The sequence below is a fragment of the Camelus ferus genome, chromosome 35 (genome assembly GCF_009834535.1).
Source record: "Camelus ferus isolate YT-003-E chromosome 35, BCGSAC_Cfer_1.0, whole genome shotgun sequence".
NCBI lineage: Eukaryota > Metazoa > Chordata > Mammalia > Artiodactyla > Camelidae > Camelus > Camelus ferus.
This window is the reverse complement of record NC_045730.1, coordinates 26,053,687-26,125,775: the sequence shown is the minus strand read 5'-3', so window position 1 is coordinate 26,125,775 and position 72,089 is coordinate 26,053,687. Positions and strand designations below refer to the sequence as shown.

Here is a 72,089-nt window from a genome sequence, read left to right as displayed (position 1 = left end):
GGATAAAATGGGTCTGAAAGTCTAGAAATGACACAGGAATTTCAAAAATGATGGCTATAATCACTGAAAATTTGAATTGCAATAGGTCGTTTAAAGAACAAAAGTCAGTGAAGGTTGAGTAAGTCAAAAGATTTAAGTGAAGAAACCAAAAGCCAGATAATGCGGAAACTAAGGAAGAAGAAAAATCTTCAAAGAAAAAATAACGATGACATTTTCCAAACAAACAAAAATGCTAATGTTTCTAAAACACAGATTCACAAAGGAAATTCTAAGGGATATTCTCCAGGAAGAGAGAGAAGCTAATATGTGTGGAAACCCAGTCAGACAATGGCTGTGGAGACAGCAAGCACCATGGTAAACGGCACGTTTTACAGAATCTAATAAAACAAGGCAGCGTTTAGAACGCTGCATGAAAGCGTGGGAGGGACATGATCCCACCGACGTGTCCGGCGCTGACGTCCCTAGAACACCCGTCAAATAAACGTGGCTAGCTGACAGACACCTCCTAACGAACAAACCGGAGTTCTCGGAGCCTAAGTGTCTCCTTGTCGCCCCTATGAGGCATTATTTTGTGCATTATGTATATAACGTATAAAGGTTTCTTTACCTCGCAATCAAAACATGTTTTTTTAAGTGAGTTCAACATTTTCACTAATTTTTTTAATTGATGCTTAACTTTCCCCCAGATTTGGCCAGACTTTTTCAACCTTCAAAATACAAGGCTATTCGCTTCAAATAGCCAGCGTCGGCGGCTCAAAGTGCCTGTGGAGAAGCTGACTCCTACGGAAGCTCATGGGTTTTGTCCAACTTGTTTAGGCACCTATAGATCGTAAAATCGGCTCAGGATTGATTTTGATTTGCCTAAGAAGCAGCTTGTGAACCTGGGGGGTCCTAAATCAGTGTCATTCTGTTGGAACAAAGGCAGTGAAGGTGGGAGCGGGGAGGGAGGGGCAGACCTTCTCAAACCTTTGATCAAGGTTTGCAAAGCTGATGATGAGGAATGGACCGGGACCAGCTCACTGCAGCGCGAGTCTGCAGGGCTGCCTGACGTGGGCCCCAGTCTGCTGTATTTGCGTCGGGAAGCTCTTGTTTTTCTTCCACAGGAAAACTGCTGCCAAGATGCCAGTGTCCCCACTGACTTATTTGGCAGCAAGTAGGTCTGTGGCTTCAGACGTGAATCCACGAGAGGGGCTCCCCGAGTTGGCAGGGCCCGCGTGTGCCTTCTGGGTCAGCTCCCTGACAGGCGCCACGGGTGTCTTCCCGGGGGAGTGCTGTCACACAGGACAGCACGACAGAACTTGGGGCTGGGGTGCCGTGGGACCCGAGCGCTGAGGCTAAATTCTACGTTGCTAAACGCGTAGGAGAGGCCACAGGATGGTTTCAGGAGCGGTTACGGCAACACCGCTTCTGTTTTCATCTGTGATACCGAAGCATTTATTGTCCGGCAAGCACAAAAGCTCAGGCCGGTACCGAGTACTGGGTTTCAAAGAACGGCCAGAACCATGGAGCAGACTGAAGAGCTTAGTACCAGTCGTTTAAAAACTACAAATCTGAAGCTTCCAGTGCAGATCAGGCTTTGTTTAGAGGGAGACTGGGAGGAGGGGTTCCGTGAAAGCAGAAAAGGACACTGGGCACCTTTCTTTTCCCCGCTGCCACCTCCGCCTTCTCCCCGGACCAGGGCCGGCAGCTGCCTGGAGCCCTGGGCGCAGGCCAGCTCTGCTCTCCCTGGAGAGCCCCCTCCAGGACCCCGGGGACAGGAGTGCAGGCTAAACGCGGCTCAGGTTTGTGCCTCTGAGCCAAATAATTGGTGAGTTTGGCCAAGATTCAAGTTCATTCTGAAGCATTAAATCAGTGTTGCAGGCTTGGTTCCAACATTAGAACAGCCCGAGCAGTGAACTGCGAAGCTGTCACCTTCCTCCTCCTGTCATCAATCTAACCTAGGTGACAGAAGCAGAGCAGTGCCAGGGCCTGGCCAGACGGCAGAAATCAGCCAGAGAATCAGAACAGTAAATTTCATTGTTCGCAACTCCTCTGAGCAAAGAGGAGGTGCTGAGGAAGGAACGGAATTCGCCCAACAAAGGAGACACTCGGAGGAGAAAGGAGTAGCCGTTTCAGTGCAAAATGAGAGAGCTGGGGCGAGAACAGAAACAGGAGGAATCTTAGCACACCCCAAATTAGTCTGGGCTGTCAGAGATGTTTCACAGAAGGGTCTGAATCTGAAAAAAAAAAAAAATTAACGAGGAAGAGGAAAAGGAAGAGAGACAGGAAACAATTGGGGCGAAGCGCGCTGCGGCCGGACGCCTGAAGAGACGCCCGCAGGAGGAGGAAGGGCCCCGGGGGAGGCGGGCGGCGCTGGAGGGGATGCGGGACGCGGGCTGCGCGCGGTGGCCCGAGGAGGAGCTCCGAGCCGGAGACACCGACACTTCAGGTTTTAAACACAAAAGCAATGACATTATTACTTGGAGAAAATGTCATTTGTTAAACAGGGAAATGGCTCTCACTTCACCAGAGATGACACTGGAGTGTTTCGAGGGGGGCTGACTGCGAATTACACCCTCCAGGTCCAGACGGTTGTGGGACACAGAATCTCGACCTCCAGCACGTCGCTCACAGGCCTAGGAGGACACGCAGCTGACTGAGAATGTGCATGGCTACAGGGCGCACGCGAGGAGGTGCGAGTGCTCAGGTGTTGCACCCCCTTTCTGCGAATCATAAGCCGGACTGCCTCGATCGTGGTGCCACCGGCCTCCACTTAGGCCCGCGTGTGAGAAGGTTTACTCCTGCTGACACTTGCTGCTGAATGGAAGTTGGCCTGAGGGACGGGGCGGGGGGGACGGCTGGAGACGCCTGGGGGGGCGGGAAGGAGGGGCACGAAGGCCCAGCACCCTTCCCTTCAAGCTGCCAGAAGCAAGATGAGCCGTGACACTGAAGTGAAGGCCAGCAACATGAAGCATGCGGCGTCCTCCGTGCCGTCGCTCTGTCTAACACGACACGGTTACACATTTTATCTTTATGGGATAATAAACATTAAATCAGGCCCTTCCCCTTTTCTCCATCTAAAAGTTCATATGATTTTATTATTTTTAATCGAATTATAGTCAGTTACAATGGGTCCATTTCTGGGGTCCAGCCTCATGTTTGAGTCACACATACACGTACACACACTCGTTTTCGTGTTCTTCTTCGTGACAGGTTTCTGCAAGGTACTGACCAGAGTTCCCTGCACTCGACAGAAGAAACTTGCTGTTCATCTCTTTCATAGATACTAGTTAACAAGGCTGGAACGTTTCATCCTTTTCATCTGACAGATTCTTCCAGCCTCCTTCTAGAAAAGAACCTGCCTCAGGACACTCCACAGCCTCCTCCCCAGACTCCAAGCAATCCTGACTCCGCAGAGTGTCTTCCAGCCGCCTGAGGGGCACCAAGCTCCTCCTAGAATATGGGGGTGGGGGCTTCTGACGCAGACTGAAGGCAGTTTTTCCCCAGCTCTCATGTGATTTTTAAGAGCCAGCCAGTCTGGAAAATGTTGGATTTGTTTGTAGGAAAGGTAAACACTGCCAAAATCAACAAGTTCCCTCCTTAGGGGGCTGTAGAGAAAATTGGTCTCCAGATTAAGACGGTTCAGACTTGTGCTGGGGGAGAAGGGAGCCCCCACCCCACCCCCCGTTAGCCCGGCACTGCGTCAGCGAGCTGAAAAATCTCTGGTGGAGGAGTGGCAAACTGTGTACTCAAGGGGTAAAGGAAATTAAAATTGATCTCTTCTATAAATAGCTGAGACAAAGCAGTTCTCCTAAATGAGCAAGCAGGCCACGAGGCTCAGTGAATCGGGTTAAACGGTGCAGCCACACTGGCTAGATTGCTGTACTCCGTCTCCACTGTGATCAGAGTGATATAAAACGGTTTCATAGGTGATTGGTTACAAGTCAGCAAAAACGCTTTGATTAAAATAGAGCAACTAAACATTTTCTGCGTGTCCTGTAATTAGGGCTGCCAAACAAAAAGCAGGACACCAGCTTCATTTGAATTTCAGATAAACAACAAATAATTTTCCAGTATAAGCATGTCCTAAATATTGCTTGCGACATACTTATGCTAAAAATTATTCTCTGTTTATCCAAAATTCAAATGTAGCTGTGCATTCTCTGTTTTTATTTGCTAAATCTGGCAAGTTTGCCTGTAATACAGGTAAAATAGGGTATGTGTTTTTCATGCGCCCACTCCCCAAAGCACACTGAATTCATATTTGAATGAGTATAGCCAATACCTATGTATAGAGCCGTGAAGATTAAGTGTTATTTATGAGATGAAAATCCAGGCAAGGTTTTCTAAGAAGTTAGTTAGAAGAGTTACTCCAGGGAATTGAATTTCCTGAGATTTCTTCGAGGTTGCATTTTATAACTATCTGGGGAGATTTAAAAATCCAAGCTGCAACTCAGAACAATTACACCAGAACCTCTGGGCGGGACGCTGCCACCTGCACTTTTTACTCCACAGTGAATCCTGTGCTCCAAGGTGAGAGTCACCGCTCTGGACTGATGGCAAAACCTGCCAGCCTGTGACGGCAGAAAACAAAAGACGCAAAGGGGCCAACACTTCCCGGCTGACTGTCATTCAGGCTGCCTCTGCCCCTTCCAGCTTTGGGATGCATAAGAGCGTTCACATTCAGCTACTGATGGGAGCTAAATGGAGAGCGGAGAAATAGCGAAGTTGAGAAGGATTTTTTAAAGTCTAATCTTCAAGTATGAACGGCCCGGCTGGGTTTTAGAGACGCAGCTGTTAAGGGAAGTTAAACACCCATAAATCTACGCTCTTATCAAGGGGCATACGTTTACATTCGCTGTGCAGACGGCAGTCGCAGTGTGTGTGTTTCAAGTCCCCGCTTCCCCATCGGTGTTTCTCCCCCAAACACCAACTGTCAGTGTCAGCTGCAGAATTCTGAAATCTTACCAGGAGGCCCAGTCACCTCCTCTGCTTTTAATTCAGGGTGTGGTCTCCTTTCAGTTCCAGTGTGCTCTCAACCACTGAAGTGCCAAGATCTCTAAGGCTAGCTTCTCTGTCACTGTAACTGACAGCCGAGGCGCACGCGTAGCCTGAACACCGACACAGAGGCGTTCGCCGCGCGCTCGTCCTGGCGTCAGCTGGTGGGCCGGGGCAGCGCTGCCTGTCTGCAAGCCTTCCTTGTCAGAAAGGCCAGAGGACTGTTACGTTGTTAACCTCTGGTCCCGGCACTTTCCAGGAGCGGCCAAAGCGAGCCTCCACATCTCACCGTGTACCGCTGGCTGCGCAGGGCGTTCTGACACAGTGTGTTTACTTCCGACACCGAGGATTTCCCTTTGCTCGCCTCCTGTGCCCTGAGCTAGCCTGGATCTAAGAAGCCCATGCATACTTCTCAGCAAGCTGCTTTTGTCATTTCAACCCTGAAAGGGCTGAAGAGTTAACTACATCTTTCATTAAGAATGGAGGACCGATAGTCTCCATACACCCGCTGGTAGAATTTATGTATTTATTTTCAATTTTGTAAATTTAAAAAATTTTTTAATTTTTTAAAATATTTTTAATTGAAGTACAGTCAGTTACAGTGTGTCAGTTTCTGGTGTGCAGCATCATGCATATTTATACATATATTCATTTTCATACTTTTTCATTAAAGGTTATTACAAGATATTGAATATCGTTCCCTGTGCTCTATGAAAGAAGACTATTTTTGGTCTGTTTTTATTTATAGTGGTTAACGTTCACAAATGTCAAATTCTCAAATTTATTCCTTCCCACCCCCTTTCCCCAGTAACCGTAAGACTGTTTACTATGTCTGCAAGTCTGTATTTGTTTTGTAGATAAGTTCTTTAGTGTCCTCTTTATTCTTTTCCTTTTTTTAGATTCCACATATAAATGATATCATATGTATTTTTCTTTCTCTTTCTGGCTTATCTCACTTAGACTGCTCAGTATCACTAATTATCAGAGAAATGCAAATCAAAACTACAGTGAGGTGTCACCTCACACCAGTCAGAATGGCCACCATTCAAAAATCCACAAATGACAAATGCTGGAGAGGCTGCGGAGAAAGGGGAACCCTCCTACACTGCTGGTGGGAATGTGGTTTGGTGCAGCCACTGTGGAAAACAGGATGGAGATTCCTCAAAAAACTAAAAATAGACTTACCATATGATCTAGCAATCCCACTCTTGGGCATATACCTGGAGGGAATGCTAACTAAAAAAACAACTGCACTCCGGTGTTCATAGCAGCACTATTTCAATAGCCAAGACATGGAAGCAACCTAAGTGTCCATCAACAGATGACTGGATAAAGAAGTGGTGTATTTATACAATGGAATACTACTCAGTGATAAAAAAAAAAAAGAATAAAACGATGCCACATGCAGCAACATGGATGGACCTGGAGATTGTCATTCTAGGTGAAGTAAGCCAGAAAGAGAAAGAAAAATACCCACTGACAGAATTTTTATGTGAGTACAAGCACCCGGCACAAGAGAACAAGAAAGACTAGAAATCATACAATTATTTCAAGTTTTAGTTCACCTCCAGTCCACCGTGTATACTAAACGTCTACACTTCAAAGCAAAGTGTTTTCTTTTGATGGAATTGTGCCTTATACGTTAAGGAGTGCATACTGGTTAAGTGAACAGAGAAGTCATCTGTCAGCAGGTTGATCCCATGATGTACGTGACCCTCTTCTCTTCCCTCTCTGGGTGTTCCTCCAAGTCTTTAATTGTCCCGTATGAGTGAATTACCCTCAAATATGTATTTCCATCTCTAAATGCTCTTTTAATCTAAGTTACAATGTCATTTTTCCTGTGGTCCGTGGAATATATCTCAATTCTAGACACCCAAAATCTTGGAGAAGTTTGGCACATCACGCTTCCCGTAACCAGCAAGCCGGCTCACCCGCGCTTGTTTCCCGAGAGCCACCACGTGCGTTCTTCCGTGTACACGTCCCGCTACCAGTTCCATGCCTCAGGCTCCGTCAACTCCCAACCAGACTGTTACTCTAACTTCCCAGTGGGGCTCCCTTCACCTACACCATTGTAGTCCTGATAATGACACTTCTGGGGGAAAAGGACTTTAAAATCTTAGGAAATGCTCATTTTCCACTGACTAAGAGCACCATGCTAAAGATACAGAAATTGGAGTCCGGGAACAACAGTGGAGAGGGATGCTAGCAAACGCTGCGGAATCTCAGTGGGAACTGTGGAAGTTTACACCCTCTGAGTGTGCACAGCCAGGGACAGTCCTAGCCGTACAGAAACCACAACCAGCCTTGAGTAAGTCCAGTCAGATTAACGCCACCTGAACCCTCTGTGTGGTTCTAACACCGACTAGAGTAAGCCTTCTTGGAAGACAAGGTTCCTTTCAAGCTCACCCACCCAATGACTGTCGTTTAATTAAAGTTACTAGGCATACCAGGACTCCTGGCCAGGCAGAAGCACTAGAAATAAACTCTTATTTAACCAAGGTATTGACGTCATCAAAGACGGACTTTGAAACAGCTATATTTAGTTTTTTTCAAAAAATGGATGCTAGAATAGAACGCTTTACTAAAGAATCGGAATCTATTAGTGAATAAATAAAAATTCTAGAGTTGAAAATGCAATAAACTGAAATTTAGACTTTGAAAGACGGGCTTAACAGGAGATCAGTACAGCACACGAAGGGACTGGCGAACTCGCCAGGAGGAAAATGAGAACAATTGCGTTTGCAGGATAAACTGCAGCGCAAAAGAAAGGGAACCACAGAAGCAGCTGTGTGTCTTCGCGCACCTCCGCGCCTCTCCTTCTGTGTATACGTCTACATGTTCACCTATCTGCGTCTATCTTTCTACATGACATGGATAAAAGCTACAATATATGTAAGGCTCAGAAGAGAAAGAGGGAAGAAAGGAAAAAATTTTGAATAGATAATGGATTTCCAAAAACTGACAAAAACCAAGATACAGATCTTAGAAAACCTGTGGACCTCAAGCAGGATAACCACACACACACACACACACACACACACACACACACAAATACCCACAGCTGGTCACATCAAAGAAAAATGACTGAACATTAGAGACAAAAGAAAATATTAAAAACACACAAGAAAAATAAGATCTTCAAAGGAGTAATAAAGACGCACAGCTGATGTCTCAACAGAATATGGACTCACAAAGATGGTGGAACATCTTTAAGGTGAGAGAAAGGAAACAAGGTAGAATTCTCTAGCTGCAAAACAGTCTTCCAAGCAGCTAAATAAAGGGAAATGACCCCAGGCTGTGACAGTGCAACACAACAAAAATGCAGGAAGAAATTTGAAACGACAGAACGCGTCTAAGTGACTGAAACGCAGTCTAATGGCTGAGTTCTGCGACCGAACGGGGAGGACGGCTGTCCTCTGCGCTGGGCGCTCCAGTGCCAGCCGCCTCGGCAGGAACTTCTCTCTAGTATCGCTAGTGACTATCATGGTGACTAGTGTAGTAAGAACTCAAGAAATGTTTGGCAATTGATTGACTAAATCAACAGTCTCAACAACTTTGCTCCGTATTTGAAAACCCAGGACAATAATGGCCATGACTTCCGCTACCCAGATACACTGTTAAGGAAATTATGGATTGCGAAGAAAATCTGGGCTTATTTGGGGGGAAAGAGAGAAGGGAGGAAGGGAAGAGGGAGAAATTCACCTACTATAGCGGAGCTGACACAGAGGGAGGTCAGGGTAAGGACGCAACGGTGTTGCACCCTCCAGTCTGGGCCTGCTGGAAGGAAGATTCCGCAGCCGTGACGCAGGAAAGGCAGGCAGGCATCCCTTTGGAAATGTTTAGCCGTTTACTATCTGTGGCATGTTTCTCTGAGAAAGGCCTCAGTAACAACGCTAAGCACATGACAGTAAGGCTAACAGTGCCCCCATGGCTTTATCTTCAAGAAAGGGGACGAAGCAGTGCACGTGTTAGCAGCTTTGTAACTGGGGAGACGCACGGCTCTCATCCCACAACGGCTGTTGCTGTGAGTGGATGTCGTGACTCCCTGCTACCGCCACCTCGGGCTGCCAACAGCATGGCACGGCTGCTGTCATTCCAGGGTGGTCACAGCTTTCCTATCTTCTCCGGCAAGTTCGGGGAAACACATGCCACTGTCACAACAGGGTAACAGTAGGCAGGTACCACAGGATGACACGGCAGGCGGAGAGAAAGGGGGCAGGCTCGGATCTTACAAAACTAACCACAGCCTCAGTTACAAGTTTCAGAAACAAGAGGTTGGTGCATAAGAGCTTAGACTTGTCAGATCCCTCATTTAATTGGGCCCCACATGCTTGTCCTAGTGTTTGGATAACGAGAAAGAGTGTGCAGAGGACGTGCTGCAGACCTGGGCAGAGAATGACCCCCCCCAGCAAGTGTGCCTTCCTTTAAGCCCCTGAAGTACCCGACAGTCTCGGTGCCGAGTGTCTAAACAATGCATCGGCTACGTGCCTGAAAGCAAACTCCTGCCTGCTGCTAGCGTTTACAGCTTACATTTGGGTTGTCTGAGAATTCCACACTAGTCTGGCATTAACTGAGCTCCAGGAGCGCTAGATTCTTTCTTTAAAAATCTATCATTTGCTCTTTAGTTCTGTGAACAATTTTGGGAAGAACACACGTGCCACACACATGCCATCCTGTGTGAAACCCCTCCCGGGGGGAGCTTCCTCCTGAGGAACTGGCTTCATGCTCTTCCTCAACCAGCGAGAGTGGTAGACCAGTCGTCTGAGACCCACTTCAGCCCTTGTTTACGTCACAAGGGTGTTGGAAGGATTAATTAGTTAACATGCAAAATCCTTTGAAGATGAAGAACGCTGTGAAATTGCTCAACAGAGCTAAAATTCCTCCACAGACACGTTTTTTCTTTCATATTTGTAGAATCTCACCCACCGCCTGTTAACTCTTTTTGCTAACATTATGTACTCAGACTGCTTTTTCAAAAATTGATTTATCTTTTCCTTCATGAGGCTCAAAATATTTATTTATCTCCATCCTCATTTCTCACCGTCTCAGTTTTTCCTACTAAGTATTAATTTTTTTCTTACTGAGCAATCCTGGTGTAATTTATGAAATGCTGCTTGCCAGTCATGTTCTCCTTCTTGCATTTGTGGCATTGACTGGAATTGTGGACTGGAACACCCACAGACCACCAGTGAGAGAAAGAGACGTCTCTGTTTCTAACTCTAGAGGCTCAGACCATGAGAATCGCCCACTTGGATCGAATGTCACGGTCCAGAGGGCAGGGGAGTCCACTTGTGCAATTCACTGGGCAAGAAAGAAGAAATTGCTTTTTCCCAAGATCTCAAGTTTTCATAATAAGGAGTTACTTAAATGTCGCTTATGAGGCTGAAATATATACTCAAGGAGCTCTGGTGAAGCCTCCCCACCCATCTTCCCCTGGCCGCAGCTGATGGAGTCTGCTGCCCACACGCCGGGCTCGGACTGTCCAAGCGGAGCTGCCCCGGCAGATCCATGTGTGATTAGAGGGCCCATTTCTGCTGAGCACCTGCACGCAGAGACCTTCACCTAGAGCACTGCAACTGTTCTACCTGCCTGCCTCTGTGAGACAGAAGCGGGAGCCTGGCGGTGCAGTCCCGGGGTTTGCTTCACAGCTCCGGCTGTGAAGAACCCAGCCGATCTCTCTCCACTACTTTTTTGACACTTTTCTATTTTGATTGATCTATTCGAGATGTTTAAATGTATCAAAGACATTCAGACAGATCAGCTTTTGAACAGAGGTGTTTTTCATATTATTCCTAAAGGATATTCTCCCCAAACAACAACGGTACTGACCAGTATCTTTATTATAAACAAAGATTACCAAACACAGCTGCCTGCCAATGCTTTTCACTTTGTATAATGAACTTAATTCTGCTCATATTTAAATATATGAAAATAATGTATTTTTTGTGCTCCCTGTCTTAAATAGAATGAGCAAAAACCTATTAAGTGGCCAGAAAATCAAATGGAAAACGACCTTAGCACAATATATTTACTATTATTATTACACACACACACCCTTAATTATAACGCTATTATAGGAAAGCATGTTTCAAAAGAAATTCCATTTCCTTTTATTTTTTGATAAAGAAAAATTTGTGCACAATTAATATACACAGTTTGACGAGTTTGGAGATGACACACACCACAGTCTACGCCACAGAGCCCTCCATCACCCCCAAAGTCTCCTCCCGCCCTCCTTTTCCCCTCCCCCACCTCCATTTCTTCCTCCTCCTCCTCTTCTTTCTTCTACTATCATTATCAACATCATTAGTATTAGCATTTTGTGATAAGAAGACATAACACAAGCTCTACCCACAGTAAGTTCTTGAGTGCACGACTCAGTGTTGTTAACTAGAGATGCTGCGCTGTGCAGAGCTCTGGGACTTACTCCTCTCGTATGAGTGAGATCTGGTGCTCCTTGACAAGGACGCCCCCTTTTCCCTCTCCTCGAGCCCCTGGCAAACACCATGCCAGGCTCCACTTTCGTGGATTTGATGACTTTAGGTTTGTCAGGGTGACATCAGTGTGATGCTGGCCTCGTAAAAAGAGTTTGAGAGTTTTCCCTCCTATTTTTGAGAGTTTACGAGAGATTAGTATTTAATTCGTCTGTTAATGTTTGGGAGAGTTCATCCGGGAAGGCACGTGCTTCTGGGCTCTTTTAGGTTGGAAGATTTTCATCATGTATTCAATTTCCTTATTGGTTATTGATCTGTTAAGGTTTTCTATTTCTTTTTTATTCTGTGTTCATAGATTGAATCCATACGTTGCCAGGAGGGGGAAAGTGTGGGAAAGGATACAGTGGGAGCTTGAGATTTGCAGATCCTAACTACTATACGTAGAACAGATAAACAACAAGTGTATTCTGTATACCACAGGGAACTATATGCAATATCTTATAGTAACCTGTAATGAAAAAGAATATGGACATGAATATCTGTATGTGTGTGTATGACTGAAGCTTTGTGCTGTACACCGGAAACTGACACAACATTGTAAACTGGCTATACTTCAATTTAAAGAAATAAGAAATGCCTTTAATCCTGAAAAAAAAAGCAGTTGGAGCCTTCTCATAGTGATAGTGCGGTTGTAAACTGCCTTAACTGCTCGGCAGGGCCACTAGGATTGTCTGTCACAGCTGAAGGAGGAGGTTTTAGTCGATAATGACGCATCGGTTCCATTTCTAGGTGTAAATACTGTAAGATTCCTGTCTTTGCAGTCAAGGAGGCATGTACTAGAACTCTTGTAGCAATATTTTTATAGTTAACTTTTGAGTATAAACTAAATGCCAATCAGAGAAATGAGAATAAACACATTGTGTGTGTAGATCAATACAAGATGGGATATTTATGTAATGAAATGAACTTGTTAGAGCCACACGCGTTAGAAATCTCAAAACCCACTGACGGGGGGAAAGCAAGACTTACAAAATTGCATGCAGTATGATGCAATCATACAAAGTCAGAAACAGGTAATATCCTGCTGGGGGAGGTACACATGTGGAGGAAAACTGCACATGCTTCATGGGACTAGCAAATAACCCAGAATTTCATAGTGTGTTCCTCCAGTGGGCAGGGAAGGAAACGTGATCAAAAAACAGCATATCCATGGCTTCAGCGGTGTTTATAAGGTTTTACTTCTTAAATGGTGTGAGGGATACATGGATATTTGCTCCATTATTCTCAATACCTGAAACAGTCTGAATGCCTGAAGTTTTTTATGAAAGCTATAAAAGAAACAAAACATAATCAACTGGGTTTTTTAAAAGACACTTTAATTCTAAGACGAAAATCATAGACATCAGATATCATCACAGCCCACAAGCCCGGATGCATGCCTCAGCCTGGAACAATCTCCACCCAGTCACGACTGTAAACACTGAATGTTAATTTAAGCACAGTTTTCAACATAATGTACTTCTGCTGGGAAGATGGGGAATGGACATCCTCTTGCAGTGAAGAGTTTGTGTAGATCAGCTGATCATCTTCCATAACATGTATCCAGGAATACGAGGCCCAGGCAGAATCAGATGGACATGAAGACGGTTGTCTCTGGGAAGGAAGATTCTGGGGCTGGAAGGGGTGGACAGAAGACAGCTGTTTTGAAAGACAAGCTTTGAAGGACTGTTTGAGTTTTGAACAGTTTTCACTTTTTATTTTTTTCATTTTTAAAAATTTATTTATTGTAGTAAAGTCACAAGGTATTGATTTTTAAATGTGTTTTAAAATAGAAATTTTAAAATAAATGAGTATTATTTCAGTAAAGAGAAATTTTAATTAAAGCAATGAAGACTCTCCTCCGTACAGACCTGAACCTGTAACCTCAGTGGATACCGCAGCTGACACCGACCTGCCCTTCTGGGAGGTGCGTTCGCGCCCCTTCCCGTCTCCGGCTCACCGGCGTCAGCGCATCCACAGTGGGCCAGAAGGCTGATGCCACCTCTGCCACGTGAACCCTGAGCTGCAAAATCCCAAAGCATCCAAGCAAGATTTTTTTTTGAAAAAACTATCATTCTCACCCCCTGAGAAATCCGAACCAAACAGTAAGTATGATGTATATAAAAAAGATGGCGTCCGTAACCATGACGGTCATAGTACCAGCCGTTTGTGGAAAAGCAGAAAACGGAGGTGCAACAAGTCATTAGGCAACCTTGTTTCTCACAGGCTATATCCCCAGTGGGTGTTACAGCCTGTCTTGTTCTGGATGACTCAGGAAAGGGGGTCCCTCAGCCCTGCCACCCAGGGAAATCTGTCTGGTGTCAGCACGGAGCACCTGCAGGGACACCATCACACTCGGGCCAGACGGACTGAGAAACAGAAACGCCTCTTCGGGGAGAAAAGGGAGACGGAGAAACAAGGCTCCGGAAAAGTGTCCTTTGTCACCAGCACACCACGTAACTTCCCAGGCTAAACTGACTTCGACCCTCGAGGGAAACTGTTTTTTCCAATTCTAAAATCCCACCTCCGCTGAAGGCGGTCGTGGCACCATGGGGCTTAAGGAAAAGTCAGCGAGAGCCCTGCATCCAGAATCCCTTCTTGGGCGCAGAGGAAGGCGAGACAATGGTCTGGACTGTAAGAATCGAGAAAATGCTTTCATTCCACTCATCTGCCTGTGAGTGTGCAACTGTGCGGGGCCGCAGCACAGAGCAGTCTGGTCCTAAACCATCATTTTTACCAAATCCTGCTTCTTCTGTCTCAGAATGACCCTTTTTCCAAGGTGCACATCCGTGGGTTCTTTTCATAGTGAAAGATGAATTCTTTTTTGTTGTTGTTGCTTTTTCTTCACCAGCTTGAGACTTTCACACAGTTCACGGCTCATCTGTTGGGTCCTGAGCTGGGCTCTGCCAAAACACGTAAAAACATCACCACAGAGATGACGGCAGTTACCACCACTAATAGTACCTCACATTTCTGAGTACTTACTATATTCTAAGCATGAAACTTAAATTACCTCGGTTGGCACACTGAAAGTCACCTTTCCTGGCTGACTGACCTTGGGCATAAGGCCCTGGAACCTCAGTTTCCTAACCTACCAAAGAAAATGAGGATGACAGTAGTTAGATAACAGCCCTGACTCAGGCCATTGCTGTGAAGACCTGAGTCAGCCAGTGTGCGCGAGGCCCTCGCAGCCGCGCCTGGCCCGTGGAAGGGGCCCTGACGTGTCAGCGGTTGTTGTCACAGGCTGTACAATCCAGATTCACGGCTGTGGGCACCATCTACGCGCTCATAACGTCCAGACCTGGGTCACTGGTCCTCACTTCTCAGCAGAACTTCAAATCCCTCTTTCCAGTTGCTTGATTTCATCTTCACGTGGGTTTTCTAGGCTCTCGCCAGGTTATCATAGCCCACAGCGGGACTCTTGAATTCCTCCCTCCCCAGAGGAAAAGCCCAGCCCCCTGCTAGCAAAGGAGGGTCCACAGAGGACGGTGTTTACGCGGACAGATTGCACGGCCGAGCGGACTGGGTCATCACTTAACCAGCTGTGCGACCTTGGGCAAGCCATTCACTCCCTCAGCACGCCAGCGTCTGCATCTGTGAGGTCGAGAGGTAGTAACGCACCTGCGCAGAGGTGCACTGAGGACTCAACACAGCACGGGTACAGGTGCTTTCAACAGGGTCCGGCACACTCAGGCAACACCAAATGCCCGCCATGTACAATTACCACGATCATCGCGGACGTTCATCATACTCTTCTTACTTAAATCAAACAGCTAGGAGTTGTCTTTGATTCTCTCCCTTACCTTCACACTGACTCCGTCGGCAAATCTTGCTGGCTTTGTTCCAAAACACACCCCAAACCCAGTCACACATGCACTGCGACCATGGCCGTGCTGGGACCGGACCCCATGACCCCAAACCTGACTCCACCATTGCCTCCCAAGAAGTCCTTCTGCAGCCACACTTGTCTGCCTCCTTCCCCCGACCGTCCGTTTGCAGTGTAGGGCAGATCAAATGGCCCTCCTTTGTAAAGCCTTCCAGAACAACCCCTCCACACACCTCCGATGGAGTCCACGCTCGTGCCCTGAGGGTCTGCGGACGCGGCCCCATGCGCCCCGAGCCCAGCTGTGACACTCTGAGTCAGGGTCCCTCATCTTCACACGAACGGGGATGGGGCAAGTGCCCACTGCACAGGCTGCGAGGAAGATGACAGAAGTTCCTGGGGGCAAAATGCTTCGCCTGGTGTCAAACACACACCCCAGTGAGTGTCTGCATGGCGTCTCCTCCCTCTCCTCTTCCTGCCCTGTCACTCCCACCATCACCTGCTCTCTGCACACACTTCTGCTTCTCATCTGCTCTCCCCCAAGTTCACGCTGGCCTTGGGACTCGTAGACTAGTTGTTGCTCCCACCCCGAACGCTCTTCTAGATCCAGGTGCAGACCCTCACGCTCCTGGCTTCTTCGTGTCTCAATGGGCTTGAATGTGCCCACAGACCCCCTCCCCGACCACCCAGCCTGCAGTAGACCGCGCAGCGTGCGGCCTGCACGAGGCCAGGGGTTCCCTCCTCAGTCCGTAGAGGAGACGGTGTCGCTCCCCGTCAAGCAATCCAGTTTTAATTCTCTGGGCAGCGCTTACCACAGTCTAATTTTATACAAAAGACGTGCTCATCAGGTTACTAACCTCATACAGAGGGGGAGAGGGAGGGAGAGCGAGGAAGGAGCCCAAACTCCACAGAAGCCAAGACTCTGCCTGTCCTGTCTTGTCCCCCGATGCACCTTCAAATTCTAGACTAGTGCCTGTTGTGTGCTGAGTGCTTGATAGATCTTTATGTTCTTCTGGCAGCACTTTTTATTTAAGGATACCCTTAAATACTCATGTCAGTTAAGACTCTGCCATTGAATCTGATGTCTTTGGAAAGCTAACGCAACGACAGGGGTAACGACTGTACACATGGTGAAGGTGTTTCCTCGTGTTGCCCGGCGAAGGTGAACGCACCACACAGCGTCAGTGCCGCACACGCGTCATCCTTCTGCCTAGGTGCTTTGTAGAAAGCTTTGATTTAATCCATGAGCTGTATAAAACCTCTCTCTAAACATAGTGTCAACAGACTAATGGATGAACATGTAGCATACTGCATTCGGGTGTCATTTCATACCTACTTCTCTCTCGGCGGTTCCGGGTCTGCCCCGCAGTCCCCGGGAGGCTGACAAGCCGGGGGGTTTGTGAGGCTGGATTCAGCTGCCAGTTGCTTTCTCTCCCTGCAGATGTGAACCAGCTGAGGTGTGAAGTCTCCCTCATACTTTGGCACGTTACTGAGGTGCTTGGTTGGACGATTACTAAAAAAAAAAATAAGCAGGGAATTAAACTCTGGGACAGCTTGCAGTGCAGCTGGAAACAGCGGTCTCTGATGAGCAAGCTGGACAAACACCGAAATTCAGCCAGGCTCTGAAGAGCGGCCCTGCTCCAGCGGTCCACGGCACTGCCCCTCTGATGTCCTCTCTGAGGTCAGGAGCCGGGACACACTCGAGTCACGTGAATACTGCCTGTCAAGACTGACAGGGAGCTGAGTTTAAAACCACATGCCTACTTGGAAAGGAAATTAAGAGACAGCCTGAAGTGCGTTACAGGAGATTATTATTAATTTGTAAGTGAAACTCCAGCCATTTCAGTCTCAGAATTGTCTTGAGCGATAAGCAGTGATGCTCTGAAGGTACCTGGCACACAGTAAGTGAAGTTTGTGTGTTAATACGAGACCAACAACTACATTGCAAGCATCTCAAAGGGTGCGTAGAAATCAAGACTTAATGGGCTTCTAACCAAAAACAGCTTCGTCTATGAACGCTTTATAGATTTTTACAGAGATGTTAATGCTTTGTGAATCTCAAGATGGGCCCATACCTTCTGTAAAGGAGGCATTTCCCTACTTTCTATGAGATGGACATCTTTCTCCAACAAGATCCCCTTAGAAAACTTCTCAGCTCTTGGTAACTGCATTCAGAAACAGCCAACCAAAAGGTGCAGATTGCAAGGAAACTGGGTCACACGCACTCACATCCCGGGCACCAAAAGTAGTGAACACAGAACAAACAAAATGCAACCGACATGAGATTTTTAAAAATATATCAGAAACAAGGAGGGCCCTTTTCACCTTTCAGTCACACACGTGACAAGAGTGCGCGCATTTCAGAGTTTTATCAGAGTTAGGAAAGCCTTCTTGGTAAGCCCTTTTTAATTTTTCTTAAAACACTTCCACATGTAAAAATCAGTCTGAAAGCAAGAGTTGAGGACAGTGTGGAACATTCCTTGAATCCATAATACTTTTAAGTTATGAATTTTGACAAGTTTAAATATAAGCAAACACCTAAAAATGTATTGAATAATTTTGTTCCAATTATTTTTGCAGAACATCATTTGGATGATTATGTTTGAAGCTTATTAAAGACAAACTAATGGCACTTTTACTGTCTATACAAATGCAGTCTTCTTCTGAAACCAAAATTTCATAGTAATGCTTTGTCACAGACTTCGTTTCCGAGCTGAAGAGCGAAGATGCTGCTGAAGGGCAGGGAGACAGGTGTCTCCTGTGGACGAGAAGCACCTGCAGAGGTCTCAGATGTGCTGGTCCTGGTTCTCAGAAGCCGTTTCCTCCTCTTTCGAAATTAAGAATTCCTATGACCTGGTTAAGCAAATACCCCGTGGAAGGATAGTTTATATTTCATGAGGAAACGCAGGGGAAAATAATACGCACCTTGTCTTTCTATGACTAATGCAAAAATCTAATCATCGACTCCATTCCGCAGCCCACGCTGGGCTGAAACAGCGCGAGCCTGTCTGCCGGGCAGAAAGGCTTACTGTCCCTCCTGAGAAGCGATTAACTGCGAGGCAGACCCAGGTGAAGCGCAGTTCTGTCTTCTGTTCCCAGTGCAGCCATTTTTCTCCTCTAATCGTGCCCTTCCGCTCAAGCAGGATGAAACCTGGATCTTTGCCTTGAGCACAGGCCGCTTCCCAGACTCAAAGTCTGGGACCCCGTCTGACTGCAGGGGTGAGCTCCCCCCCAGCGGCCCCGAGAGCCGTCAGCCGCGCCGTCCAAGTGCGGGAGAGGGCGGCGGGGGTTTACCCCGCTCCCCAGGCTCCGGGTTGCTCCCTGAGCCGCCTCCTTTACTAACTCAACACACCCTCCTGGACTAGTCAACACTGAAAGTTAACGCGGCCCCGACAGCCCAGAGGCACCCGACCAGCCGGACTCAGAGTGTGGCACGCGCTCCCCCGGCCGGCACGGCCCCGGCTGCCGCTCCCGGGCGCCTGGAAGGAGCAGCTGAGAGCGGAAGGCCCCAGCCAGTTGACCAGAAGGAATCCTCTTCTGCCAAGATGTCTTTCTCTTCTGAAATGGTAACTGGGTTCTAAGAAGTAGAAACGTGTGTTTACTGAGCAGGATTATAGAAGTAAACCTGTTGGTTTTCAACAGGTGGTTCTGCAATAATTGTGCAAAAAAAAAAAAAAAAATCAAAAAACAAAAAAAACCTACACATAGATCTCATGCCTTTCGCAAAAATTAACTCCAGACGGATCATAGAGGTGGAAGACAATGCAGAACAGCAAAGCTTCGGGAAGAGAACATAGGAGAAAACGCAGGTGCCCGTGAGCTTGGCAGTGAGCTCGCTGTCGCACGCTGGGAGGAAAGAGCTGTAAAGCATGCATCTGACAAAGGGCTCGTGTCCAAAATATACAAAGAATCCACACAAAACCCTGCACATGATTGTTGCAGCAGCTTTCTTCCCAGTCACCAAAACCGGGAGCAACCAGGGTGTTCTTCAGCGGGTGAATGGATCAGCTAACTCTGGCCTCCGTGTAGGGAGCACGGCTCAGCTGTAGAGATAACTGAGGTCGCAAGTCATGAAAACACAGGGAGGAGTCTTAAACTCATATGGTGAACAAAAGAGGCCAGTCTGGAAAAGGAGCATGCCATGTTATTTCAATTCAACTGCATTTCAAAAAAGGCAAAACTACAGCAACGGTCAGAAGACCAGCAGGTGCCGTGAGTTGGAGGAAGAGGTGAAGGTCTGAGAAGGTGACCCCCCGGGAACACTCCAGGCCAGTGGAAGGGTTCTGTGTGATAATGTAATTCTAGAACGTGGTGCTTATCAAAGCCCATAGATGTTTACAGCACTAAGTGTGACCTTAATGCGTCTAATTTTTAAAAATTGCTCAGAAGTTTGGCAGATACCAGGATAGAATATGAAATGCGGGGGGGAAGAATCTAACAGTTACAAATGAATGAAACGACTTCAGTGAGGGGGCTGGGGGCAGAGGCACCGACCCCAGTGACTCTGGAAGCGCGTGGGCTGGGTGAGACGGGAGGCCGAGGGAGCGGCCCCTCAGCCCTGGGCTCTCATGGGGGTTTCCCACCGGGCCCGGCTCACAGCTGACACCACCACGCGTGTGCACTAGCGCTGAACGGTGAATCAGTGAGCGGTGGCGGTGGGAGCCAGTGCCCCCACAGGGCCGGAGTCTACAGGTGAGCTGAGGGAGGAGGTTGTAACGATCCACGTGCCAACAGCCCAGAGTCAGAGACATAGGAGTGAAGTCATATTTACCTGAATATAGACACACATGGCCCTGTACACGAATATTTGTAAGTACACGGGCACCAGCAGTTAGTACACAGACATGTTTCCTTCCTCTGTCACCTCGGGGCCCTGGAGCGACAGTGCACAGTGCAGTGAGCACACCTGGTACCCAGCCTGCTTCCGAGTACCATTTTCCGATAAAAGGAACCAGCGATACTTGCAGAAGTTTCTGGTTCTAGGACCGAGGCAGGAAACATAAGATGAGTCGAGTATCCTGAACTGCCATAAAGTAAGGGGCGTCCAGAGTAAACTCAGGGCCAGGGAACATCAAAGACGCAGGAAGCCAGCCTGCAGAGCTCCAACGGCCACAGCTCCCCAACCTGAGCAGAAGCTGTTCAGACTGTTCCCGCTTTTGGATTATAACTCAAAGTGTAAAATGAATATCTGAGTCCATTTTGATAGAAATACATGATTTAATAAATAAATGAGATAGAAGAAACATACCTCCCAGGCAGAATTCCAAGCAATTTACACGGACACCCTGCTCCGGAGGAGGCAGCGCGTCACATCCTGCTACTGAAGGCGCGTCGTGACTTCCCGCCAAAGGGGGAAAGAAAAGAAGAGGAACTCTGCGGCGGACGAACACGACAGACTTGACCTCAGCCAGGTGACGGAGGTCAACGTGACCGTGATTAGTCAGATTGACAGCATGCGCCAGGATGTGAGGTGGCGAAATGGCACCTTACCCTGTGACCGTCCTCCCAAGAGCTGTAACCCTGGGCTAATCATGAGAAAACTAACAGACAAACCCCATTTGAGAAGCAGCCTCCAAAATACCTGACCTGTGCTCCTCAAAACTGTCAAGATCATCTCAACAGGGAAAGTGAGAAACTGTCACAGCCAAGGGTTGCCTAAGGAGACACGACAACCTGGCGTGACGCGGCGTCCTGGATGGGATTCTGGGACAGAAAAAGAACATTAGATGAAAACTGAGAAAATCTGAATAAGATGGTCTTTAGATAACACTAATACATCAGTGTTGATTGGTTCATTGTAATAAATGCACCAAACTTAGGTAGGACATCATTACTAGAGGAAACTGGGTTCCAGGTGCCTGGGAGCCCTCTGTGCTAGCCTCACAGTTTTCCTGCAAATCTGAAACTGCTCTAAAAACAAGTCATTAAAAAATGCCTTGTCATCTACTTACATGTTACTCTAAATTTTATCCCAAGCATTCCATTGTAGTAATAACGATTACTATCCAAAATTCTATTTTGAAATATTATTTATTTTAAGGAGTCAATCATGCCAACTAGTTAATTCATCTTTCTCCCAATTTCTTTTAGGATATCATTTTTAAAAAATCATTTCAAAAGAAAATCTGAAAATGCCACTTATCTGAGGGGTTACCTGCCTCGTATAAATGGAAGAGAATTTCTCAGACCAGCCATATACAAAAGTAAATTTATTAGTGGTTCTCGCTGACTCTGTGTTTCCCATGCTCTAATGCTATCTAGTATTGTTTCACAAATTTAAATGCCAAAATAACATAAAATAGAATAAACTAAAGTACCAGAAGCCTGAGCAAATATTTGAGTTTACTGAATCGGCGCTGCCGTCAGACAAGACCACGTCTGAAGCAGGCCAGCAGACAGCGGCCTGCCCCGCCTCGTCCCGCCTCTGGAGAAGGCACTCCGACCCCTCCGCACGCAGTCAGCCCTCACTCAAGGTCCTGCTTCAAGTCTGAACTCAATCCTTTCTGCTGCTGCTCGGTTTCACTGCTTCCTTTTACTTTTTTCACATAAAGGCACAAAACAGTTACTGGCCATTTCCTGTGTGGCAACCATGCATATGTACATATGAAGATTGTCATTAAATAACCATTCTCTTAGGATTAAATGAGTCTAGTCTCTTTAATCTTTTCAGTTCAAGGCGAATCCCTTTGTCTTCTTGTGGGTGGTTATTATCTGCACATTCTTCTCATTCGCTGTAGTCTTGTCTTCAGTCCGGCACCAAAGATTTACACTTGACAGTGAAGACATCGCATCTGAAAACCCTTGTGTGATCTTGAAGGAAAAATGGTCTGTGAAAAGAATACGGTTACCTAATTTTATCACTGAGGAGGAATTTTACAGAAAGCATTTCCAGTTAGAATTTTAACCTCCCTTTTGCGCATTTGGATACAACAGAGAATGTAAAATCTGGTCAGATGTAACTTTTCAAAGAGCATCTCCTCCATGCGACTGAAGATACAGGCTATTTACTGGGACCCTAGTTCAATGGGTTGGTCGGCCAGTTTATTTCCATATAAAGAAGTCATGGAAAGGAATGCTTGATATCTCTCTCCAGTTGCAGGCACTGAGTTTCCTCGGCGTCTGCAGCCACGCAGCTTTCTGAGCCAGATCTACTGCTTTTGCCCAATGGGAGACACATCCGCCCAACCCTGGGCTCTGCAAGGGTCCTCCCCTTAGGAAGGCTTGCTCACTAGGCCTCCGGGAGGAGAATTAACTCACTGCTTTCCTCCGTGGTCACACACTCTTAGCACAGGCCTGGCATCCCCTATGGACTCAGAATAAACGCAAGTGCTTTTTGAAAAAGGAATTTGCAGGTCACAAATTTGAGGCCTTGGTACCATGGTAGAAGGAATTATTTTTTCATTCCATTTTGTAAATGAGGATTTTTTTTCTGACAGTTACTCTGCTTGTAATTTGGAATTTATTTTAACCGCCTGCAGGCCTTGTGTCCTGGGAGGGTCACCGGAAGTGAAGCTGAGCCTCCCAGGGTCGGCTCTGCATGGGGTCACACTTCGCCAGCTTGCAAAGCCACATTTTAACCTGGTAGTCAAGGCAGTCACTGCTCTAAGCTTTGCCCATCCCTTCCCCTCCCCCACACAAGGCCCGCTGACCCCACACTCCTACCTGCGAGCCCCCCAACCCCGCCAGAGGCCCTGCCTTCCCTCCTCTGCCCCCAGCTCCTCCCCTCCCTTCCTCTCAGCCCTGGAGCAGAGCCTCGGCCTCTCTCAGCCACAGAGCCTTAGCACCTCACCTTGCAACTGAACACGCCCCCACCTGGTCCACCACCTACTGAGACACCGACTGACACACCAGAGCCAGTGCGGCCGGTGCTGTGATGTGTGTGTGGCTGTTGTGAATGATAAGTATTGCAGCCACATCAGTGCATAAAGGACGCTGCGGCCATCAAGTCATCGCCGCTACTGCCGCCCCGGACGGTGAGCGGAGGGAACTCAGGATGCAGACCAGCAGGTGCCCCAGCATCTGCTGCCACCCCCAGCCATGACCCCTGCGGGGACTCAGGATGTGGAAGATAGGACACTGGCCCTAGAGAGCTCGGTGTGCATCAATGGCGTGATCTCAGTGGGCCCAGACTTGCCCATCCATAGAAGAGGGCTAAATTCCTTAACCTGAGATGTCTGGTTTTCTTCCATTAACAGTAATCTTTTGATGTTCTGACTACCTAGTCTTTGTTGCAAAAACTTCTATATATCCTGACTCCGCCCTTGCCTGGGCGGACAGTCTCTTAGTGGGATTTGAGAGGCTGCCTCCGGGGGCTCGAGTACTCAGAAAGTCTACTGAATAAAGTCTCAACTTTTAGGTTGTGCATCTTATTTCAGTTGACACTGTGAACAACAGAGAAGCAAGCACGGGGCAGGCGGACGTAACACCAAGGGCCCAGGAGCGTGCCTGACCCAACCCGTGAATTAAGGATGTCACCAGCCTCCTCCTGGGCTTGGTTAAAATGCCCAAAGACACGACCCACGTCACAAGGGCCCTGCGGGTCCTCTGAGCATGGCGTCTCCGAGGATGATAATTACCTTCTTCAGTTCTCAAAGGCTGCAGTCGGGGAGAAGCCAAGGAATCGTGTTGGGCCTGGGGAGGAAGTGCTTCAGAACAGCAGTCCCCGGGCCTCTGCTTACCAGCATTTACCTGTAAACCAGATGAAGCTGAGGTCATGTCTTCGGATCTACAAAATGCTCTTGCTAACTCATCAGAGGTAATGGAGATAAATTTGACATTTGTCACAGGAGACATCTGGACACCTAAACTTGTCATAAAGCCTCACCACAAACTTCCTCTTTCAAGAATGTTCCTTTTCGAGAATGATTACCTTTTTTAAAAAAATCGACTCTCCCTCAAATCCTTCCGCACTCGGACCCACTCAGACCAGGATGGGCGAGCCCACACCTCGGGTGAAGCACCAAGCCTGCCGTGAGGGTGCTTGTTAAACGATGTTCGGACTTTGTTAAAGGTATATTCAGGGTTCATCTTTGGATTTTCAGTATATTTGAATCCTCCTGATGGAAGGGACAGATCACCAGTCATGGCTTATTGACAAGATTCTCCATAAGGTGGCCCATGAAGGGAGTTATTGAAAGAAGAACAAACAGCTGTGGCGCCAGCAGCCCAGACCTCTGCTTCGGGGCTGGACTGCAGCTTCAATCTCACACCTCGAGAAGCCTGGTCAGCAGAAAGGAAGCCAGTGCGGCAGCTTGGTCACATCCCCGCTCTCAGGAGCTGCGTGTGGGACTGTGGCGCGCGTGGCAGGAGCCCTGCTTTAGAAATGCAGGCCACTTCTGTGCAGAGGACCAAAGTGGTAACAGGGAGCACCGCCCGAATCAGACTTACATCTTTTGACAAAGAGACTGCACTTTTCAAACTGTGCTAAGGCGTCCTCTTAAGGGCATCTAAACCACCTGTCTTCTGCTGCTCTGCTGCCTGTCACAGAGGGTCCTCTGACTCAATTTCCATTTTATAAATAGAAAGGGCATAACAAATATATTTTGCCTAAAGAAAAATATTAATGAGATAAATAACCCGAATTTTGGTAAAGTGTCAGCCCAGATTTGTTCATCACTGTCAGTTTGAGTCAGTCACGCAGGAATCTGAAGTTAGGAACAGCTTGAGGCTGTTGCTAAATTGGGGTCATAAAGGATGTGTTCCCACTCAGGGTCTATATTTCCAAGTAAAGAAGCAGGATGAATTCCTCTATGCTGTAGAAAAGAAAGGCTGAACATTACCTGGAGGAAGCTCCCCGTTTGTGCTTTGCTTTAGCTGCACCCACCGCCCCTCCCTCCCTGGCCTCCACTGCCTCCGGAAGTAACTACCCTGCTCCACAGACAGAAAGCCCCGTGGTGACCTCACCCTGAGCCCAGTCGCTCCGTCTGGAGTCCTGGATCTCCCAGGTGACTCTGAGACAGATAGCGAGTCGCTGAACTTCCCTGTGCCTCAGCTAGTGTTGCCTGTAAAATGGAGACAGTACTAACGACCTCAGCGCCTTTGTAAGAAACAGTGAAGTGTGCAGTGCTCAAGGGAACACCCAGCACGCGGGTCAGTAAAGGTGAGCGATGCTAATAGAAACACCCCAAGCATTTTCTCTAAGCCTCATTTACAGAACACAGCGCTCACACCCTGGGTTTCAGGTCTGACCATCTCAGACATTGTGAGGGACCATGTGGAGAGTGTCTTTAAAGCCATCCAGCCTTGTGCCTAAAATTACGTTTTTCATGAAACAAACCACCTCGCGTTTGCTCCTGGCAGTGAAAAGTCTTCATGGTAAGATTTTTCACAAATCTACAGAACCTGCCACATGTTTATGAAATACATGATTTATAATATATTTATTAACCTTTGTATCTAAAATATTTTAATAATATTTTTGTTTTACTATTTGGGAACATTGTCTCTTGATCAGTATATTCAACGTAAGTATCTTTTTTTTGCTTGAACTTTTTTAATATTTAATTCTATTTTCAGTATCTTTAAAAGATTTTTTATTATTGAAGAGTAGTCATTTCACAACGTGTCAATTTCTGTTGTACAGCATAATGTTTCAGTGATACATAAACATACGTATATTCCTTTTCACAGTCTTTTTCGTTATAGGTTACTACAAGGTCCTGAATATGGTTCCCTGTGTTACACAGTAGGACTTTGCTGTTTATCTATTTTATACACAGTAATTAGTATCTGCAGATTCCAAACTCAGTACCAGAACACTCAGCATATACATCTTTTAACGGTTACTAACACAACCCGATTTCTTGCTCACATGACCCATTTAAGGAAGCAATGGGATGGATGCCTGAGCACATGTATTCCCTGGTGATAAGGGGCGGTTTGGACCTGGAAAAGATTTCTGCCATGGTGCTCTGGGGATCTTCTCCCAGAAGGCATCAGAACTGTGTAGGAGAAATCCCACACATCTCAGGAAATAGAATAATCCTTACTTGCACTATAAATAATTTTATCTTTGGGGAATAGGAGTTTACTTTTAATTTAGAGTGAATTAAGCAGCATAATACAGGCTAGCCTGCCATTGAAGGAACAAGATTCAGTGACAACTGTCAATTAGATTTGATTTTTAAAATTATCATCATCTTAGTTTACACTGTAGTTATATGAGTAATTGTGTTAATTCTCACTGATTTACTCTAAAGTTTCAGTTAGGTCACTGAATAATAATTTACCAGTATTCAGACGACTAAATATTATTTTTAACTTGGTTTAAAACTTATGGGGGGGGCAGGATTTTCTTTTTTTTTTTTTTCTTTTGGTTTTAACTCATTCTTCCCCTGAGTTCTCCCACATGTTTTCAGGCTCCGCTGATGAACAGCACTCTTCCTAGGAATGTGGCACTTTGCACACAGAGCAACCACAGTACTATCATCCATTCCTTCAGAGGAAACAGGACAAACACGAAACACAAGGGTAAACACTCAGATGTTTGGTTGGTATTCGACAGGTGTTAACAATGACTTCAAATGAGAGCCTTTTAATTAGCAAAACTCATTTTGTTGAGGGCAAGTTAGGCTTTTTATCAATTAAAAAATCCTTCTTTTTGAATAATAATGAAAATTTAGCCCAGTACTTGACTGTCCCCAAAGAGATGACAACAGGAAAAAACCCACTAATCCCAGAAAAGAAGAAACATAAGCCAATGTTTACACCCCTTCCACAATTCTCCCAAGAAGAACTCTAGTGTATTTCTTGCAGGGAGGTTGAAACTTAGAACTCTAAATAGAGTAGCAAAAATAGACAGGAAATATGGAAACTAAGATCGACCTGCGATTAAAAGGAGTTTGTGAAAAAGAAAATGCACGTACTGAGAACTTCTTTAAATTTTATTTTCAAGGTTAAACTTGCCACATGTTGTGGAATTGGTATCTGGTATTGATATATTGATATATTATTTCAGGTCATTTCCACCTTTTTCTATAATAAAACCGATCAAGAAATCAAGAAGGGAGAAATTCTCAGTTCTAAATGAGCTTTATATTTGCCAACATTAGCCACACTTAAATAATCAAAATAACTTAAGAAACAAAGAACGACTCCTGTTAGGGGTCAGCTGTCCTCGTCTGCCAGCTCGCATGGAGAAAACAGGTCAGGGCTGTGGGCAGATGCCCCAGGTGAGAGCTACTTAGTACAGGGTTTTGGTTTAGAAATAAACAAAAAGGAGAAATTACAGAGTTAAATTGCCACATACACTAAACATGTAACATTCTTCCTACGGATGATAAGATTAATTTCTAAAGCTGAGGTACTTCCTTCAGATGTACTCCTTCCTATTCCTCACAATCTGGAGGCAGGTAGGACCTCCTGGCTTTTTCGCACAGAGGGTTAGGGTGAACGGGACCCTGAGTTCTGGACTCTCACACTGATACTCACACACACTCCCGACCACACGGATATTTTGTCATATGCCTGGGATTTTGATTAGTATACTTTTAAAATACAAACCTGAAATTATATTATTTTTAGCTATCTCCAGTAAAAAGCCACCACAGAGTCAATACTAAAAGGAGAGGAGGCAGGCTCAGCTGCGTTAGCGCCCACTGGAGGCAAGAGCCCCAGGAAGGAAGGGATGGGTCCAGGCTCTTCATCTCCTGGACACGGTGAGTCTGAGCCTTGGGACCAGGCTCACCCTCCCAGGTCCTCCAGCTCTGAATCTGGACCCTTGGCCCATCGTCTGAGATCCTTCCTGCTCTCAACTGTCAGGATTATTTGAAACTAATCCTTATGGCTTCTGTAGTCAGGCCGAAAACCTAAGATTAAATGCCAAGGACAAGACCATCAAGAAACAAACTATTTAAACTCCCCTTTTGAGACTCTCGGGCTCTGACACCCCTAGGATATGCCCAGCCCATGGAGACAAGCCAGTTGCTATGGCTGAGTAGACACTTTTACAAGGTAACCATTAATTCATCCATAAAATATTTATTGAGATTCAGCCAAATATAAAACATGGTCGCAGATGCTAAGGCAGAGGAAGGTGTGAGCCGCAGTCCCTCCCAGGAGCTGCTGACGGCGCGCGCAGGGATCTGAGACAAGCACGCCTCGGAAGAGGAAGCGCAGCGTCGCACAATTAGGAGATACGACGAGCGGCGGTGGTACCGCGGCGGTCCCAGGCGTCCTGCTTCCCACCGGTTAATCATCCCACTGCACTATCTACAAATAACCATGCTGGACGTGCCCTTCAGGATGGTCACTTTTTTAAGAGACCGGGATGAAACCAATTAAACGGGCAGTGACTGAGCAATTCACAGTCCAGGGCTCCTGTAGACCAGCCTGCCCGAGCACGCACGGCAACCCGTGAGAAGGATACCGAGTGCTCCAGCTCCAGCTGAAGACGCACAGCTGTGCCTGTAGGAAGAGGAGGCACGAAACCAGGTCAGGAGTCAGAGCAGCACGTCACACACGAGCACCAGTCTTCCCTCCAGTCGCGAAGGTCCCTTTCCACGGAGCCGCCTGCTTCCAGACGGAACCTGTCCCAGTTGCAAACATGTCCTAAATGACCTGCGCAGCCCGACCTGATTAGACGAACAGGCAAGTTCTGTGGAAATGGAGGAGGAATATGTTTGCCAACGTTCTCGATTTCACTGCGTGTGGCCGCTAGCTCACGGAGTCGTCACCGAAATAGTGAAGCGTTCACCTTTATCCTCCTCTCCCCTCTGCCCTACCCCCAGCACGGACCTCGAGGGCCGGGGCAGAAGGCCAGCTCGCAGGAGACGAGGAGGCGGAGCACGGCTGGGAGGCAGAGGCAGGGCGAGCCTGGCCGCAGGGACTGCAGACGGATGTGGGACTTTGCCCCCTGGGACGCGGAGCTCCCAGGGGCCCGGGGAGAGGCTGTGGAGGCCGCCGGCGAGCGTCTGTCCAGCACCTCTCAGCCCCGGGGAGGACGCTCGCCTGGGGCAGGTCCACAGGGGACAAGGGGAGCAGCACGGTGGGGAGCCTGAACCTGGAGGGGACCCCAGGCAGGGAGCACAGAGCAGCTCAGAGCCACTTCAGAAGCAGACGGCACCGCAGGTGCGGCTTGGGGGTTCCATGCCACGCCCCCTCCCTTCGCCCAGTCCCCTCTGAGGAAAGAGGCACCGCGCCGGTGTGGGAGGTGGCGGCCCCACCTTCCCGCCACTTAATGCCCTGAGCACCCAAATTCAGCTCGAGTGCACGATCGAGTCACTCTCGTATTTAATAGAAAGATTTTTTTAAAAGTCACAACAATACAGCCCTTTGTCTTCATCCGCTTCCACCGTGTCTGTTTCTCAGGAGGATTTGAAACTGAAATGTCAAAATATCCTGAGAAATAGGACGTCCCTTATGTTTCTGACCCCATGGGATCAAAAGTAAGAAATCCGAGAGTCATCATGTTTACAGACCAATTCTCAAAAAAAGGAGATTAAGTATTTGATGTTCTGAATCCCTTTTCAAACTGAGCCACATTACTTCCATTTTTGAAATCATAAACTTGGGAGGGTTTCCTAGTTATTGTTGGCACTATTCGCGTGTAAGTTGTACAACCAGCTCTCTTCGAGGGCTTTACGCCCGTTTGTTTTCCACGGTGACCAACCGCACTTCAAATAGGTTGGATTTTGACAAATACGCAAGTGTCTGGTGTAATGGTTTTAAGAAAGCCTGCGTTATCATCATTGCTCTATGTAATTAATCTTCCCGATTAAGTTTACATCCAGAAATATTTACTTCCACAGAGAATGTAAACAGTGCTAATAACTGAGTGTCAGGAGGAAGAGTTTTTGGTGGAATAGTTCTGGAAGACAACGACATTCTGCAGGCATAAATCCCTTGAAACTAACAAGGCACAATAGATGTAAATTCTCGAAGTGTCAAAGAATTATCCTCCAATAACATCATGCTATGAGGCATAAATAGCAAAAGGGTGAGCAAATCCAATTTCCCTATAAAAATCTTAGGAGGTCATTTTCCACAGGCACTTTTTCATGATAAAGATTTGGAGTGGTTTACAAACACACACAAAGACCAAAACTACATTAAAGCTAGATTAAGAAGACAGCAAATAAGTAACATGGGGCACTCCCGGGATGGTCACAGCCGTCCTCGTCCGCTCTGGGGCCTGTGGAAGGCAGTCTCTGCAGCCCCTGGCTGAGTGCAGGCCACGGAAATGGCCCGAGCCCTTCCTGGTGGGGGCGAGGGACGTCCCACGTGGGATTCCTGGGGTCCTCTCCTCCCGGCCACAGCAGCTGCCAGCGACAAGGGGTGGAGACCACGTCCCCTGGGACATAGGACAGAACAGGGCTACACAGGGGTTTTGTCTTTTCTGCTAAAGCCACGGAAATTTCAGGGATTTTGTTACAATATAACCTAGCCTATCTGAACAAATGCCATTGGTGACTAATTTGAAAAGAAAAAAAAACACAAACCCCCCCCAAATTTTGTTCATCAAAAGGCATAGATAAGAGAGATTAACAATGACATCAAGCCTAAACTAAGTAATTATTAACAAAATGTTATGAAAATATTAGGTTGTATTTTTTGAGTGGTTGTATCTATTCAATGCTCTGCATGCACTGTCTCACTTAATCCAGATGTGGGATGTGGAGTTTAAAAGGATTAGATAATTTACACACTTTCTAAGAAACAGAGCGGGACTTAACTGAGTGGGCCTGACCCCGGGCTGTGCTTGGGACTGAAATCCCGAAGGAGGATGTCTTCAGGGGCATCAGCTGGTAAAGCTACCATGACTCAGCAGGAGAAAGACATCTCTTCCTAGTTCTGAGTAGACTAGAATTTGGCACCTGAATCTTTAAATAAGGAACATAACAAACAATGTATTTGATTGTGAAAATTAATTTTAAAAACCCCATAGGCTATGGAATTTGATAGGTTTAGGTTTGGATCCTGGAACAACCACTCTTCCTGAGAGATATTTGGGAAAAAACAAAATGTTCCTCTTACTCAGGTGAATGTAGTGTCACATGGAATCCAGTGGTCCCTGGAGGTGCTTCTTCATCCGTTTGTTTTGTTTTGTTTTTTACTTTTTTTTTTTCCAAATAGCAGCTAACATATTTTAACTAATAGCACTCTGAAGTCATTTCAAACTTAAAGAGTTGAAAAATGCCATTCACTGAGATTTATCAATTGTTGACACATTGAGATTCATCAATTTTACCACATTGGCTTTCTCTCTCTCTCTGTCACTCCCCTCCCTCTATGAGTGCACTCAGAGTTGGGCCTCGCCCTTGCTGCCTACTCTGGTCTCCATCTCTACGTGCCTGTCTGAACCAGCTCCTGCCACTAAAGAGGCAGTAACAATGATGTGAAAACCTATAGCAGATTACAAAAGAGCATAAAGAGAAAGGACTCAAAGCATATCAGTACAGAAATCCATCAATTCATGAAGGAAGGCAGCAAGAGAAGAAGAAAGGAACCAAGAACTCCAAAACAGCCAGAAAACAGTAAGATGGCATTTGTAAGTCTTTACCTATCAATAACTACTCTAAATGTAAATGGATTAAATTCTCCAGTCAAGAGATGCAGAGTGACTGGATGGATTAAAAACCGAAAACCAACTGTATGCTGCCTACAAGGGACACACTTCAGCTTTAAGGACACACATGGACACAAAATGAGGGGACAGTAAAAGATACCCCATGCAAATGGAAACTAAAGGAGGATGGGGTAGCTATGCTTATATCAAAGCAGATTTAATCCAAAAAGTGTAATAAGAGACAAAGGAGGTCATTATATAATGAAAAGGGGTCCATTCATCATGAAGACATAGCAATCAAATATATAAGCACCCAACACCTTAGCTCTTAAATGTATTCAGCAAAAACTAACAGATCTGAAGGGGGAAATAGAAAGATATATATAACAGTAGGCGACTGCAAAACCCCACTTTCAGCAGCGCATAGACATTCAAACCGAAAATCAACGAGAAAAGACTGGACGTGAATCATACTTTACACCAAACGGACCTAGAAGACGTACGCAGGACATTCCAAATAGCAACAGCAGAGTCCCCATCCTCTCAGGAGCACATGGAACGTTCTCCATGGCAGAGCATATGACAGGTCAAAAACCAGTCTTAGCAAATTTAAGAAGACTGAAGTCATACCAAGGGTCTTTTCCAACCACAATGGTATGAAACTAGAAATCAGTAACAGGAAGAAAGCTGGAAATTCACAAATTTGTGGAAATTAAGCAATTTTGCATTGCTTTGGGTTTTTCAGATAAGTGAAAGGAGCAGCAAGAGGTTATGAAAATCCCTAGTTAGTAGGGGAACCAGAAACCTGGGAGCTTTCAGATTTATCTTAAGGATCAGGTAAACTCAGTGTATGATAATTAGCCTTCAGCCATGAGCATGCCTGCAAGACACAGATCTCCTAACTAAAAACGGTGAGGAAAGTTTTTATGTTGGGGTCCATGGACACTTAGGAGCTTGGGGCGTTCCATCAGTGAGCCAGGAGTGCCCTCAAATTGCAGAAAAACATGTTTTGGGAGAAGCTCCACAGCATGTATTAAATTTGCAAAGTAGCCCAAGTTGAGTTAAATTTCAGTGATGTGGTGTGGCCAGAATCGTGTGACCACAGGTGTGGCCAACCACTCCCCTCATTGACCATGACTGCTCCATTTTCACGTCTCTGACAGCTGACCTCTTCCACCTGCCAGGCTCTGTGTCACTCTGTCCCCAGGAAGTTCCTGGTCCATGGCTGTTGTACACACGTCACCGTTACCTTGTCTTTGCCGGGGTTCTGGGCTCTGGAGGATTATCCGTCCGTGATCTAATTTCCCATTTCCTGCCCATCCATACCTACATCCGACTGGCAAACCCTACCCTGCAGCAAGAAGATTCCTGTTCTGTGACTTGTTACAAATGTTTGTGGCAGTTTTGGTAACAGGCATCCTCAAGATCCCTAGAGACATTTTGAAGTACTTACAGAAAGCCTTGAAACATGTTTCACAAAAATATTAGACAAATGGCTGTAATTTAGTTTTAAATCTCTAAACAGATACATTAAAAATAAAGTTAATATGCTCTCTGTTATTAAGTGGGTAACTCCAAAATGAATGCACTCTTGGATCGTTTCCATAATTGACTGGGTCACATATCTATATACTTTTCAAATAATGGGGAAGTTGTCATTGTTTATGTATGGAATTTGCACGGATCAAGTACTGGAATGCTGAAGAGCAGAGCAAAGAAAATGACTTTGTTCTTCTTGAGTTTCTTTGCAATGACTAGTGTTTGATTAAATTAAAATGCCAAGCAAGAGAGCAGTGGAAATTCAAAGATTCACTGGGAGAAACGAAGCATTTTCCATGGGAGATCAAGAATTATGCAATATAATTAAAACACTTTATTAAGAAGAAGACACTCGTTCTAAGAACTTGCCTAGTAACACAATTATGACTGCAGGCTTCAGACACACTAACACTTGACTGGCTCGGTAACTGTTTTTGCTGGGGGCACAGTAAAAATCTTAATTTAATTTTCTCACTACTTTCAGGGTCAGATATCCCCAGCAGGCACGAGGGCATCTGCCCACTGACCTGCACTTTTCAGAGCAATCTGAAGGAGCTGATAACGAGAAATCCACCGAGCATTGATTCTGACCCTCCACACTCCCCCTGGCAGTGCATTTAAGTTCCAGCCATAAAAATCTGAACTTCTGTGAGGGGACTGACATCCTGAGAACTGTGCCAGCTGGAAGGAAGACAGAGTCAAGTTTGATGGAGGAAGGGTGGAGTGAAAAGCCGTGCGTAAACGGTCAGCCATTTGCAGACACTTCCAGTTTATGAGACATTTCGACGTAGATCACCCTGTTTGACACTCCCCGCCCGCGCTGTGACCAAAAGAGTCGAGGATCCTTAGCCTTTTCTTCAGATTAAATGTCTTCCCTAATTAGTGTATGAACGAGGAATGTCAGGGGTCGTGGTATACTGCAACTGCGCTGCCCAAAATGGGGCGACACCCCCAACTGCTGCTCTGGTGCCATTTCCACCGCTTCCAACAACTGCTTCCAACCATGAGCGGCAGCCAGTGGTGTTACCAGACGCCCCTGTTGACAATCTGAGCTTGGAAGTGCGGAGGCTTCTCGCGCGGCAGACAGCCTGCCCTGTAGCTGGTCCTCTGCTTTGCCGTCTCGGGGGAGGAACCTGTTTTTGGGGAAGCACCATGGACAGACCTCACCACCGAGGGTCCACGTGTGTCCTCACAGCTGTGCCAAGAGCCAAAGGAAGTGAGGGCACAGGAGCCGTTACAGGGGCTGCTCACGTTTACTTCTCTGGGTTGTGGCTTTCTTGTATTTAAAACAAGGAATGAGGACAAAATAAATCTCCAAGATCTATGCCAGCTCACATACAAAATGTTGACAGTTTGGTACAAATATCTGTAAGTCAATCAGTCTTACAAAACGTACTCCTGGGGCCACTGGAGAGTCTTTAGAAGTTCCCTGAATGTGGACTTTCACTGCCAAAGAACATTTCTCTCCAAACTCACATGTCCACCATCCCAGAGCCATTACCGCAGAATCAGAGCCCTACCTATAAATGACTCAGAAAAATGAGCAGCGTGTGCAAACGCCCCTTCCTTCCTTCGTCTCCTCACCTTTGGAACCCCTGGTGCTACAGCCAAAAAAGCCATTCCAGGTGGGCAGAAAGCTTTAGAGAAATTGGAAGTTCAGAAGTAAAGAAAGGAACGAGACTGTGAAAAAGGAAATGCCGTGTGGAGCTGACCAGGGACAGGTGCACAGAATGAGCTGACCTTCCCCGGCCCAAAAATATCTTTCCCCAACTGTGCGCGGAGTTTTGACTTCACTTTGGCTCGCTGGCTGAGATCGCCTCACTGAGACATGCTTTTTTGGATAATAAGCATTTTTTTTTTTTAATGCAACTAACTCTAGGGGAGTTCAGAGACGGTCAAGCCCTTCATGCGTTGGTGTGAGTGGGTTCAATCGGGTTGCTTGCCTCCTGAGAGCCAGCTGAGAGCCAGCAGCCTGAGTTAACCGGAGTTCTGAGGGGCTGGAGAGGAAAGGCAGGTCATTTGGGAATGGCTAACTTCAGCGAATGTGGGTGGAGAAGTTTGGAAGTCTGTAAATTAGGGCACTGGAAAATGGAGCAGCTGCAGAAAGGTCCTGCTCGAGAAAGAGGGGCTGGACCCCCGGCAGCTGCGGCATGCTCCGGAGGGCGGCGGAGTGCTATCTCCTGTGCAGCAAGGAACCTGAGGCTCAGAGACGGAAGGGGATGTGCCGGGGGTCAGGCTGAGTTATTGCCACCATTTCATGCCCCGCTGTCCTCCTTCTTACCCTGCTTTCTGCTTTCTTACCCTTCCCCTCTTCACGGCCACCAGGACTTAAATGTACGTGGCAATGTAGAAAAAAAGTCCTTCAGCTGCAATTTCTGTGACCTAACGTGGAAGAAAATACGTTTGGGGTTCCACGTGGCTGACTGAGCTGTTGAGGTACAGTCGTTCTTAAGCTGAGTAATTCCCACGTTTTCCATTTTTCTTCCCCAGCGACATAAATAAATTGATGAGAACTGAAGAAATAGTTCCTTATTGGTAATCTCAATTGTTACATCTCATTATGGTTGGTGTTGGCTTGTGGTCCTGCTGGACTACAGACTCCTCAAGCAGAGACTCTCCTGCACCAGCCCTGCTAGGGATTCAGTAAATTTGTGAATGCATAGACGAACGTGAATGAATAAAACCTAATCAAATTAAACCTCCTCACTGATATATGTATGTGCTTAATTGTCAGACCAGACACCACAGGAGACCGCAGGCTGGCCCTGGCCCTGGCCCTGGCTCTGGCTGCCAATAAAGCTCAGTCAAAAGCAGCTGTGGGCACTGTAACTCACGAGGCTTAGGGTGGACAGTCTGGACCTGAATGTGTTTGACATCTCACTGGATTTGTATCTCCGGTCTTTTTGTTTTTTTGGTTTTTAGTCTTTGCTTTCCCAAGAGTTTCTTTTGACCATAGAGTTGAGAAGAATGGAATAATTCTGGGAACAAAAATGAAGAGTTAAACTTGGAATTTTAAGAACATAGATAATTTCAGATCAGAGAAACATGTAGAAGAAACATTGTATCATGAATTATGAATTAAAAAAAATGAAACAGTCACATTCAGCCAGGTAGCTGAGGTGCTGATGAAACAGTACAATTTGAGAATTTGGGGAACAAAAGCTTAAATCTTCTGTTTCCGTGATCGGCCTTTGGTCCGGTCTTTGCACCCCAGCCCCAGCGGGAGGAGGCTGACCGCAAGGTGATGGTAGCTCTTTTGTCAGCTGGCTTATCTGAAGCAGCAGCTCAGAAGCCTGACTTATTAATGAGGAAATGACTGCAGTGACATCGTATTTCCAGGGCGTGATTTACACGTGTGTTACAAGACAAAAGTGATTTAAACCACGACCCCCCAGCCTGAGGAAGGGGCAAAGGTGCAGCATCAGAACGCAGGAACTGGGGGCAGGTGAGGGGGCCCCAGAACCGGGCAGCGGCCTCCTCCCATCAGGATGACCCAGTGAGGCAGCATCGGGCAGAAGCAGTGACCCCGGGGGCGGGTGTGGGGCGGGCGGCTGTGCGCCCCTCAGAGCCAGGGCACAGGAGGAAGACAAGCTGGGGAGGTCGCGAAGTTCCCGGCGATCACTTCCCCGCTCACAGGCGGGGGTCTGAGCTGCGCCGCGGGTGGTTCAGGTGCCCGGCACCTACTAACCAGCGGTCGGACTTCCTCTGGAAATGTGGAGCCTTGGCCAAAGTTTGCCCACAGAATTGGCAACGTAAGCTTTTACTCCTAAAAAGTTCTAAGACGTATCACTTAAATCAACTCCTCAGCTAATGCTACTGCGATGACTGCCGTGTGACTGGATTTTTTTAATTCATGATTTAAGATTCAATGCACCTGCTACAAGGTGTTCTGATTCTGAAATTTTCGATGCCCTTAAAATTCCAAATAAATCTCCCCCTTTGCCCCAGCAACGTCCTTCCCTGGAAGCACGCCGTCACGCGCACGTACATTTCACCTCCCGTCACAATCCGTTGCCCTTACAGTCACTCCCAAGGCGAATCTGCCATAACCTCGCTATGTATAACTCTCCCATCATCGTTTCAGCCCAGAAAATTCCGGTCACAGTTGCCTCTGCGGATCTAAATCAGGTTATGGCAATGTGACAGCTCATTCAATATCCTGTAACTCCCCAGCCTCTGGCCATCAACTCCCATTCACAAATTCATATTTTATAGAAAGCTTTAAGTGAAAGCTTAGATTAGGCAAAGATTGTACTTTGGTCCAGATACCTGCTGGGATTTAGATTCTCCGTGGAGGGAGCTGACTAAATTCTAAACAGCAATTAAACATACACACAGCTACTTAAAAGTTTGGATTTTTCAGGGAAGGCAGCCCGATTGAATACAAGGACAGTCAGTCTGGAACTTGAATCCATGGATTTCAGCCTTCAGACTTACCTTCTAACAACACGGCTGTGGCCCAGTTCTTTGGGTCCAGGAATAAAATTTCCATGTCAAGACGTTGAGGTGGATCATACTTTTGAGAATCTTGGAATAGCCGGTCATTGAAGGGCAGCATGGGCGGACAGCTGAGCGGACACGCGACGTCTGAATCAATAGCTTTGCCTTTAAACCACTGAAAGGCCGTGTGACCTCGGGCCAGCCACTCTCTTAGTCCTCACCGTCCCCATCGTGAAGCAGGGGTTAGGAGAAGGGGGCCACTGGGTCCCAGCCCACAGTCCCGTGTTGAGGGACTTTTCCACGTGTGTTCAGTGGCCAAGTCCGGTGGGAAAGTCCTGAAGAGACAGGCTCTGCACTTAATTCCCCTTGAGAAGCCGGCTCACACCAGTCGTGGTTTATTTCTCCGTCTCTTTGGCAGTGTGTTTACAAGCTGCTATCCTTGCCTTCCTTATCTTAACACCAAATGGATACAAACTATTACAGTTTTTTCCCTTTTAGGGGAGGAACGAGGCAGGCTTCCAGTCTGGAAAGCACGTCTAGCCAGCCACGTGTGAACGCGACTTCCTAGATGTATCCAAAGGAAGCCCAAGTCGACAGAACTTCTTCTAAACTTTTAAAATCCTCACTTGTGAAATCAGTTTCCCCCAGGAAGACATCAAGCGAGGAAGACGCCGGTGTGGTGGGAGGAGCCCCACTAAACTGTCGACACTTGAGTTCCAGCCCCACCTCCTGGGTAAGAGGACTCGGGTCTGTGTCACTCGGCTTCCCAAGCAGAGGTGATCTTACATGTTCCTTCCTGCTCGAAGATTCTGTTGCTCTGGAAAATAAACTCCCCCTCATTTCCGCCTTGATTCTTAGTCAACTCACGCGGTAAAAATGGGTGTCAGGTACACAGAAAGCTGTCCACAAGGACCTGTTGAATACGGAATAAGTGGGGCGGACTTGCCCGCTGGTCTCTCCGGCGCTCAGCCTCCTCGTGGCCACTGGGGAAGAGCAGCAGATTTCAGCAGGAAAGTGTGCGGTTGCTCTTCCTGGTGACTCCCCACCGAGGCACCTACGAGCTCACATTTTAGGAGCGTATCCGCCTCCACGAGTTCCGGCGCCGGCCGTGTTGCCAGCTGGACAGAACACCTTTTGGAAAATTGCGCTACGTCTGTTGCACCAGCAGAGGATGTGCTCTGCGGCTCTGCCCTCCTGCTGAGAGATTCCAGGAAGCTAGTACTGTCCAGGGCTGTCCAAGAAAAACTGTCCAAACCAGGACAGAAGCCAAAGAAATCTCAGCTCTCAGAAGCGGTGCTCTCCATGATCCGGCGAGAAGGCGATCTCTCAAGGGGCCAGCAGCCGCTGCTCTATCTGGGGAGAGCTGCTGACCGGCTGTATGAGCTTGGGCAAGTCGCTTCGTTTCTTATTTGTAACATCAGGAGCTTAAACCAGGCCCCTTTCCAGCTCTAAAACTCTGCAGCTCGGAGTCTAAGGACTCATGCCTTCTTGGAGATGAAGTTTAATCCTGTCGTAGACTGGCTTGTTATTACGATACAGTCCGTTCACATATAACCCAAACAAAACCCGGTCTCCCACAGCCCAAAACAATGTCAAGAACCAGCGTGATTTACATGGGAATGAGACCTTGCCTTGGGCTTCAGCACCCCCGCGCGTCCCCCCGGAGCGCCCTGGCGTGTCCTCCACCCTGTGCGCCTGAGCAGTAAATCTTCAGGATGTGAGATCAGTGCCTGGTCAGATAAATAAATGAATCAACGTTCGGCAAATGCCGTAAATCGTCAGCTTCCCTCTCCTCAGTCTCCCTTCCTCAGCCAAATTCCTATGGAAACAAACAAACAGAAAAGCCAAAAGAGAGAGGAAGGCAGAAAGTATTTTCAGCTCACGACGTGACCTGTTGGAGCAGGCCGCCCTACATTTCATCAGCATGGCATCCACCTGCCCTCCCACCCAGCAGAGCTATTTTCAGCACACAGGGCACCGCTTATTCTGTGGCTGCGTTAGGCCGCGTCCCCGGTCAGGCAGCTTTTGTTAAGGAAGTTGCTCCTTAAGCCCCTCCAGCTGCTTTCTCAAGTGCACCTTTAGGAATAAGCGGACGGGAAGCCCGGGAAGCCGTCGCGGGCTCAGCCCTGCCGCCCTGCCCCGCGAGCCAGGAAACGCGTGTCAGAGGAGCGCACCTCGCTAACAGCAGCCCTGCAGCAGCTCCCCGTGTGAGGGGCCGTCATCCCGCTCCTGCGCTGGGCCGTCGTCAGCCCCGGGTAATTACTTCTCCCGTTCTAATTTAATTTGCATTAAGCCCGGTGTGTTTAGGTTTTGAGACCTAACGCTCCGATCGGGCCTGTGGTTAGGAACGCAAGACTCCTGGGAAAACATCTGGTCTTATCCTGAGTAAATGCCGGAACCCCCTTCGTGCTGCTCAAATCCCTCTCTGAATGTCCTTCCTCACGAAGTGTACGCTGCACACACACGATTTAAAAATGAAAATAGGTCCACAGGTGGCCACTGAGAGGACGGTGCCTTGGAGAACGTTCGACGGCTCACCACGAACTAGTCACTAAAATGACCCCTCGAATCCCCTCGTGTTTTGGAAGATCCGCCGCCAACACAAGGCCTTGTGATTCGACAAACGAGTCTTGAGTGGACTGCAGCCGTGTCAGCTCCTCCCTTTACTCGCACAGTCGCCCGTGACTTGCTGGAGGCAGAGTGCAAAGTGCTGGACAGCCTTCCTTCTTCTTTCTTTCTTTTTTTTAATGACGTACAGTCAGTTGCAGCGTGTCTGTGTCTGGTGGCCAGCACCACGTTCCAGTCATGCGTGAACACACACACGTTTGTTTTCATACTTTTTCACTACAGGTTTCTACGAGGCATTGAATACAGTTCCCTGTGCTGTGCAGGAGGTCCGTGTTGTTTATCTTTTTTATACACAGTAGTAATATTTGCAAGTCTCAAACCCCCAATTGTGAATAGCCTTTCTCTATACAGTACCTGTCCTGTGGGTCCTGAAGAAACATAATGGACAAGGCCATGGGGATATTTAGCTGTCCAGTAAGTACCAGTCACTTAACAGATGCTGTTGGCCTTTGCTAACACACAGACACGCACACGTATGTCCAGGCACGTGTGTGTGTGTGCACGCGTAGGGGCAGGTGTGTGTCTGCACATACTGGACGGTGAGTGGGGAGCGCGCCCACCTCGGTCTGTGGGCTGTCTGAGGAGAACCCGTCTCTCTAAACAGACACCGACGCGTCCCTCCCACAGCCGGAAGAGCACCCGTCTGCCTCCCCTATTGTGCAGTTAAAACCGCCAAGAAAACACTTTTTTCAACTTTTGAAGTTATTTGTTTATTTATTTGTTGGTTTTTTTATTGTTCAAATTTCCCTTTCACAGTAACACTACCGCGGTGGCAGCCACACCCCACCTCCTCCCCCGTGGCAGCATCACCACCCCATTCCCTGGAAGGAGCAATTAGAAAACTCAGGAAGGAGCTGGAACTGAGGCTCCAGGGAGAGGACCTGGCCTCTGGTGGACAAAGCAACCGCCCTGCCGGTGGCTGGGGGGGCCGCCGCGGTGCCCAGGGGCAGCTCTGACCTAACGGAAGTGAGTGGGGGGAACTGAGATGACTCCAGCCATGCACAGAGGGCGGGAGGAGGTGTCGGCCATCGCTGTGGGAGGAGTGGCTGTGTCGGGGGCCACTGCAGCTGGACCAGCCAGCAGGCCACCACTCTGGTCACAAGCAGGGGCTGTGCTGCCTTTGAACGGAGGACGTGTGCCGTCCGGGTATGGGGACAACGCGTGGGTTCTCGGGGTGGTCCGGTCGAGTAACAGAGACAATCTTGGGGAGGAGGAAGGAAAGAGCAAGACAGAGGGCTCGCCTTCGCTCAGGCTGGAAAGCTGAGCGACTGCGCGAAAGCTGAGGAGACGCCCCTGATGCATCCACGCGCGAGGACAGGTGCTCCCGGGAGCTGCTGAGAGCTGGACCGAGGTACTGACGTGGGCAGAGGACGGGCATTTTATTTTATTTCACTTTTGCAATATGTAAACAGAGTAATTTTGTTTCACTCCATCGCATTTTTTCAGTGACTCTTCACAGCACGCATTTCCGTGGAATACTGCCATGGTCTACGTGATGGTCTCCTTTTCCAGCCCTCCTGGAAATATTTAAAATTTGTAAAAAGTTACATAAAAAGATCTTATTAACAGAGATCCAAGATACCACCATCTTGTAATATTCAGTGTGGACTCAAAACAAGCTCTGAGAACTCCTGGGTGACATGAGCTCACAAAAGGCACCCACCCAGCACGCATGTGGTCCTGCGGACACGAGCCTCAGTTTCCTCATCTTCCCAGACTCGCCTGGGTTCCCGGAGGCTGGCCCCTTCGCAAGGCGCACGGAGCAGCGCGGTCCTTCCCCTCCCTCACCCGGGCCTCCCACACCCAGGGGCCCCCCAGAACACCCACTCCGTGGGACATGCCTGTGCCCTCTTTGACCTTGTGTTTCTACTGCGGCCATTTCGATGCCAGGCTCTTTGAGAGGACCACAGGGCCCTCCCGTCCTCAACGTCCTGACACAAGCTGAAGGGATATAGTACTCCAAGCTTTCGCGTCAGTGGCGTACGTGCAAAGCCACCGGGCGCTCGGCTTCCTTACCCGTCTCAGACCTTCAGCCTGTAAAGAGGGCCTCGGCACACAGGTGCGGGTCGAGGACAGACCAGAGGCGGTCGGAGGGCGGGCGGACCCACGCCTCAGCCCCAGGGCGGGGCGCCCGCCGCTCGCCCCCAACTGCCTCCTCTTCCTCTGCAGGGCTGTTACGGCGTGAAAGCCACACATCACCACTTCTCGGACTTCCCCCTCCTGTTCAGGAACAGTTAAGTGGAGGGAACGACCTCGGGCCACACGCCACTCAGCTGCACAAGAAGGCGGCAGTGCCACCTCTCCCAGCAGCACAGCCCACCCGCGAAGCGGCTCTGGCTCTGGCTCAGGCGGGCAGGACTCACCGCCCGTCGGGGGGCAGATCCACTTTAAAAATGAGGCTCCACTTCTGGCGGGACAGCGTGCGGCCCACTCCCCAGATCAGTAACTGCCAAAACCAGTAACTGCACCTTACATTGGTTACTTGTTACGTTTCTTTATATGGACGTGTCATACCAGTTATTGACATACGTAATTCTACACGTGTGTGTCGCACACCGCGTCCCGGTTGCCCTTGTCTCAGCTGGAAAGAGGGAGGCTCCACTCAGAGAGGATCCAGCGAGGCACGAGTCTCCGGCCCCGCTGCCCAGAGCCTGGGTCACCCAGAGGGAGGCCCAGCCTTGGCCTCGGCCCCGAATTGTCGCTCAGCGACTTTGCCTGGGGGGAGAAGAGGCCCTGGAACGGCTTCTAATCTCTTCCCAGAGAGCTGACTTCCTCTGAAACAGGTGCAGACAAGTCCACGCCTCAGGCCACTCTCACAAGCAGTGGAAGCTGCAGTGACGAGTGGCGGGGAGGAGGCTGCTGCATTCATTTGCCATCGAGGTTAAACCGCAGACTAAGCAGTTTGCGGGAGTGGCTTTGGGTAAAAAAAGCTGTGGGGAGGAGGCTTCATGTAGCCAGAGTGTGTCTCAAATACTGGCCAGAGAGCAGGATGTGGACATCACAGGAGACAGAGAGCCCTGCCCAAAACACTGCCAGCCCTGCATGACGCGGACACGCCTGGGCTGAGCCCCGGGGCTTCACACTGAAGGGGAGGCACAGACGTCGCCACAACGAACACAAGTCAATAAAATGAACACGACCCAAAGCCCCATGGGGGCGGCGGTGGTTAGCCAGTACCAAGAATGCCTACAGTGTCATATCGAGAATGCCAAAAATGTGCCCATGGGCAAAGAAACGGGTAAGTGTGACCTCTGGACGGGGAGAAACCAAATGCCGTAGCGACTGACAAAGACTCAAAGCAGCCGTCACAGCGATGCTCAAAGAATTAAAGGAGACCACGAGGAAAGAGGTAAAGGCGTGTCTGGTGACAGCAGGGGAGAAAATATTTGCAAACTCTATATCTGGTCAGGGATTTACATCTAAAACGAATCAAGAACTCCTACAACTCAGTCATAAGAAGACGAATAACTCACGTAAAAATGGGCAAAGTACCTGAACACAAATGTCTCCAAAAAAGACACACAAATGACCAGCAGGCACAGGAAAGAAGGCTCAACAGCACCAGCCACGAGAGGAGCAAATCAGAGCAGCAGCAACACGGCCGTGTCCTCACGAGGCGCGGCAGCCAAAACACCGACGGTGGAGCGTCGCAGAGGACGCGGAGGAAGCCCTCTCCCGCCGCGGCGGGAGCTCAGAACAGGGGCCGCACCGGAAAGCAGCCTGGGGGCCGCTCAGACGGGCAAACACGGGGTCAACGTGCAGCCTAACGACCTCACTCCTACGTGTACCCAAGAGAAATAAAACCACGTCCACACAGAAACGTGCACGCTCGTGGTCGTGGCGCATCGCTCCCAGCAGCCAGCAGCTGGGAACAACCCAGACGTCCATCAGCCTACCAGTGTTTGAACGGCGTGTGGCCCACCCGGACAGACGTGCTGCGCTGTCTGACTACGAAGTCGTGCCGTACCGGCACGTGCTGTAACACGGATGAATCCTGGAAACATTGTTTGACTGCGAGAAGCCAGTTACGGAAAACCACACATTATATAATTCCATTCATATGAAATGTCCAGAACAGGCAAACCTGGAGAGAGAAACCTTGGACTTGTGGCTGCGCAGAGCTGCGGGGCTGAAGGCTGGCGAAAGGGGCTGGCGGATAAGGGCTGTCTTCCCAGGGTGAGGACGATGTTCTAGAACCGGTGGCAGCAACAGCCGCGCACACCGCGAACACACCTAAACCGCTGAACGGGCGTGCTGGGAGGGTGAGCTGCGTGCTACATGAAACGCCTTCATAACAGCGCTATAGTCGATAAACTCTAAAAACACATTTTGTGTTGTTATTGGAAAAGACAGTAGTATTTTAGTCATCTTTTTTGGATAATTGTGGATACTCGCCTTTGATTCTCAGCACAACCAGCAAGCAGGCGCGTCCTGAAAAGCGGCTGAAATGCAGAATCTGGAACCGCCTCAGGGAGCGTCTCGTTCTCTCTGAAGTCTGCTGCCTGCTTTGCGCTTTTCAGTGGAACTGTAATCATGAATGAGTTTGTGCTCACACACTGTGACGCACTGGTCATTTGGAAAATACCCATTTACTCACTTATGCAGATCTTCCATATCTGGTCACAGTTTATCATACAATATCAAAATTCATCGCTTTTTAATGCCACCACTGGTATGTTCAGCATGGGTCTGAGGTGCGAAACCAACTTAACTCGTCCCAGCTGAGAAACAGTCAGTGGCATGTTTCTGGGTTTGGGTTAAAAAAAATCTTTATTGTCTTTTCTGAATATGTTATTATATTATGATCGTGTTACTAATTCATAGTGGTAAAAATAATGATAGTTTTAAATATCTTTAAAATTAATAAAATGTGCTTAAACTAAAAGAAACAAAACAGTAGTTGGAACAATACAGAAATGAATAAACAGTCCCCACGGTCTTGGTGGGTGGGGGGAGACTGAAGGCTATAACTTTAAAGCATGACTTTCCTCTTTGACAGGGTCATTTTCATACAGTTAAGTCAGAACTGATTGTTTAAACAGCCTTGTCGAAATGCCCCGCATTGCTATGGCACTGCCCTCTTTGCTGCAATCAGTTCACCTCCCCAGTTTTTGATCTGCTAACGGCTATTGTCACCACCTCCCGAGAATCCGTGACCCAGTCTTTCACTGCAGGGCAGTGCAGCCGCGTTGGAAACCCATGATTCAGCACCATTAAATCTCTGCTGGTTTTACTGAGGAAAGAGAGGAGTTAATTGTCTTATGCTGATGCTGGCCGTTCTCTCTGCTCCTTCTCCTTCGGCTTTGCTGCCCAAAGACTCACATCCTGTTTGCTTTGCGTTTTGGGGGTTTTTTTCCTTTTCTTTCTTAGCCAGTCCTCCAGGGTGTTCTGCTCATATTTTTCCAATTCTGTTTCTCTCTATTGCAAATATTTACCTACGTATTTTAAAATAAAATAATAAAATTTTAACATCTTAATTAAATAATTGCACTCATATTTATATAAAGTTGTTATATAATTCTATTTAGCAGTAACAGTGCACTTTTTCACAGTGTGTTATATTAAAATAGAACCCTAGACTAAGGGGAAAGGCTAGATTAAAGGAGATGGAAAAAAAGAAAAAGAGTATAAATCCAAAAGGTCACAGAGTTTGTCTTTTTATAAACCGGGGAAAGAGCTCATTTGGATTTAGCTTCGAAACTTGACACGCAGCACCGCTGTCTGCAAGGCAGACTTCTGCTGTCTTTGGACATTTACAAAGACTTTTTCAACAAGCCAGTGGGAAGTGTGTCCTCAGCTACTGAGAGGGTTGCCTCAGGTTTGTTCTTGGCTTTATTTGGTTTTAGGTTTTTCTATATATATTATCAGAAATGCATCCATTGCTCAACTCCTAGGTATAAATGCTACTAAGCTTGCTTCTGCTCTGATGACATTAGCATGACTCTAAAAGAGATGTGACAAGAGCTGCTCTGACTAAAATTGTAGCAGGAAAGCCAACTGTGAATTATTGGCTCTCCCGAGCCAAATCTAAGAGAAAGCTGCCAACCAGGGCTCCCAGGGAGTGAACCCTGTCGGTCCACACGGGGAGAAGTCCAGGATGGAGAGTTTGTCTGCGAGGGCAACTGTAGACTGAGCCCCCCAGGAGCTAGGAAGAAGGCGCCAGGAAGCGCGGGAGACTCCCCTGCACCAGCACCCCAGAGCCAGGCGTCTCTGCCCCCGGCTTCCGGCGGGTGTGCACACCGCTGCGTGCAGCCTCATTGCCCTTCGGTGTTGGTGTCTCTGCATGACTCCGCCTCTGGTGAAGGACCTTTATTTCACGGCCGTCCTCTGTTACCTAACGATGCATCCTGGGAAGGCAGTCAGAAAGTGAAACAGACAAATTCGCTTCCTTTCATGGGGTCTGGGCGGAAGCCAGGTAGCTGGATTACTGGTCAGGAGGTCCCAGCTCACCCTTTTTTCTTGAGGCTGCTGCCTGCGCAGGGAATCATTCTCTCTGGCACCCTTGTCCATCTAGCCGCCAAAGGCAGAGCTACAGGGCAGCACCTTGTAATCGTGGTAACAACTAAGGCCTCATCGTTGGGTGCTGCCAGAGCCACCACAGGTAGACTCAAGTCTCTGTCGTGCCCACGGGCTTGACGTGGGGTGAGTGCTGTGAACTACATCATGCTGTTGTCTGTCACACGACATCAGTGTCGGTGCGCCTGGAGGCCAGGGTCACTGCAGAAAGAGGATTCCACTCCAATGACTCAGCTGAAGAGATTTTCATGAGACAATTCCAGAGGTGTGTGCAGGGTTAAGGGTCCCAGGACACTGAGGCACCCAGAAAGGTCTACCTGTGGGAAGCTGTTAGCGGCCTCAGGGCAGAAGGGGCAGAGGTGGGTGGTGGTGACGGGACCAGACCCCTGGGGCTGGAGCTCTGGCCAGGCACAGGCAGGAGCTGCCACCACGAAGGAGCCCAGCTGCTTCCAAACAGGAGGCAGGACCAGCTGGCTCCTGTGTCCCCACCTCCGGCTGGCTCTCTCCCGTAGCTCCTCGCAGCTGGGGCAGAGATGCCAGGCAGTGCGGTCCTCCGGGGCAGCCTGCCCGGTACGAGCAAGGCAGAGGAGAGCAGGCTGGGGGAGGAGGGTGTCAAAGGGACGCAGCCAGCACAGCATCACTAAGGCTCCTGTATAACAGGGAAAACACTGGAGGTCGAGATTTGGTGCTGATTTTTGTTTTAGGGAAAGCATTGTCAGCTTACAATGCTGTGTTTACTTGTGGTGCACAGTGACTCAGTCACACATACATACTGTTCTTCTTGTTCTTTGTCATCATGGGCTATGGCAAGGTGTTGAATGTAGTTCCCTGTGCTGCACAGCAGGACCTTGCTGTTCATCTATTTTATGTACAGTAGTGTGTATCTGCTGATCCCAAACTCCCAATTTATCCCTCCACCTCCCCTTCACCCCCATAGTAGCCATAAGTTTGTTTTCTGTGTCCATGACACTATTTCTGTTTTGTAAATAAGTTCACTTGTCTCATTTTTCTTACATATAAGTGATATCATACGGTATTTTTCTTTCGCTTTCTGGCTTACTTCATTTAGAATGATGATCTCCAGTTCTATCCATGTTGCTGCAAATGTCATTATTTTGTTCTTTTTTATGGCTGAGTAGTATTCCATTGTATAAATATACCACAACTTCTTTATCCAGTCATCTGTTGATGGACATTTAGGCTGTTCCCATGTCTTGGCTGTTGTAAATAGTGCTGCTGTGAACATTGGGGTGCAGGTGTCTTCTCAAATTAAAGTTCCCTCTGGATGTATGCTCAGGACTGGGATTGCTGGATCAGATGGTAAGTCTTTTTTTATTTTTTGAGGAACCTCCATACTGCTTTCCACAGTGGCTGGACCAAACTGCATTCCCACCAGCAGTGTAGGAGGGTTCCCTTTTCTCCACAGCCTCTCCAGCACTTATTGTTTGTGGACTTTTTAACGATGGCCATTCTAACTGGTGTGAGGTGATACCTCATTGTAGTTTTGATCTATATTTCTCTGATAACTAGTGATACTGAGCATTTTCCATGTGCCTGTTGGCCATTTGTATGTCTCTTCGGACAAATGCTTGTTTAAGCCTTCTGCCCATTTTTGGATTGGGTTGTTTGCTTTTTTGTTATTAAGTCATATGAGCTGTTTCTATATTCTGGAAATTGAGCTTAAAGCCTAGATTTGAATCCTTTTCAGGGGACTCATTACTGAAGTGCCAAAGATCCTGCTGGTCATTTTAAAATGCCTAGTCAAAACTGAAAACAGCGTCAGTGTTTCCATTTTAGAGCTGACCGCGTGGTTCAGGCACAGAAATGCCAGTGCAGTGCGCTCTGCGGAATTTGCTGTATTAAATACATGCATGTTGTAGATCTTCCATTTCTGTCTTATCAGGAGCCTCCTCCAAAAATGCTTGGGAAGTAACTCAACTTTATTCCCTAAACCGACTTTGGAAAGAGTAGAGTTGTTAATTATGGAAAGCCCTTCGAATAAAAATTGAGTACCGTTATTTAGCATCAAAGCCCAGAGGCTGGGGACTGGCCATGTCACCTTTTTCTCCTGCTTAGTATGCGTGAAGGCTCGTGCCTAGTTCCCATTCCAGCTTCATTGCCTCTATCACAGCACAAACAGTGCGCTCAATTTCAGAATGTCCCTGTGGTCAAGTGTGTTGTTTTTCTAAATTTTGTATTTTAACTGCTTTTTCATTTTATAACATGAAGCGCAGAATTGGTCATAGACTCCCAACATAAACCATATTAGTCAATTGTAAGAAGAAACACCTCTGTGCAAATGAAAATTTCACCTAATAGTTTCATTGAACTGCAGCCCTTCTAAGGACAGCAGTTCAGTCTCCAGACACAGCTGTTGCCACGCCTGGGGCTCTCCTGCTGCTGGAGCTGCGCCTAATGAAGGCGCCTCTTCCTTTGACACCATTTGAAGCAAGTTATTTACACAATTGTGGCTCTAATGACTCCTGAGACTTTTCGTTTGTTGGTATTTTTATTAACAATGTAACTTCTAGGACTAAAAGTAAAATATATTTTACATTTTAAATATTTACTTGGATCTTTTATGATTGGTAATTTTATAACCTCTTGTGCCTTCAGAGAGAAAAAAAAAAGTTTAAGTAATTTAAACATATCTTTTCTTGAAACACAATGAAACTTTGTAAATGGCTTCTACTTCAAGACAGATCCACATTCACCTTTCAACTCTTCCTGAACCCCGTTGACTGGTACCTCTCATGTGCACGCACGCACACACGCACGCACGCACGCACGCACACGCACACGCACACACACGCACGCACACGCACACGCACACGCACGCGCACACGCATGCCCACACACACACGCACACACACACGCACACACGCACGCACGCACGCACGCACACACGCACGCACACACACACACGCACGCACACGCACGCACGCACACACGCACGCACACGCACACGCACACGCACACACACACGCACGCACGCACGCACACGCACACCCACGCACGCACGCACGCACACGCACACGCACGCATGCACGCACATTACAGCACTAGAAAACATACATGGAGCAAGACCATATTGATGACCCAGAAACTGTATAATTTCTATAAAATGAAAACAAAAGGATCATATTGCAGAACCCCTAGTTACAGACGAGCGGCTTAACACCCAATTCAGGTCAGAGGGGACCTCTGGATAAGTTAAATAAATGCATTTTCTGCTCAATATCACTAACTATCAGAGAAATGCAAATCAAAACTACAACGAGGTATCACCTCACACCAGTCAGAATGGCCATCCTTCAAAAGTCCACAAATGACAAATGCTGGAGAGGCTGTGGAGAAAAGGGAACCCTCCTACACTGTGGTGGGAATGCAGTTTGGGGCAGCCACTGTGGAAAACAGTGTGGAGATTCCTCAAAAGACTAGGAATAGACTTACCATGTGACCCAGCAATCCCGCTCCTGGGCATATTTCCAGGAGGAAACTTAATTCAAAAAGACACCCCAATGTTCACAGCAGCACTATTTACAGTAGTCAAGACATGGAAACAGCCTAAATGTCCATTGACAGATGACTGGATAAAGAAGTTGTGGTATATTTATACAATGGAATACTACTCAGCCATAAAGATGATAAAATAACGCCATTTGCAGCAACATAGATGGGCCTGAAGATTGTCATCCTAAGTGAAATAAGTCAGAAAGAGAAAGAAAAATACTGTATGATATCACTTATATGTGGAATCTAAAAAAAAAAAAGACAAACAAACTAATTTACAAAACAGAAACAGACTCACAGACACAGAAGACAAACTTATGGTTACGGGGAGGAAGGAGGGGAGGGATAAATTGAGAGTTTGAGATTTGCAAATACTGACTGGTATGTATAAAATAGATAAATATGTTTATATTTTATAGTACACAGAAATATATTCAATATCTTGTAGTAGCTTACGGTAAAAAAGAATATGAAAATGAATGTATGTACATCCATGTATGACTGAAGAATTGTGCTGTACACCAGAAATTAACACAACATTGTAAACTGACTATACCTCAAAAAAAGTAATAAATAAATGCGTTTTCTTAACTAAACTCCAGCAACACTCCCTGCTTTGAGGCTTTGAGGAACATTCTGCAGCCTTAGGGGCTGGCTGTGCTCTGCTATACTCTGTGCACCCAGGGAGCAGCCGTGGCATGTGTTGTGTGTCTACTGGCAAAAGAGCTCCTCTCAGTGAAGTGATGCCTGTCACAGTGGACCCCTAGCATGGATGCAGGAGCCAGTCCTGCGCTTACCTTGAGGCTTTTCCAACACCTGCCCCCAGTGAGCAGTAAGCTGCCAGAGACGGCAAACACATCTCCCACACGGTCCTCCTGCAGGGGCGCTTCCTTCTGCTGCCTCGCCAGAGGGGTCCCGCTGTCAGTGCACTGCCCCCCAGCACCCTGGGCACAGACGCACCGCCCTCCCGGTCCAGGAAGCCCCTGCAGGCACACAGCCGGCACTTCTCCGGCTGCACGGCCGTTTCTGGTGAGCTCACAGCTCTGAATACTGCTGTACGCCCATGACTCTCAGGCTGGCATCTTTACCCTGGGTGTCTCCCGCCCTCACACGTACGTACCCAAACGCCTTGGCGGCATCTGTATTTGGATGCCAAGCAAATATTCCAAATATAACGTGTGCGAAATGGAACTCCTGGTTTCTCCCGAAAACCTGCTACACCCCAGCATTCCTGTCTCAGTCATAGCTCTCCCCCGTTCAGGCTCTCCGGCCTGAAATCTGGTGTCACCCTCTGCTGCCGTCTTTCTCCCACACCCCACGCGTAATACACCCCAACCCCCAGGGTCCCCAAGCACGTGAGGAGGTGGAGGTCCACTGCCCCCTCGTCTCCTCATGGCTGCTGCTGCCCCGGTCATCGCCACAGCCTCCGGCTGCTGTCCCGGCCCCGCACCTGCCGTCCTGCTGTTATTCTCAACGTTGCAGCCGGTGGGATCCTCTTCAACTTAACCAGATCAGTCCACGGTTTCACTCAAAACCTTCTGATGGCTCAGACTAAAAACCAAGGCCCACAAGATCCCAAATGGTTCAGACCTGAGTCATTTCCACCCACAAGTCTCCTCCCTCACTAACATCACTGCAGGCACAGCCCTCCTTGCTGCTCCTGGGACATCCCAGACGCGGTTCGGCATCCATCTCGTCATTCCTGTTGTTCCCTGATACCTTCCTGGCTGCTGCCGCCCCTGCTCCAGGTGGGGTTCCTGCTCAGGCGTCGTCCCCTCAGTGAGCCCCATGCTGACCCCTGTGTTCAGTTACAGTCCAGCCTCCCTTCCCTGCCCACACCTCCAGCCCTCCCTACTCTGCTCCGTTCTTCCCTAGTGCTTATCCCCTGTAATACATCACAGAATTTATTTATTATTTGTTTTGTCTCAGTCCCCCCACTAGAATATCCTTCCCCCTTGGCAGGGATTATTGTCTATTGTTTAAACCACCACTTCCCAAGTCCACAGAACAGTCCTTAGTTCGCAGTAGCTCACAGATTTATCATATGCAAGAAATATTTGTTGAATGAATGAAATGCAGGTCCCCAAAGTCAACCTCCATCTTCAAGGGAAATTCAATGGTGCCGTGCACAACTCCCAGTGGCCCCTGGTACTGATCAGCCTAACCGCTGATTGATAAATGTGGGCAAACCAGACCCCTGTGGTCATTTGTGGAAAATCAGCCGCGTGAAAGAGAATAAGCAAACTAGACAAGCAATTAAAATGACCCCTAAAAACAAGCAAATAAAAACAGACAATATAGACACAGGATGTAACATTTAAAAGAAAAAAAAGTGAAACTTGACTTCAGGGACTATCACATCCAAAAAAGAAGAGCAGGCTGCAAAAGGAGCCGTTCAGAACCAGAAAGGCCCCTTGGAATCTAGAAATGTACTTGCTAAACTTAAAAGTCAATAAACGGATGACACTGAGTAGCAGACGCTCCAAGTAACTGCACTGGTAACTTGAAATTACATCTTTTATTATTTTTAAATTTTTTTTATTAAAAACTTTTTTTTACTGACATAGGGTTGGTTTACGATGTTGTGTTAATCTCTGGTGTACAGCGTAGTGATTCAGCATAAACAACCCAATCCAAAAATGGGCAGAAGACCTAAACAAGCAATTCTCCAAGGAAGAAATACAAATGATCAATAGGCACAAGAAAAAATGCTCAATATCACTAATTATGAGAGAAATGCAAATCAAAACTACAATGAGGTATCACCTCACACCAGTCAGAATGGCCATCATTCAAAAATCCACAAATGACAAATGCTGGAGAGGCTGTGGAGAAAGGGGAACCCTCCTACACTGCTGGTGGGAATGCAGTTTGGTGCAGCCACTACAGAAAACAGTGTGGAGATTCCTCAAAAGACTAAAATTAGACTTACCACGTGAACCAGGAATCCCACTCCAGTGGAACGTCATCTTGAGCAACTCTTCCCTGACTTAAAAAGAAAACAGGGTAGAAAGTGTGGCAAAGGGCTTAAGACAGAAGAAATACAGATCCAGAAGGTGCAGTGTAGGTGTCAGAGGTATCAGGAGGAGAGAATGGAGAGAAATCATCAGAAAAAGAAAAAGAAAATCTCTTAAACTGAAGACAGACTTGAGTTACTAGGACGAAAGGGTTCACCAAGTGCCACAAAGGGGAAGAGTGTTAAAATGACGGAGATTTCACGGTCAAAGAAACAAGGGAAATTTTCCTTGAGCTAAAGATGGACTTAAATCACTAAGGAAAAAGTACACCCCAGTTTCCTGGATAAGATTATTAAAAGAAAACACATATATAGCTATCTCCTAGTCAAAACTCTGTAAGTAGAAGAATCTAATTTTCTAGAAACTAAACTGGTTCCCTAGCTGAGAAGGAGATTCAGACTAACACCAGACTTCCTGACTATAATCGTGACCACTAAGGGAAAAGTCAAACAGTTCATCAGAGTCCTGGAGAAGACGTGTCTACAACCGGCAGGCGAAATGCATGCTTCTTTGCGCTGGCAGGAAAGCAGCTGGCTAAATGATTATCTCATGTTTATGTGAAACATGGTTTCCAATTGCCTTTTCTCATAAACATATTAAACTGAGTTAAAGGAAATCTTCCAGAAAGTGACTGTGATTTCTCTCCTCTTGAGTAAAATTTCTTAATCATTTTAGACTTTCTGTGGACTAGAGCACCGTAATAAAATGTATTAGGAAGAGACTGCAAAAGCACACTGAAATACATAACTAGGTCTTAGAGCAGAAATAAGCACACTGCAGTGTGTTCACGCGCTCAGCTGTAGCAAGACTGGCTCACGGTTGCTGTCAGACCTTGCACATTAATTTGAAGCAAGATCTACGTCTATGTGTTTAATAAACGGAACCTGATTGATAGTGACCATCACGTGGGACAGAATGAAGTATACGTTTATATACATAAACCCTAACAGTTCCCGGAAGCTTCCCTTACATGTTTCACTCCTCTAATCATCCCGGGGAGTCATCCCCACTGTCCTTTATCCGTTAGTGACAAACAAAAGACGTGGTTAACGGGCAGTTGTGTTCCCTGGGACTTTTGCTTTTGCAGCTGGTGTATTTGCCCCAGTTTTACATCCCCCAAATCATAAAAAGTTCTCAGACATATTACTCATCAATTACTTCCACCCACCTATGGCTTTAGTGAAGGGCCTGTTCTTAGGCCGTTAGGAGACTACACCACTTCAGAATGTTTATTTTACATCACGTATGTTGCCATCGCACTAGAAATAGTGTGGGTGGAAAAGTCGCTTGTGCCACTGTGGACACCAGCACAAAGCAAGTAAGAAAAATCACTCATGTTACACAAATTTTAAATGTTCAAGTCAAATGACTTACTCTCTTTCCTACAATGACAGTTGCCCTACTGAGTAAAACACAGTTCACATCCCACGATACACTGTAAAATCAGCACCAAATCGCTGGGGAAGACAACGCGCCAAGCGGTTGTTCATCTCTGTCTCCCCCGTGATCACTTTGGGTGCACACCCTGACATCAGTGCAGGCGTCCGTCTCTCCTGTGCTGCTGCGTCCCCGGTGCTGGAACCGGCGTCCGTCTCTCCTGTGTTGCTAAGAGTTTCCCGATGTTTTGAACTTCCTTGAACCAATGTCCAGGTAAGACCCTCGTGCTTCTCGAGGGTTTTGTCTGATCATCGAACACCCACTGAGCACGGCCTTTGTGGTCTTTCCACCCAAAAGTCAGTCTAACGCCCGCACTCAGTGGCGGCCGCGGTCCTGCTCACCGCCTTCCGAGGGAGGGAGAGGTCAGCAGGTGCGCATCTCCTGTTCGCCGCTGTTTCACAACTTCCCTTGCTTGTAACAAACACCTTCGTATCTTTCAGCTTCTCTGGAGGTGTCTGTGGAGGAGGTGTCCTCAGATTACAGTCAGCTCTTCCACTGTCTTGACTGCAAGAAGGGAAAGGAATTAGGCGGGGATGCCATCGAGTTTGGCTAAAAATATCGCCCGTTGCTGCTGGAGTGGTGCGGGCTATCTGTGCTCAGCCCGGCAGACGCTGCGGGCTCTGCCCCCGAGGCCAGCAGCTCAAAGCAAAGAGCCCGCAAGCCAAGTCCCGCTGAGTTACGACAGATTGAGGTGGAATGTGCGCAAATTACAAAGACAATCAGAACACACCACCCTTCTTCTGTTCTCCTTGAATAAACACTTAGAAACACACTCTGTATTTTGAAAACTAACTCATTCCCCCGAAGCACAGGTTCCAAATGCTTCACCCACAATGTTTGGAGCAATGGCGAGGCCACCCCCTGAGGGGGGCCTGGGGATGGAATAAGCTGGGACACTGTAGCTGCTGCAACATCTTCCGTTCACCCAGCGTGGCCAGATACCGTCCGTGTACGAGAGAAGCAGACAAAGCGACATGGAAGAGGGGCTGCTTTCACAGACAGCCAATATCAATCCTCTCACCCTGCCTTCCTGCATCTTGAAGTTTTCCCGGACACACGTGTCTCTTTCCACAAAGCATGGCCGGGCAGCTACTCTGTCGGACAGCACACGTCCCACAGGAAGCATACTTTCCTCTGCTCGCGTAGTGCTGGTGAGGCTGGTTCACCAGGGGAGCTGTCAGTGCCACACACTCAAAATGCACACGCAGACACGCCAGACACGGCGCTGTTTAATACAGACCAAGCAGTCCAACATCTAAGCGTCTACCAGTTGTAGTAAGACTTTAACCACGCTGTGCTTTGTTTGAGGCTTCAGAATTTTTAATTCATTTACTATAACCTTATATATATTTATGATTATGTATTTTTATATTTTTAAATGTTTTTATATTTATTTATATATAACCTTGTATATATTTATATCTTTAATTTGCATTCTTTTTTGATGGACGTGTGATCAGTTTACAGGGTGGTGTCAATTTCTGGTGTACAGCATAAAGCTTCGATCACACAGATACATGCCTATGTCTGTTTTTACATAATGTTATATTATTTTTAACATTTATAATGAGGAAGTTTTTACCTTTCTATCAGAAATGTATTTAAAAACTAAACAATGAATCAAGATAAGGGAAATAAAGGGGGAAAGTATGCAAAATAGCACTGTTCCTGGAAGGGTGTTCACCAAACTGCTGACTGACAGGTGTTCATATGTTTTAATTATATAAACGTCATAGTGTGTAAGTTATTATTAACCATATGTACTGTCTTTTCTAATCCACGGCCAAGTTTGGAAGCCAGTGGTTTACAGGACAAAGTCCTCACTTACCCATCTCTGTGGACGTTGCTGCAGTGCAGAGCTAGTCACTTGTTGGATAAATATAAATACATACAAATAAACGAATGAAGTTTTGAACAGCATCATACAACTATCATACATTTTCTTTGGAGAAAAAGAAGCTAACAGCAGTCATGGTGCCCAGGAGGCGCCGACATGAGCATTGCGGGCCAGGAGCCCCTTCGAGCCGAGAGGGAGAGCCAGACCAACCCACTTCTTGAGTAAAGTTTAGAAATGGGTGGAGGCGTGTCTCCCGACCCCCACCCCACCCAGCCGCAGCTCGACTTCGCATCCAGGCACCCAGGGCTCTGCTGTTCTCTCCCACTTTGAACAAAACCTGCTTTCAGCAGAGTCCTAGCTCCCTGTCCTGTCCGCATCGGCATGAGTCCTGCTCGTGTCCCCGTCCGGTGTGGGGGGGGGGTCCTGGGACGATGTCCTCCTGCTTTGCAGTCGGGCTCTTTGGACGCCAAAGCCATGCCCGGGGGCCTGGGAGGGAACGCCCGAGGGGGCGACTGCGAGATCACAGCAGCTGGTGCGCAAATGCGGTCTTTGAAATGGACGTGGGTGCTGGCTGTCAGCTACGCGTTTTAAAAGAGTGGGTGGCTTACGGCCACAGAAGCAGCTCAGACACCCCCGACGTGGAAAAATGGCTCCGGAACCACGCATGTGGGCCCTGCAGATGGCGCTGGGCGATCCCACTCCGACACCCGGCCGCTCTCACCAGGGGTGAGCCAGGCGGGAAAGACGGCGGCATCTGGAGGCCAGTCTGAGACCACGGGGCCTGCCGCTGGCCCAGCTGTTCGCGTCCTCGCCGAGCCTGCCCTGGGCCTTGCCTCTCAGCCGCTGGGCCTCCCGGGCCCTCTCCTGCCTCGGTTTCCCCCGCAGCTCTCCTCGGTGTGTGGTCTCCTGCGCATTTCTCATGTGTCTTTTTTATGGTCTGTTCACCTTCACTGAAGCGTAAGACCCATCAGGGCAGGAATTTTTGTGGTTTTGTTTACTGCTGTGACCTCAGTGCCTAAGACCGTCTGGCACACACTAGGTGCTCAGTAAGTGCACGTTAACTAGACAAACTATTGTACAAAGGTTCCATAATTGCAGTAAATGGTGATTGGCTTGGTGTTTTATGATGGACGAAGTTCTGTCCGCCAGGAAGGGCAGAAAGCTTGGCGGAGTGTGAGCGCTGAGGGTGGGGGATTGGCCGGAGTCAGCCGGGCGAGGGGGCGGCACACATCAGGCCAAGTGCCAGCACAGTGAGGCCAGAAGTCTGTGCTCTGAGACCCCAAGAAGGTGGTTACTGCCGGAGAAACGAACAGAGAGGGCGGTCCAGACCTGGATGGACAGTGGGCAGGAGCTCAGACCTGGAGGCCACCGTGCCCTGCAGGCATTTTGGAGTTTGTCCTGCGAGAGTGAGGGGCCATGTAATCACTTTAAGCAGGGAAGTGGTGTGATTAGACCAGCAGTTCAGAACTTGGACTGCGGGACGGAGAACACCTGGAGGAGGGTTGGGCCAGGAGAGAGGCCCCTGCTCTGGCAAAGTGTGTGCCCCAACGAGAGACAGAACGTGAACTGTCACATTGTGCATTTCAACTCAAAGAACTTATTGTTTTCCACATTTTAAAATTCCTGAAGTGAGGATAGGTTATAACCAACAGTGCCTTAAACCTGAACGACATGATAAGACGCACCGGAGAGGTACTGTGATGAGGGAGACGTCATGGCGCAGCAGGGAGGGCACGGAAGGCCTTTGGGCCGAGTGGTCAGATTCAACTGTTAGTGGGAGCAAAATTTGGTGCAGCCACTTTGGAAAATTGTATGGAGATTCCTTAAAAAACTAAAAATAGACTTAGCATGTGATCCAGCAACCCCACTCCTGCGCATAGATCTGAGGGAACCCTAATACGCATTCCCCAGTCTGTCGCCTGTGGCAGGCACCTGTCTTCCTGATCAGCTCACACCTGTGCCCAGGTGTGGCCCAGGCCGGCCCGGGGGGAGGTCAGGGACAAGCCCAGGGGCCGTCAGGATTCCCTCCAGGGAAGTCTCCTGTCTTCCCCAGAGTGCGTGGTCGTTTTCTCCTGCCAATTCACCTCTCTTTTCCCTGAATTTTTACCTAATTCATACATAGGACACATTCTCTTTTTTTCTCTCTCACACTCTGTCTCCTGTACCTGCCTTCCACACCCACGCACACACACGTACACACACACACCCGTGCCCAAACACCCACCCACCCACGCACAGACACACACGTGCACACACTCGCACACATGCGCGTGCACACACATGCACACACACCACACAAGACACACGCACACACACGCACGCACACACAACAAGATGCACGCACTGTTAGGGAAAGACCTGTTTCTATCCGCCTGCTTTGGGCACAGCATCTACTGATTCTGGAAAGAAGGTCTTTTCTGGAGAATGCCGACGAGCGACCGCCGACTCCCACAGAAAGGCCGCTCTGCGCCGTCCTCTCCCAAGGGCTGGATAAACACTAACCCGCTCTACCTCCGCCCGCCCCCCCCCCCCCCCGGTGAGGAAGGGACCTCTACTGCCCGCATTGTATAAATACAGAACCAAGGAACAGCGAGCGTGTGCAGAGCTTCTGTCACAGAACCAGGGGCGGCAAAAGCCAGGGTGCGGACCCACTGGCAGGGCCTCTGCCCCACGGCGCCTCTGGCTGGCGCAGGGGAGACGCGCTCCGAGTGTGAAAGGGGCTGAGCTTGGTCTCCGGGGGGCGGGGTGCTTTTCCACTTCCAGCTCCACATTTCAGGAAGCCCGTGTGCCTATCACCACGCAGCTCATTATTCCATGGATTTGAACAGAACTCGGATCCAATCAAACCCCTCAGCTCACAGCTGTGCACTAGCCGGTGGAGTCTGGCTTGTGCGGGGCAGGTAGTTTTGCCACTGCACTTGGCGCTGTGACATCTGACACTTGTGTTTTACATCAGAGCTAAAGAAGCAACTTGACCTGAGCGACTGTCCTGTGAAACACGTTGGGGGTTCCTGCCCTGCCACTTACAAGGTGCTCGCCCCTGTGCCTCAGCTTTCACGTCTGTAAAATGGGCATAATAGTGACACTTATTTTGTAGGGTTGAGGATGAAAGGAGTCCATACATGGTAAGCTACTGGGACAGTGCCTGACACATCACAGGCTCTTAAAAGCGTTAGCGACTGCTTCACCCGAGCGGGCGCGATTCTAACCCCACTGTTTAGAAAAGACTGGGGCCGGAGAAAGTGGTGACTTGCGCCAGGTCACACAGCAGGTGGTTGGAGCAATGTCTGCTCCAAACCAAGTGCTCTCCTCACAGCCCGCAGTCTTTCAGAGAGGTCAGCAGGGCACAGCTGCATCTTACGGTTTGCGCTGACCTCTCACCGCGTCCCTCGTCCTCTCTTCTCCGCCCCCAAAGACGCACGTTACGGTGTCCTTTCACCCGCAGCACGACCCAGACGAAGGCAGCGAAGTTGTTGGTTCACCACATGCCCGTTTTGGAATTGCCAAACGATGCTAACGTTCAATGTTTCTTAAGAATATGAGCACCCCCAGACTGAGGTGTAACATCCTAAATTATTCAGTGTTCCACAGTGACTTCCTTACTTCTCCAACGCCATGTTTAGAAATTCTGCTGAGTGGCAGCCTGTCATTGGAGGCGGCCGTGGGATAAGAAGCAGAGAGAGGCAGCCCAGCCGTGGGGAGCTGACCTTCTGCCCTGGCCTGTGGCTGCACGGGGGCACTCTCCAGAGAGTCGAGGCAGGGCCAGCCCGTGGCAGGGAAGGTCACGCCCTGCCAGAGCTGCAAGCGCACACAGTCAGCGGACAGACCCCAAAGGAGGCGCCGCCCCCCTCCCGACCTCTCTCAGGCAATCCAGTGAGACTCATCGCCCCTCCAAGGTGCTCACGCCTGGACTCCTGTTCTCACCTGTGTGCACACAGGAGGCACTGGAGTGGGGGAAGGGACGGGAAAATCATCGCTGCTGAGGACAGCCCTGCACGAGTCGTGGGCTTCTGAACATGCCACGCTCAATGGGCACAGGAGGGGAAGCACTGGAAATTCTCCCCACTTCATCTTAGAACTCACAGCGCGCGAGAGGCAGTGAGGCCACATCCAGTTTCCGCTGGAATGGGATCAAAAAGAAGCTAAGTTCATGTGGGCACAGGACGGTGTTTTGTAGAGGACGGACCCTGAAATATGACCTTGATTTTGAGGAAGGAGTGGGTAGCAGAAGGCTGACTGTTCTTGTACTGTAAGAATGGTTGTGGGGACAGAGTGGGGCCTGAGGGGTGACGTGCTTGGGGGCCGAGGGCTGTTTAGTGGTGTGGGCGTCACAGCTGGGACGCAAACCTGCGGAGGTCGCGGGAAGACGACGGGACGAATACTCAACCAAAAGACAATCCACCTGATGCCCTCGACACTAAAAGTCCCCAGATGCTAAGCTGAGACTCCAAAGATGCCTCTTTCCTTCAGAACAGCTCTACGATACGAGGGGCGCCCAGGACGTGCTAGTATCCTGCACCCGAGAGAATGGCGATTGTAAGTCTGTAGAGATAGCGCCCAATTCCACATTCCACCTTGGCTAATAGAGAAAATGATATCTTCATTCATCATATAACTTGAACAGTGGGTAATCAAACATTCACTGGCGTGAGTTTCAGCGATATGTATTAATTCAAAGAGAGGGGATTAGCATCTTTCTATTTTTTATTTGTTTCTCAAAAGCCTTCTTGTGACAGGATACCTTTAAACCTATCTGGGCATGTTTCATACAGCTTTTCCTAGAGACTGGTCAGAAGATTACCTCTGAAAGTCACCTGGGAGGAGCATGGTGCTCGCTAGACCATAAAACAGAAAGCACAATGTCACAATGTAAATAACAGTGTACAAAATAGAAACTGGTGTGAAAAGCTGGATTTTACCAAGAGACGGATACTCCACAAATTCCACCGTGATATGATTCATAAACCTCACAGTAATACGTTTTTCATTTTAATATAGTTTGATTATGTTGTAATATTTTTTCAAAATAAAAGTAGAATGTGGCTCAGAAGTAAGTGTGCTTTATATATGCATAGATTCTGATTTAATCTCGGGGGAAAGATCTACTGGGGACTACAGAAGTTGGAAAAGCAATATAGAATGCACAAGCTAACGTTCAATTCAGGTACCCGTTAAAAGAACAAATTTGTACATAAAGTCCCTTGACTTCAAGAATGGTCATAAATGGGTTCTTAGTACCACTTTGTCTTAAAACTACACCTGAAACACACACACACACACACACACACACACACACACACACAGACTCAAAGTCAAGCGGATAATTAACTTGACCATCCAGTGCAGACGGGCATCTCTTCTCAAACCCTCATTCTCTCCTCAGCTCGTCATTGACTTCATTTTTAGGATATTTGAGGCAAAAGAAGAAGGCTTTTTGGCTAGCTCCTCGGAGACAACAGGCTCGTGTCCCCTCCCTCACGCTGACACAGCCCCCGGTGGCTCGGGCAGGGAAGTGGCGGCTCCTCCGTCTCCTTCCCGATGCAATGATCCCCCCGCCCACTTAGCTGCTTCCTCCTGAAGCCTGTGGTGCTTTGCCTCAGGCTGTCTCTCTTCTTAAGGGAAATTGGACACAGCTCAAGGAGTTGAGGATTCTGACTTCCATGGTCCGTTAAGACAGCACCACAGCTGCCAGCCCAGGGACCCCAGGAGAGCCCAGATGCTGCACCACGGTGAGCCGCCACTTCCGGGCGTCTGCGTCTCCCGGACGGGCCGTGGACCACACTGCCCAGGGGCCGACAGCACACGCAGCAGCCTTGTTGGTCTGATAGAAGACGGATGGCCCCATTTCTGTTCAAATCTGGTAATTAATTCCTCTTCCCACACCCCCTGGTCCCTTCTCATGCCATGTCAGACCAATGGTCAAAAAAGAAAAAGAAAAACAAAGGCAGAAGGCTGTGTGCACAGGGCTAATGGGCAAGGCAAGCAGCTCCCTGCCTCCAGTATCTTAGCAGCAAAGCTTCTCCTCGGCGTGACCAGCTGGCAGGTGTGATGGGCCAGGAGCCCAAGAGCGTCACCTGCTCGCCAAGGCCTGTCCTCACTCTCCTCTCCCACCACGATCTTCTGACAGTTCTTGCAAAAAAATGCTTTTTGAAAAGAGAGCGAAGGGGCCTAGTACACCATCTGAGTTCAAAGCTTCAGGTAAGACACTGACCGAGCCACAGTCCTCTCCTCTGCTCATGACTCTCCACTGGTGGGTTCACTCCACCTCTCTCCCAAGACGGCACCTCAGCTCCCAGGAACAGGACTGTGGCCAGCGCTCAGCGGCCTCCCGCCCCCGCCACGCTGACCGCACAGGAAGTCATCGCCCCGGTGAGGCGGACTCACCAGTGGCAGAATCAGCCCCCAGCTGCTCTGGGAAGAACTCAGATTACTCACAACTCCAGCCTGCAGAGAGGCCAGCTTCAGCCTCTGCCAGAAAGATCCAAGCCCCTGGCCAGGCCTGCCCTCCTGCTAACGTGTTCAGATGATCACTCAGTATCTTGGAGAGAAAAGGGAACAATACCGCTCAGTCTGTGAAACTAGGCGCTGTCTGTACAGAAACAAGATACTCTGATTTTTTTTTTCTGGAATTCCGGACTTAAGGAGAATCCCAGACCAGGATGCAGGAAGGTCTCCTGGATGACCTTCTGCCTGTTTCCTGCCAAAGGCGGAGTGGGCTCCCGAGACCATCCAGCAGGTCGGGAGGAAGTCGGGGCTGCCGCGCTCCAGAAATCTCAGGGCTGCACAAGCTTTCCCCACGAGGTAAGATCTCGGTGCTTCTGACCAGGTCATGGTTTAACGAGAAAAGAGATAAATGCTTAAAATTTCACTATGGATTCAGAGTTAAAAGGCAAGAAGGCAAAAAAAAAAAAAATCTCTTTACAGGCTATAAGCTTTAGAAATATCAACGGCTCCTGGAAAACAAACTTATGGTCACTGGGGGGAGAGGGTGGGGAGGGATAAACGGGGAGCTCAAGATTTGCAGAAACTGACTACTACGTATAAAACAGATAAACAACAAGCTTCTTCTGTCTAGCACAGGGAACTATATTCAATATCTTGTAGTAACTTATAATGAAAAAGAAAATGAAAACAAATGCATGTATGTGTATGTGTGACTGGGACACGATGCTGCCCACCACAAAGTGACACCCTGTAACTGACTCTATTTCAATTAAAAAGAAAAAAGAGCCCCTGTGTGGAGCAGGGGTCTACCAGATGTGTCAGCAGAGCCTGGCCTACGAGAGTTGGGCAAGCGATGCTGGCTGTGAAGCAGACTGGAACGCGGGCTGTGTGGTGCGGTCAGCGTGCAGCGTTGTCCCGGGGCCTCTCCTGTGACGGGAGGGAACTGAGTGTCTGTGCAGTGCCGTCATCTCGCCCCACCTCTGGTTGTGCCTTGGCTCATTAAAAAAAAGGCAAAAGGATCTATTTATTCAACAGTTTTAGTGGAAGAACAAAAGCCAGCATTTATATGGTCCCTTTGATCCTCACAACGACAACATGACCTGTGAAATACTACGATCCTAACAGGTGAGGAAATTATAAAAAGAGACTTACTGAGGCTCAGTTTCAGATAAAAGTGATGGATCTGCCTTCTGGTGGGAGGAACAAAGCAGGTGGGCCTTCCCTTGTCTTGAGAGAGACTCGGACTCTCTGCTGCTGCTCCCACGGACGTCTGAGGAGTATTTCCCACCGACTTCTTCAGCAAAGATCACCTCAGTTTCCTAAATGTTCCAAGTCGCCTCCCCCCGCGTCTCAGCCTTCTCCCAGCCCGAGCGCTGGACCTCAGTCGGGACCGCTTTGTCTGTGGATCCTGCTCACCTCCTGGGGGTGGCGGCCTCAAGCTCCGTCATCTGCGCTGATAGCTCGGTGTTTGCTTGTAAGTGTTTCCACGCTTTGTGTGTATGTTAAGAGCATGCACAGACTTTTATGTAGTTGGAAACACAATGATTATATGGTTTTCTGTCATCTCTTCTTTTTATTCAAATTTACATAAGGTCCACTTAATAATAAACATCATGATAAAAGCTTTTGCAAACTAGGGATAGAAGGAATTTTTTTAATCTGATGGGAAGAGTATTTTATGCTTTTCAATTTTCTTCTATTTTCTTATTTCTTTTTCTCTTTCTGTGTTTTGTTTGTCTTTTTATTGAGGTATAATTGACTACAACACTGTGTCAGCTCTGGGTACACAGCACAGTGATTGAATACTTCTGTACAGAATGACCACCAGCGTAAGTCCAGCTGTCCTCATTGTCCACATTGGGTTTTAGGAGTAGAAATAGGGTTAGGACAGGGTTCCAGCCGTGGGGCCACCGTTGCCTCACTGTGTGGGGACAAGCACGGTGGGGGGTGTTATGTCTTTGTGATTTCCTTTGGCCCTGGTGATGAATTCCTAGCTGCCTGAACAGGACAAGAATGGCAGGAGTGACCACACCTGCAAAGGGTGGCGGCGGAGGTCGGCGTTTGCACAGGTGGGAGTAGCGTCGCTGCCGGGGGCAGTGGCACGTCTGTCCAGCGTGCACACACACCTCCCCAGCCTGGCCCCTCACCTGGGGTGGGCAATGCCATCGGAGCGAACGCTGTGGACGAAGAACAAAGACCAGCCCTCGCCTCCCCTGCGTCTTTGCAGCCAGCACTTGTTCTCCACATGCGCTGGAGGTAAAGGTAAAAATAGCTCTGCCTCCAAGCTTCACCTCGCTACACCAGGATCAGGTTCAAGGCCAAGGTTCTAGCAGAGGGAACCCTGGTAGCAACAATGGGAGAGCTCCTCCGACCAAGGGGAGGTCGGTCCTGGGGCACAGCCTTCTCTGATTTGCCTTCACCCACTCCACCTCACTCTGCAAACACCACAAACCTAAAGGTCAGGGGCACGCGCCTTGATGCTGACTGGTCTTTGAAAAATGAACACGTTCAGAAGAAGCTATTTATCTTGGGGGGGAATGAATATCATTCCAGCCAGTTTCAAAAGAGACTGTTTTTTCTCACCAGCACAGCAGCACATGGGTAAGGTAACGTAATGTGTCAAGCCAACGTCTGTTGTGAATCCGGGAGAAGCCCTTTTCCAATGACATAAGGTAACTGTGAACAGAAGGGTGGCCTCCTTCAAGTCCAGCAGGAGCTCGAGTCCGGCTATTCACGTTGGCCCTACCCGCTCAGAATGACGAAGTCACTTGATGGGCGGGGGACGGATATGCATTATTCACAGAGTCACCTTCAAAGAAGTCCATCAATTATAGGTTTCACTGCGGGCGGGCAGTGAAAGCCAGGTGAGGAGGTGTAACGAGCGTGGGGGGTGCTCCCGGTCCGTTTGCCCCTTGCTCAGAGGCGTTCCGGGCCCCAGGACGAGGGGCCGCCTTCGTGCTCCCTCCGCACTGCGCTGCCCTCCCAGAGGCCCCCTAATTCCCAAGCGCCGACCCTGGCTCCGCAGTCGGAGTAGCCCCGGCGCGTCTGCAGCCCCGGAGCCAGCTCACAGCCAGAGAGTCTTCGCAGGTCCGGGCCGGGGCCTGGCAATCGGCCTTCTCCTCTCTCCGGTTGAATCGAGTGTGCAGCCAGGGTCTAGAAACAGTGAACTACACTGCAGTTCCTTAAGAGAGCTGCATATTTTTTAACCGAAAGAGAGTTGTGAGAACCAAATACTTCAATACTTTCCCAGTATACTTAGATTCCAAAGAGTCCACTTAGGTCAGTGCCATGGTTTTATGTCGCACGTGGTGGACGCGTGCCAGATTTCGGCTTCCAGAATTTGAACTCTCCGATCTGGGGACTCGCCTTCATTGTTCGATCCTGGTGGGGGCGGGCCAAGATGCCCAACTTGGTGTTAAATGCTGTGCTTTATTCGAGCAGCTGGGAGACAAACTATCTGTCCACAACCGTGTTGAGGACATATTTCAGCATGACCATGACTCTCAGCACCTGTCGAGGCAGGTAGAGCTTCCCCTGCAGGTCTGCCTCTGGCTCCTGCCATGCAGGATTTGGGACAGTCCTCCTGCCCCGGGGGTCACAGCCCACTCACGACCCGCCCTGTCTGCCAGGTTGACTCCGTCATGGACTCCCCCACCGGCGTTCCTAAGTGGCACTGAAAAGGGCCACAAATAAAAATTACAGTAAATGCATTGCGATGGGCCAAATGAACAACGCTTTCCATCCCTTAAGGAAACTACGTTCTGTCTTTTGAAGAGGATGTTGAAAGACTCAGTTTGCCCAGACCATCCTGATGTGGCAGCAGGCACCTCAACTCACCCTCATCTCCCCTTTTAATTATTCCAAATCCTGCCCATTCTTCAAGACCAGCGTCAAATCCCTGCCCTCCTTCCATGAAGCGACATACCCTTTTCTGCTAAAACAATCACCCAGCCCTTGACTGAAGCACATGTATTTGCGAACATTCTAGAGTCAAAATAAAAGCTACCGTGAAGATGAGAAGAATAATCCTTATACCAGCCGCGTCTGCCGAGAGAACGTGCCCCGGCAGCGAGTGTTAAGCCATTAACAGCCACCAGGGGTAAATTTCAGCCACTCGCGGTCTACCTGGAAACGTGACGTAGCGAGAGGCTTGCTGTGTGCGCCCAGAGCAAGGAGACTCCCGCTCAGGTACCCCTTTGTCTGTGGACCCTCAGGTCAAGTAACTTCACTCTCTCACCCAGAGTTGCCTCAACTGCAAATCAGTCACGACGGCCCTGCCTCACAGGGACACTCCCGGGGTTACATGTGCTGTCTCACACGAGGGGATCAGCCAGCGCCCCGTTCACAGTCACCTGTCGAATGTTAGCTATGATTATTATACGTTGACCCCAGTTTAGATTTCATGTTTACTTCTTCACATAAAGTAGTGACCATCCCTTCCAGCACCTCTGGCTTCGGCGCCCGCAGCAGACAACAGAGCAGCTCGCCAGGCGAATAGATGCTTGATAGATAACAGAGCTATTAGGCAACTTGTCATTTAGGGGAAAAGCGGGTTGAATGAGGCTTTTCATTGTTTTGTCCCAACTTTTAAAGGTTAACAGGAAATCCAGTCCTGTTATTTGGTTACCTCGCTCTCTCATAGTGCAGAGCTCAAACACAAGGACAAAGATTTGATCCCTGCCCTAAAGGACGCCTTGCAGGCAAGCAGGAAACATGACCACTCCAGCAGAGGAAAAGGAAGAGGAAATGAGCTCGCATGGTGGGGAGGCGAGTAGGGACCAATCACAGATAATGCCCTGCCGTTACGAGCGCCTCCACGGGTTCTGAGACGTTATCCAGCGCTGAGAGAGGAAATCTGGGCTGACGTGTTATTTTCTGAGCTGTGTATTAAAGTATTGGCTGCAGAAGAAATGGGAGCAGCCTTCAACCCCATCCCCCGACTCAAAGCCAGTGCTGTGTCACCAGGCCTCCTGGCTCACTGAGGGGAGAGGGGGAGACAAAGATTCTGAAAAAGCTGTTGAGAACAGTTAAGACATGCTGCTGGACACCAGAAACTGACACATTGTAACTGACCATACTAAAGAAATGTATATGATTTTAAAAAGGGAGGAGAAACAAGAAGAAACCTGATCGTGTCCATCCAACTGGAGTCTAACAAAGCTTATACTTCCAGTGGGGGTGTCTGAGGGGAGTTCCCACTCACTGGGGGCCAGAGAAATGCCTTCTACTCAGTCAGCAGTCAGTCAGCCCCAGTGAAGGCGGCAGCTAACGTTTCTACCAACCGAAATGCTCTGCCTCTGGACTAGTACCAGAGCAAAAGAAATTAATCAGGCACGGACGGACGACCAAGCCTCCGAATCTAATCTGTGCCGTGGGTCCTAGCTCCGCAGCTGACTGGTTAACAGAGAAAACAGACCTGCAGACCATTTGGCCCAAGCTCATCAAGGGCTCAGAGGCCACCTTGCTGCCAAGGTGAAGAGCAGAAGCGGTCCCTCCACGGAACACGGCGCAGTGACCTCAGTCCACCTCCCCTGGGAGAGCAGGTAAGACTCACGGGGGTTCGAAAGCATCCTGAGCTTGGACGTAGCCGGAAAGCAGCACCTACCGTCACCGAGAGGTGTGCAGCTCAGAGTCGGCCAAGCCCAGAGCTGACCTCGGCCCCTCTGACTCCTCCTCCTGGGGGGTTTTAACCACCAGACTGACTGGGGCACCACTCAACCTCCGCTCCCGACCGGAAGTGCAGGCAAGCCGCTCTGCCAACTGCAACATCAGTCAACAGATCTAAAGAGGAGCTCGTTTCCAGCTCCCTCGGGCCAGGCACCAAGCCCGCCCCACACCCGCGCCGGGGTTTACCGCCAACTGCTGAGGCCAGAATCTGTGGAGTAAACTGACACGGCACCGGGCCGCTGAAATGCAGTCTAGCCAGCCTTTGTCCAGCAGCTCTTCCTGCAGTGCACTGTGCCGGGGTCGTGAAACCACCTGATGGCCCGCGTCTAGCTCCTGCCTTCACACAGCTCCGAATCTTGGTGGCAAGACAGATATGCAAATAACTACAGTAAAAAGCAAACTTACGTACGTAAGGCGTGGAACTGCAGAGACAAGCAAGCACCACGAAACATAATTGGGGTCACCCCCTTCCCTCCTCCACAGCCCTGTCACCTGCTAACGACCGTCGCCAAAGAAAACGACCCAAAGGCTGAGTCGCTGCCACCTCCCCATTAGGATTCCGCGCATGTCACCCTCCTGCCAAGCCCTTAATCAGCACTTTCACTTCAGTCGCCGTGATTGCAAAGGCCTGGCTGCAGGACAACTGCAGAAAGTCATTGTTTCACCCTGACTAGTGTGGTTTGAAAAGTTGCTACCTTCAGAGAAAGTAGAAACTCAAAAAAAAAAAAAAAAAAGTGCAATTTTCCTCTTCAGGGTCTTTGCAAAAGTGCCTGCGACGTATCCACCAGTACTTTGCAAATCAACATATATGAAAATTTCTAATTAGCATATCATGGGATCATATACCTCCTCTCTTTTCTTCCCTCTGATCTCTTCCTCTCGTAATTAAACCAGCTGTGGCTATTTCTGCCGTTTTCAAGCTCCAAGAATAACCTTCCCCTTTTTCTATCAGAGCCATTAGAAAAAAGGAAAGTCTTAACATGGCGTTGGATGAACACACCAGGATCTTATTTGAGCCCATAATTAACATCCAGTTTAATCCACAGCAAATAATTAACCTAATCTAGCAGACCTCAGTGAGAGGCTTCCATAGTAAACGCTCTTCGTGTACCTGACGGAAATGACTAAAAAGAATTTCCTCCCACCACCGTCCCCAGCCTCAAAAGATCCATAAAACCTCAGAACCATAATCTTTGAAACTTCCATTTTATAATCCAAAAGAAGACAGAGTAACTGGGCATTACACCAGAAAACGCTTCGCACTGACCTTCCAGCCCCAGTAAGACACGCATCAACGTCCCGCTCCTCAAAAAGGAAGAGATTCAGAAGGGAGAGTCAGGATGTGAACCCGGGTCTTCTGAACCAGGTCTCTCTCACCGGTGCTCAGGTTCCTGCCCTGCGCTGACTCCCCAGGGCTGACCGTGTTCGTGAGCTGCACATGACGGTGCAGCAGCTCGGGCTCTCGTGGTCACGCGGGCTGAGTCTCGGACAGGCATGTGCCTGGACCACACCGCATCCTTGCTCCCCGCCTCCTGCTGCTGATAACGTGCGTGCGGTTCCTCCAGGACAGATGTCTTCATTTCTCCCTCTTCTTACCCTTCCTTCTAACGTTATCTTCTTGATGTCAAGTAATACACAATAGTCGGAGGAAAAACCTACCGAATTCCCCTTCCCAGAGGTAACCACGTTTTGCTGTGCATGGGTGTGTAGCGTTTTCGACATTCTCTGCGCATTTGTATTCTACAAATACATCATTTTACGTTCGTGCAGTCATTCCATTCCATCCTGTGATTTGCTTTTTCCAGTTCACGTACCTTGGCATTCTTTCCACATCACATTCCTGTAACTCTGTCTATTCATTTGAACTCGAGCTGCGTATCCCATCGTATGAAAGCATCAGGATTTCACCAGCATTCCGTTTTTCCTAGTATTTGGCTGTTACAAACAGCAATGTAGCAAAACAAAATTATACAGGCAGTAGGAACAAACATAGGAGAAATTTTTTAAAAACCCTGCACAAAGGAAAACCTATCTTCAACAAGATACAAAAACCCAGAAAATGAGAGATTTACTGTCCTGAAAGAATAACATTCAAAATATAGGACATTATCAAACAGATAAAATACTTGCAATATGAGTCAGAAGGAGGATTACTACCCAGAGTATATAAAGAACTCCTATAACTCAGCAAGAAAGTGCTGCAGTGCGGAAAACGTAACTGGCGTGATCGACGCGATGCTTTTATCTTTTTACTGCAGTTGGTTACAACAGTATATTTCCTGGTGTTGAACCATCCTTGTGTTCCTGAGACCAGTACATCATTATCAAGGAAGGATTTTCTTTTAATAAATTAGGATTCAATTTCTAGCTTGCTGCATTTAGATTTGTTCATGAGATTGGCGTATAGTTTTAGGGGAAAACATTTTCATTATTATTTTCAAATGTGTTCTATTACAGAGGTTTGTGGGGGTTTATTTCCTTGTTTATTCTCAAAGAGTGACCATTTTTCAAGGAGAGAACTAAATTCATTCACAGTCATTATTATGTTTGAACACAATTCTGCCATCTTACTTATTATTTAATGTTCCTTCCTGTTGGTTTCTATGGACTCCTCCTTTTTCATTTTTGTTTTTCTTTCTTTTACTTTCTAGACTTTGGTAGTATTGATCAACTTGTCTTTATTCCATTTCCCTTCTCCAGTGTTCCAGAAGTGAGACATCCTAATGCTAATTCTGAAATAGTTGCTCTCAGATTTTTTTTACACACAAACCTAAGTATGTTGATTTCTGTATTCTCTCCAGAAACAAGAAGGAGCCTTCATGTGTTGCCCTACTCACCAACTCCTCGCTGCTCCTCCCTCGACAAGTGTCCTTGGTCTTGGTTCTAGATTGTGACTTTATATTATGGGTCATGAGCAATACTTCATACTGTTTCACTTTCTGTGTGCTTCCTTGATCACTGTGATAATCACCATCATTTTGTAGATTTATTTTTCATTTCAGTGCTATTGTCTCATAATTCTTTCAGAGCTGGTCAGTCAATCCCGAATCACTGTATGTCTAACTGGTCTTTACTGTCCCCTATAAGCTTGAATGCTGTTTTTCTGCGTGAGGCATTCAGGGTTGAGCACAAAGTGAGGTGAGGAAGGAGACGTGCTCGGTCACCAGCTGGCCCCACTCTGGAGAAAGGCTCCGCATCCCCGCGAGTGGGAGCTCTGAGCCAGCAGGACCCCTGTTACTCTGCGGGTAAGTTGCTTCCCTCTTTTCTGAAAACC

At 48.2% G+C, this 72,089-nt stretch overlaps 2 long non-coding RNA genes across 2 annotated transcripts; one reads left to right on the top strand and one right to left on the bottom strand.

Moving 5' to 3' along the window:
* Positions 1-12,775: 12,775 nt before the first annotated feature.
* On the bottom strand, positions 12,776-39,416 carry LOC116661468. Its single transcript, XR_004317333.1, has 4 exons — positions 37,754-39,416; positions 23,850-23,961; positions 16,610-16,786; positions 12,776-14,353 (listed from the first exon to the last, which is right to left on the bottom strand). It is a non-coding gene; the product is annotated as an uncharacterized LOC116661468 (long non-coding RNA).
* A 13,804-nt stretch (positions 39,417-53,220) lies between these two features.
* On the top strand, positions 53,221-55,997 carry LOC116661467. The gene is made up of 3 exons (XR_004317330.1): positions 53,221-53,377; positions 53,461-53,469; positions 55,987-55,997. It is a non-coding gene; the product is annotated as an uncharacterized LOC116661467 (long non-coding RNA).
* The last annotated feature ends 16,092 nt before the right edge of the window (positions 55,998-72,089 follow it).